General features: G+C 40.3%; 5 protein-coding genes across 9 annotated transcripts; 3 read left to right on the top strand and 2 right to left on the bottom strand.

Moving 5' to 3' along the window:
- The first annotated feature begins 14,876 nt into the window (after window positions 1-14,876).
- Window positions 14,877-21,004, top strand: LOC105929336 (claudin-15). 2 transcript variants are annotated; one of them, XM_012867064.3, is made up of 5 exons: window positions 14,877-15,226; window positions 18,305-18,469; window positions 20,123-20,204; window positions 20,305-20,415; window positions 20,497-21,004. In XM_012867064.3, exons 1-5 carry the CDS (start codon window positions 15,010-15,012, stop codon window positions 20,594-20,596), a joined length of 675 nt encoding a protein of 224 aa, XP_012722518.1. In that variant the 5' UTR covers window positions 14,877-15,009; the 3' UTR covers window positions 20,597-21,004. The 2 variants fall into 2 exon arrangements, with proteins under 2 accessions (XP_012722518.1, XP_012722519.2); XM_012867065.3 differs by lacking the exon at window positions 14,877-15,226 and adding an exon at window positions 16,652-17,221.
- A 2,735-nt stretch (window positions 21,005-23,739) lies between these two features.
- Window positions 23,740-28,411, bottom strand: sat2b (spermidine/spermine N1-acetyltransferase family member 2b). The gene is made up of 6 exons (XM_012867082.3): window positions 28,215-28,411; window positions 27,988-28,039; window positions 24,722-24,805; window positions 24,458-24,559; window positions 24,313-24,353; window positions 23,740-24,110 (listed from the first exon to the last, which is right to left on the bottom strand). The coding sequence occupies exons 1-6, from the start codon at window positions 28,275-28,277 to the stop codon at window positions 23,931-23,933; spliced, it is 522 nt and encodes a 173-aa protein (XP_012722536.2). The 5' UTR covers window positions 28,278-28,411; the 3' UTR covers window positions 23,740-23,930.
- A 1,700-nt stretch (window positions 28,412-30,111) lies between these two features.
- Window positions 30,112-39,343, bottom strand: taf6 (TAF6 RNA polymerase II, TATA box binding protein (TBP)-associated factor). Its single transcript, XM_012867208.3, has 15 exons — window positions 39,121-39,343; window positions 36,859-37,016; window positions 36,642-36,728; window positions 36,405-36,558; window positions 36,250-36,306; window positions 36,024-36,143; window positions 35,680-35,801; window positions 35,434-35,511; window positions 34,783-34,884; window positions 34,511-34,693; window positions 34,209-34,283; window positions 33,750-33,875; window positions 33,467-33,640; window positions 31,306-31,497; window positions 30,112-30,633 (listed from the first exon to the last, which is right to left on the bottom strand). Exons 2-15 carry the CDS (start codon window positions 37,012-37,014, stop codon window positions 30,346-30,348), a joined length of 1,914 nt encoding a protein of 637 aa, XP_012722662.2. The 5' UTR covers window positions 37,015-37,016; window positions 39,121-39,343; the 3' UTR covers window positions 30,112-30,345.
- Window positions 39,344-39,549: 206 nt separating this feature from the next.
- mrps31 (mitochondrial ribosomal protein S31) lies at window positions 39,550-47,247 on the top strand. 4 transcript variants are annotated; one of them, XM_036143220.1, is made up of 8 exons: window positions 39,550-39,747; window positions 41,661-42,077; window positions 43,231-43,377; window positions 45,191-45,334; window positions 45,436-45,512; window positions 45,758-45,898; window positions 46,646-46,899; window positions 47,014-47,247. In XM_036143220.1, the coding sequence occupies exons 1-7, from the start codon at window positions 39,647-39,649 to the stop codon at window positions 46,879-46,881; spliced, it is 1,263 nt and encodes a 420-aa protein (XP_035999113.1). In that variant the 5' UTR covers window positions 39,550-39,646; the 3' UTR covers window positions 46,882-46,899; window positions 47,014-47,247. The 4 variants fall into 4 exon arrangements, with proteins under 4 accessions (XP_035999113.1, XP_035999111.1, XP_035999114.1 ...); XM_036143218.1 differs by having other exon boundaries at window positions 47,008-47,247; XM_036143221.1 differs by having other exon boundaries at window positions 46,646-46,907; window positions 47,016-47,247.
- A 3,477-nt stretch (window positions 47,248-50,724) lies between these two features.
- On the top strand, window positions 50,725-69,476 carry LOC105929409 (forkhead box protein O1-A). The gene is made up of 4 exons (XM_036143217.1): window positions 50,725-50,946; window positions 51,016-51,637; window positions 67,497-67,688; window positions 68,151-69,476. The coding sequence occupies exons 2-4, from the start codon at window positions 51,068-51,070 to the stop codon at window positions 69,312-69,314; spliced, it is 1,926 nt and encodes a 641-aa protein (XP_035999110.1). The 5' UTR covers window positions 50,725-50,946; window positions 51,016-51,067; the 3' UTR covers window positions 69,315-69,476.
- The last annotated feature ends 1,240 nt before the right edge of the window (window positions 69,477-70,716 follow it).

Genomic DNA, 70,716 nt, shown 5'->3' with positions numbered 1-70,716 from the left:
AATACATTTATTAGGCACAAAATACATACATATGCAAATCAAATAAATGATTAAAAAAACCTGAAGAATATTCTAAATCAAATACATTTCTATACGCCTATACGTCTATATGTGTTTATAGCTGGGGGTTTTTATGTACTTTAAGAAATGGTTAATATATTTTTATTTCCCTAACCACGACTGGGAAACATTTTTGCCATAAAAATAAATAAATAAACAATGTATTTTTTATGTATTTCTGTCGTTTAATTTTTAGAATATGCAATATTGACGCAAATACAAAGATATACAAAAAGAAACCCCCACCTCGAAAAAATACAAAAGAATAAAAAAGTAAGGAAAACGCAATATTGCCTACCGGAAGTTATTCTGTTCGCGCACGCGCAAATGAGCTGATGGAACGGATCGTGCTACCAGTGCGGATCAAGCACTAAACACCCGCCACTGTGAATGCGGAAACACCCACCTACCCAATTTCTCTGATTGGCTGAAGACGTAATCAGCAAATAATTGCTGATTACTCCCTTCTCTCATGACAACATGCGCACAAGTCCTGTCATGAAGTGAAAAAAAAAAGTTAATTGTGTGACTTGAGTAACGTGCAGTAACGGGGTGTCGGCAATGATAACGGCGTTATAGTGACAGTCAAAGTAATTAGTTAATTTACTCGTTACTGAAAAACGTAACGGCATTAGTAACGCCGTTTATTTCAACGCCGTTATTCCCATCACTGTCAATGAGCTGATGCGATCTGCTGGGTTTCCTTAGATGGAAAACATTTGACCAATCTGTCTGGTTTGAATGAATCAATGCTATAAAAATAAACTTATTTGATTTGATCTTGCCCAATTGTTTGTTCAAAGTGTGAATGTTAAACGCAGCTAGCATTAGGTTGTGCTAACAGCTTAGCAGGTCAAAGGGTAATGTTAGGTGAGCACACTGGTTCTTTGGTTTCAAGAAAAATCCTTGACACAATCCACTGACATTAACATGTGGATACAGTGTAACTTTCCTTTCATTCTTATTTTAGATTTGTGGAAGTGTCAGGATCCTCAGGGGTATGATTATGTATGTTGGCTTGCTGGGGATCCTGCAGTCTGTTTATGTTACACTTTATTTCTGTTCAACCCTTCACGATTTAGGTTGATTGTGTCATCTGGTATCTGTTAGATCCTGTTCCTGTTTAGTTAGCTTATGTTATTAGTTCAGTAATTCTGTTAGATCCTCATTCTTGCCTTCCTTTTGTTCAGTTTATGTTCTGTATTTATTAGTATACTGTTAGATTCAGTTGGTTTATGGTCTTTATTATTTTCTGTAGTTCTGTTATATCTGCCCTGTCTTGGTTCAGTTAGGTTTTCCTCCCATGTCTGGTTATTCTCCTTCTCTCTGATATATTCTGATATTTCCCCTGCACCTACTAGTTCACAGTCCCTCTTCTCCTGCAGCCTAATTGTCACTCAGTTCACCTGTGTCTCATTGCTCCGCCTATTGTTCCTTCCGTATACGTTCAGCCAGATCTCACACATTGCCAGATCCTTCGTCTTCATTCATCATCCTACCCTACCTTGTTCTGGGCGCTCCCCTGCTATGTTCCTGGTTCCTGGTATTCCTGAAAGACTGTTTATTTAAATAAATCATCATTACCTCCAACATGTGACTCCTGAGCTCTTGCCTATAGGTTTCGGTCCAACCACTTAATCCTTGGCAGGAAGAGGTTCAGTGAAGTCTAGCCCAGGTTGCTGTTCAGTTCAAAAGGCTGGCCTTTGAAGAACAATGAGGCTCCTTCTAGTTTCTGCTCTAATCCAAGAGACTGTGTCCTGATTTTAACCCAATGATTGTTTAAAACCACAAACATCTGCCCCGACATCATAAACCCAGCAGCTGGATTAAGTAAATACTTCAGCAGTTTATTGATCACACATTGTGCAGCTTTTTACCCAAACTAACCAGAGTGAATCAAAGTGAGTACAGCAGAGGTCACCAGGCTCGCCTCATCAATTTTTATCGATTACTGTTGGATTTGAAACACTGACTTCCAAAACCATGTTAATTACATCTGTTTATTCAGTTAATTCACAGCAACAATAGGATCATTTGCGATACTTTTTATTTAGTGAATTATTAGCAATAAGTTTAAGGTGACATTTAAACACTGCTATGTTCCCCGAGGACACGTGGCTGGGTTTCTATGGTCTTCTTGCCTTTGAACATGAAGATGACTGTGATCTGATCAGATCTACACATCTCACTTCTCTTGCTAATCCCCTGTCTGGTCAGGTGGGTTTGCTTTGTCACTGAGCTGGATTAGACAGGAAAGTATGGAGTCTTTTACCTCGGCCATTTGTAAACAGGATTTATATCCCGCTTCACGTTTTGTGCTGCCCAATCGACGCAGCACTAATAGATATATCTTGTGAAACCGCTCCGTTTTTATTTATTTGATTGAATCTATATTTGATCAGTTAGTTATCATATTAAACATGGCTTGCAAAATGATGTATTCAAATTAAAGCTTCTTTAAACAAACCTATAGATCAGAGATGATGAACAGAAAGCAAAATGCAGAACTTAGTTTAATTAAATAACCCAAAAGTCAAGTGGCTTCCTTGCAGTATGTAAGCTTCATGTTCTTTCATAAACTTGGATTTTTTGTTTCAGTTGAAAAACAGCATATATATTTTTTAGAATATTCCATTTTGTTTTCTGTGAGTCTTAGTAAGAAGGGTTTACTTTCCCCCCAATTTAGTGGTCAGTTAACGATGGTTTAATATGTATATAGATCCTACTTGGTGTCATCTAAGGATGTAGATTCGTGGGCAGTTCTTCTGAATTCTTTACCATCACTGTGTCTGTCCACCTTGGCTACACGATCTAAATCCTTCTTCTTCTTCTCCATTTCCTCAACCACCCACTAAATCCTCTCTCCTGAAACGTACCCACCTTTTAATGTCGTCTTTTCTAAACACACAGGACAGCAGAGGCATTTTTAGTTGCAGCAAAGTATTTGCTTTTATAATGTGAGACACATACTCAAAGGCAGAAAGAAGTTGGAAGACGATGGTGCATTGTGTTGCGCTGATGTGTGTTTGCCTGAACACTCAGGAGAAAATGCCTGTCAGATACGCAGCGCTGCCTCAGAGCCGGGCCGTGACTCTATCAACTCACTCTGTGGCAAACTGAAGTCACATTTTTGCCTTCCCAAATGTATTATTTGGACATAAAATATCATAAAATAGTAATGGACAGGATTATAATGAACTCTAGTCAAATAGTCATTTCTAGCATTACAAATGCTGCCGAACTTTTAGTTTCTGAATGCATTTTTGCACAAATGCCTTTTTGCATCATCGTTTCTGCACATACAAATGGTTTAAATATTCTCCTGTACACTGTGATCGCACACTGTTTCTTTCTCCTGCATTGTTTACATTTCAATTCTTTACTTTTTAATCACTGCTGTGCTTTATACTGTAATTTACAAGCTGTATGCAACAAAATTTCGTTCTGTGTGCACTCTGTACATACAAAATGACAAATAAAGTTGTCTAAGTCTAAGTCTAAGTTCTGAGATAGCTTTTTAAAACATACTACAGTACTGGGTAACATAAAATGTATTTGCTGAGTTGGATTTCCTATGATCATGGCTGATTCTGAGTAATGTCAGCAAAGCATGCCAAGCCCTTCTTTATTGTCCAGGTGTAATCCTCAGCAGCCAAGCAGTTGCCAAGCAGGACAACAGGTGCAGAGTAAACCTCAACCAAAAGCCAACTCCTTTCTATTGCATCACCTTACAGGTAGAAGAGAGGAGAGCAGCTCTCCTGCAGGACAGAGACGATTTCTACTTATCTACTCCTGATAACGTAGGAGCAAATCATGATAAAACCTTTTTACGCTTTTGGGCCTGAATTCCTTCATTTTAATCAAGCATTTATAGCTTGGGAAGAAAAAAATACGGTAAGTTACTTTTATTTTATTAAGTATTATTATCTTAACAGAATACACTCCAAACAATTGTTGGTTTTGCTGTGATACTTTGATTATTTTACAAATGGTGACAACTGTTTTGCTATAGATTAATGAATAAGAAAAAATACTGACATCATCCAGAAAAGATTGCATTGTTTTTGTATTTTATAATTACTACTAGAAAATATCACACTGTGAACTACTTGATTATCAATAGTCATAGGGTCATGACGGGCAATTGACATGAAGGTAAATAATTTATATGTAAAGCTCCTGCGTTAACAGTGAGTTACATGGTTAATGTGAAGTTAAGAAAATACCTGCAGAGGCCACATTGTCATTTTCTGCTTCAACCAAGTCAGGGATGGCTCTGCTTACATATAAAATACACAAGAGTGAATGGAGAATATTGACAAAGATAAGAACTTCTGAGATAATGTTTTCAAGACAATTGAGTCTAAAATAGAATTGTCTCGACACCAGAACTGATCCGCTTGGTTTAAACAAACAAACAAAAACATATTCCAAGAAAAGAACCAAATACACCTGTGAGAAATGGAGGGGCAGGTATTAGCTTTGTGGATGCATTGCTGCAGCAGAGCCTGGCCATCATACCATCCACAATGAATCTGCTGCTGAGGTTGCGTGAGGAAAATATGAGACTCTGTCTAGAAAAAATTGGGCTCAAGCAGAGCAAAATCTCCCACCTTGACAATTACCCAACAGCTATGAGTGAATCCACCAAAAGGACTGGCTGAGAACTAAGAAATAATAAGTCCCGAGCCAAGTCAAAGCCCAGGTCTTTAACCCTCTGAGGTGCAGTGGGCTGACTTTAAACATGAGAACATAAAAGAAACCCCATCAAACGTCTCAGAGCTGAAAATGAGGAGTGGGCCAAACATGACTGATGTCAGAGAGTGGCTAGAAGAAAAGTCTCACTGAAGATGTTTTGACCAATGAATACCAGCTATTAGGGGGTGCAAACTTTTTCCTAAGTTAGAGTAAAACTTTTTAAATGTTTATTTTGAATAAAACCAAGTTATTCTCTAACCTTCTAGAACCTGGGTTCTATATAGTGGACATCACATTTTTATTGTGGTGTATCGAATTTTAAAAAAGGATGTCCATATATGTGGACATTACATTTCTCAAAAACTATATCATGTAAAAAGATACTTTTTTTTTGCTATTTGGGCTGATGGAACCTGATAGGTGTAAAAACAAAGATCAATTAAAAATTCATGTTATACAAAAGTTTGCGTTTTAGGAGGTTAAATTCAGAATAAATTACTGTCTTTTCTTTCGAAAGAACTGAATATTTAATGGCCTGTCAATTAAATTTTATTTATATAGTGCCAATTCATGAAACATGTCATCTCAAGGCACTTTACAAAGTCAAATTCAATGATATTATACAGATTGGTCAAAAATGTTCCTATATAAGGAAACCAGTTGATTGCATCAAAGTCCCGACAAGCAGCATTCACTCCTGGAGAAGCGTAGAGCCACAGGGAGAGTCGTCTGCATTGTCCATGGCTTTGCAGCAATCCCTCATACTGAGCAAGCATGACTATGACTGTCCTAATTTTACACATGACTTCTGCTTTTACAGAAACACTTCATTCAGGTTTGACTTGTGAACAGCAGGGTGCAGCAGATCCCAACATAATTCAATATAATTTCTAATATCTTACATTTTGATTTATAGCAGATGTTTAGAAGCAGTCGAGCTTCAAATTAAAACATTGGAGATCAGGTTATACAACAAATCATAACAAATATTGAAAGCAAAGTTAAAAAAAACATTTTAAAAACATGTTTGAATTTGTCTGTGTGGCTTAATTTACAAACTATCTGTGAGAAATGTTAGTGATCCATATATGATCCATATATCCACCGTCTATGCACGTTTGTCCTCGGCTTGGTGCCCATTGCCAGCAATCATTGGGTTCAGGTCCCTAGTCCATCATATGGAACTTGTCAACCAGAACCATCTCATAGCTAAATTATCTTAACATATTAGGAACTGGGACCAGAGGATGCAGAAGCTTACTTCAGATTCATTTTAGAACAACTAAAGGTTAGTACAATCAGCGGTGCATGATCACAACTCTGGTGAGACACACTAAAGGAAACAAATCTAAAGAAGAACAAACTCTAAACCATATCAGTCCTGCTTTACTGTTCGGACCCTATTACGATCACATTTTAGGTTTCACAATATTTTTTAAGTTATACTATGTGTCTTACTAAAATAGTAAGATATTCAAGGAAGACTACAGCTAAAGGGTGTCACTGATTTTAATCTGAAGGACAGCTGTGGGAGAGGGTAAGGTAATAGCAGAGGTATCCCAGAATATAAAGCTTAACCAAAAAAGGCTAACCACATTCCTCACACTGCACCCACTGCAAGAATGGAGAGATGGTTATGTGAGAATTGGATCTTGTTAGTCCAACATTATTTGCGAATAAATTTGACCTAAATCAGCCAATACACAATGTTTCAATGATTGGTATTTGAACTTCATTGTAAATAAAATGATAAACGGAATTATCAAAATGGGCTTTTTAAAATGGTGGCCATATGTATTTGACTAATAACTGATTCAGAGCAAATACGCTGCAAGGTATTATGGTATAAAAAGCAATACTAAAGTAGGAGATTGTCCTCATGCCTTGCTTTTCAATGATTGATGGGTTGTTGGATTATCTTGATGCATATTAGCAATTGAAATCAGGGACTGGAAGACAAAAAAGGTAAAAAAAAAAACAACTTGGGTGGGGGAAGCCAGTCGTTAAGGATCAACATTCTGCTGTCTTTTAGATGTGTCCCTGATTTGTATAAAACAGATGTGTTGAAACAGGAGAACATAGAAAACGTGCAAGATAATGGTCCTCAAATTGTGGAAGTGCTAACTGCTGCTTTACATACAACTAAAAACAACATTTTTGATCACAGGCAGAGAGAGGGGAATAGAGAGAAAATCCTTTTAAAGAGATTTTAACCTGTAACATTGGATTATTTTTCAGAATGTACATTCTGAGATCCAGATTAAAGGGATTACTAACACCCAGGATTAGTAATTGTTCATCAATTTTGGGTTTAAACTGAGCTCACACGTTGTTGCTGCAGCAGCTACTGTGTGTGTGTGGGTGGTAATTCTTGCTGGCTTTGATTATCAAAGATCTACAGATCATGATAAACTTCTTCTGATTCAAACTTGTTTTAATTGAGTTTCAGAACTTAGATTGTCCTTTAGATAGCAGACTGTTATCCTGATCTCAGCTGTTTCCTTTCTTTCCATGCCAGGATTGATGTAGTTCATTTAAAATTAACTAAGGATGTAACATTTCATTTTAAACAATGATTTCTAAGAAATAACTGTGATACTGTTGTATTGGTTTGGTATCAATATGCACATTCTGAACCCCACTGGCCCAGTGGGCTGAACAAGGGACAGTGTATGGACAGCATAGTACTAACACAATGCCTGAAGGTAGGATAGATAATTCATTCAATCAATTTGTTAAAAGGGAAAGTTTTAATCCTAGTCTTAAAAGTAGACAGGGTGTCTGCCTCACGGACCAAAACTGGGAGTTGGTCCCACAGGAGAGGAGCCTGATAGCTAAAGGATCTGCCTCCCATTCTACTTTTAGAGACTCTAGGAACCACCAGCAGACCTGCAGTCTGAGAGTGAAGTGCTCTGTTAGGAACATACGGGGTAATCAGAGCTCTGATATATGATGGAGCTTGATTATTAGGAGCTTTTTATGCGAGAAGGAGAATTTTTAATGATATTCTTGATTTAAAAGGAAGCCAAAGAAGGAAAGCTAAAATATGAAAAATGTGATCTCTGTTTTTAATATTCATCAAAACTCTTGCTGCAGCATTTTGGATCAGCTGAAGGCTTTGAACTGCATTTTGTGGACTTCCTGATAGCAAAGAATTACAATAGTCCAGCCTACAAGTAACAAATGCATGGACTAGTTTTTCAGTATCACCCCTGGACAGAATATTCCTAATTTTGGCAATATTCCAGAGCTAAAAAAAGGAGACCCCGGAAACCTGTTTAATATGGGATTTAAATGACATGTCCTGGTCAAAAATAACACCTAGGTTTTCTACTTTATTACCAGAAGCCTATTTAATGCCATCCAGATCACGTAATGTAATGAATATTTGTGAAATGGAAGGAAAACCTCCATAAAAACAACTTTCAAAAGCATGTCCTTTGCTTTGCTTTTAGCTGTAAATTGTTTTGAACACAATCCTCTGTGATAAATTGCTATCAAAAGTCACAAAATTAGTCAATTAGATCAGCTTGTGTGAGTAAATCCAATTGTTCTGTAAAGTCCTGGAAGGTTTGTTACTAAAAGAAACAACGTCATCAAGAGTAAGGGCCATAGTCGAGAGGTCAAGAGGAAATTGTAGAGCTCTTTAAATGAGAGTTGTAAAACAATATTCCAAACTGTAAACCCTAGACAGAGGACTGTCTGGTCCATCTATTAAAAAAGGAAAATGTAAGGCAGAATCGGAAACCTACCAATGTTATAAAGCAGCTCTATTTTTTTGCTGTTCCCCAGGCTGGCTGGCTATTTTCCCACTCTCAGTGCTGCTCCGCTGTGTTCACTTTTAGGAGCAGCTATACCTGTGCTGACCTTAGTTACCTTGATTTACACTTGTCACACTGCTTTTATATTCCTGCCTATCTCAGCCAGTCTCCGCCAGATCGTCATTTGCCATAGTGTGAGTTGCTGTTCAGTGTCTTCGGTGCCATTGCCTGTTCCCTGACCTTTTGCCTGTTTCTGGATAATCCTGTCTCAAGCTTGGACACCTTGTCAGCTATCTGTCTCTGGACACAACACCTGACTGTTCTTTGGTTTTGATCCCTGCCCCTTGAAGTCATCTGTCTTTTTCTGCCGGCCTTTCCGTGTAAGACCCTTGCTTGTCTTACAAATTTTGACTTCAGCACTCTGCTTCACGGAACAAGTTCTCTGCCTCCACTTCTGCTGCTGTGAGCAGTCTGTTTCCTGCTTCATCTGCTTCCAGCACACCCTGGACTCTTTAACGCCAGCGTCGCAGTTTTGTTAAGTTGTTTTATTTTTAATGAACCTTATAAGCGCAACGCTGTGTCTGGCTGAATTATTGGATTATCTGTTAGGCGCATTACAACAAAGAGATATGTACCTGACAGCCCACGAGTATTGTTCAGGAAAGCAGATCAGAGGCTCACAGTAACTCTGGAGGAGCTGCAGAGATCCCTAGCTCACACGGGACAATCTGCTGACAAAACAACTACTCTGCTCAAAAAATAAAGGGAGCATTTAAACAACACAATGTAACTCCAAGTATGTCACACTTCTGGAAAAATCAAACTGTCCACTGAAGAAGCAACACTGTTTGGCCATCAATGTCACCTACTGTTGTTCAGATGGAATAGACAACAGGTGAAAACTAGAGGCAATTAGCAAGACCCCCCTTCCCCAATAGAGGAGTGGTTCTGCAGGTGGAGACCACCGACCACTTCTCAGTTCCTCTGCTTTCTGGCTGATGTTTTGGTCACTTTTGAATACTGGCGGTGCTTTCACTCTACTTGTAGCATGAGACGGAGTCTACAACCTAATCACAGTTACTTTTCCTAATCACAACTATGTGATTCCTGCAGTGAGATTGACTCACAGACAACTACTGAACTCAGCACAAACACACCCATTTCAGGACAAAGACCCTGTGACATTTATGACAACCATCTGTTTGATGATCCAATGAGGTTTGGTTGAAAAAAAAGTACTTCAGTATGGGTCATAGCCCAAACACAAAAAGTAATTTTGTGCCTTATTTAATGGTTTACACAACCTGACATTAAATGTATTTGTTCTGTTAAAACTAGAGCTTCTTACTTAAGGGATTTCATTGGAAAATATCAGGAAGCAGAAGGGTTCATAAAGCTCTATAAAGCTCATTAAAAGGCTAGGACATATAATTCCCAAACCTTACGGAGAAATCTTCAAAGGCGGCTCAATGAAAATAAAAAGTCTGCCATGCTGAACAGTAGGTGTGTCGTTCTGTGAAACAGACATTATGTATATTCCTGGAAGAGCTCATTCAATGCAGATTTTTTTTATTTGTGTTTAGCGAGTGATTGTGGGGAAGCATGCCCTTGCAAAAGTTAACAGTCACTTCCTAGTGACCCTGGCTTATGGTTTCCAGAACAAAAATGACCTTTGTCTGGTCACTTACCATGCAAATGTTATAGGCTTTGCTTTCAAGGAACATTTTAAACACGCTAAGTTACCTGCAAATAATTATGTATACTGAACTATAATCAAATTTAAACTTACTCTTCATTACTCAGGTTTCACATATTTAATGTTGATGGGAAGAATCCAGGTTTGTCTTACAACCATGCAAATGAAAAAATAGTTAATTTGAAAAATAGATGTATTACAAAAAGTCAAACTAAAGCTGATTCATTTCCCTTGTGTTTCATTCAAAGGTATGCTACCTCCACCTTTTTACCCTGATCCCAAATTGATGAATGCCAAAGCTAGAGATGGCAGCAGAGCAGGAGGACGAAAATATTTAAATGTAGATTTGATTCAAATCCAAAAAATATTCACGTATTAGCAGATCGTAAAGTACTTTATTTCCAAAGCCTATGAAATATTCTCCAACAACTGTAAATGTGGCTGCAGTGATAACTATGTGCATATAATTTTGTTAACATCAGCCTGTCATTATACTGTAGATAGTGCTCTTCATTTTGTTGCTGAAAAAAAACTTTAGATTTTCCCTGAATCATATATCTTTTCACCCTTTCACTGTGAAAGAGTTGCTATATTGGCTGCTTGAGCTCTGTTTGCCTGTTATTGCCTGTTCTGTGCATTCTGCTTAGACAGCTATCGATATGGTGAAGATCTGCACAGAGCACAGCTGAAACACCAGTCATCAGATTTTACAACATTCAAAGCAACGCTCTGCAGTTGAAGCAGGAGACCAGCTTTCCCTGTAGCTTTTGTTTGCAGATTAACTGGAACTGGGATGAAACATGTTACAAGGCGGACTATCATATCAAAACAGTAAGAGCAAAGATGCTGGTGCTAGCTTGCCACATTAGTAAATTGCTCTGCGTGAAAGCAATGTCAGGAGCAGCTAAACAAGAGTTCATTGAAGACCATAGATGTATGTGTGCAGTCAAATATAACCTTAGAAACCAAACTATGATGCTGAGACTATTTTTAGAATATTATGACAACTTTATGAAGCTGGATTACTGGATGGCTCATATCTCTCGCTGGCAAGAAACCCAGGAGCCACTTCCTCCACATGGATATGGCAACTCATCAGTCCATCCATATGTAATAAAAGCTTTGGATTACCATTCAGACAGGATATGCACAAATTAATATTATCTAAGAGTGGCAAGGTGACCATGGGTGAAGGGTCTGGATTAACAGAAGGCAACATTGTAAATGCCATGACGTTATACCTTGGGATCCTGAAGGCAAATAACAAGGATGATGACGCAGCAAGGGTGTAATCTGCAGCAAAGTACACTCATAGGGTAAGGCAGATCCAGAAGAGTGGGTGAATAGGAAGAACAAAGTCCAATTGCTCAACAAGTATGCATGTTGTCCATTTATCCCAATGGTAAAACAGCATGGCCAACGAAGAAGGTGGAGGCCACTGATTTTAGGACAAGAAACTTCAAAATGCAGCAGAAACCCAATGTGGACGAAAGCAGAGGTGCAGGAAGCATCATAGAAGGACAAACCAATGAAACAACATGGAGCAATGGTGGATTGAAGGAGTGGATTATACTGGGAAACACTACCTAGAAAATGCTGGACAGAAAGACACTAAAGAAACACCAATCATGGTAGCAGTCTAACAATACCCAGTGCAAAATGTATGTGCAAAAATGGCTATAATGCCAAACAAGAGACAGGATGAAAGGAACAAGATGAATGCCGTGCATATGGCCTAAAGACAGTCCAGCACACAACAGTGTAGTGTGAGATAAGAGCAGGCAAAGTATACACTGAATGCTATAAGCAACTGGTCTGGAGAATGGGCTGCAAGTCCCACAGTCAATGTGGGAAGGGTGAAGGGCGGAGAAGGATAAGGCTTTAGAACAAGACTGACAACCGGACGGCTAAGCAAATGGACATATTGTACCCTGAGAAATATGACTCTAGAAAGAAATAGAAGATTTGTGAAAAAAATCAAGGTCTTAGGAGTATCCAAGGTCATCTGAGAACTTGGTGTGATTCTCACAAACGGAAACAATGGCTCCAGCAGATTCTAGGAACAACCCCTGACTTATCTACTCAGAACAGACCATTCCTAGTAACCATTGAGACGTTGCTCATAAGTCCCACAAATCCTTGAAGTAACCTTTAACCTGGAATGTTTTACACTCAAACAAAAGGAGGCAAGCACCTAAGCCTCAGTATTACAACATGCAGGTGTTCACAAGCTTTTGGACAAACGAGCACCTTTTCATGGGCATCATAAAAGGGGGGATAATGATGAATCAGCATGTAAATGGGTATTTATTATGACAATGAAAATTTAAAATCATATTTGAAAAGTAATACTTAGAAATGCAAACATATAAAAGTAATGTTTTCATTGTGAATTTATCAAAGACAACCACACGTTTGTCCCTCTTTTATAGAGTTTTTGAGGGATTATATTTAGAGAAAATTTAATAATATATATTATTCAGAAGTACTTGTATTGTTCCTATTGATTTAAAAAAGTAAGGTTTTGACCAACTTCTTGAAAACTAGTATAAAATGCAACTCAACAAAAACAGAAACATTTCAGCCCAGATGACCACAGTGAAAATCATTATCCTCCCATTTAGTCATCATTTATTGCATTATTTCAAAGGGTTTTTAAACCTAGACTTAGGCTAAACCTAGAGAGCTTATATATGTGTATTATAAGTCCAGTCCAGACCAACTGCTCAGACCAAAACGCCGAGTAATGCAAAGCTATTATATTCAGCCCCGTATTGAAGCACTGACCTCACCGAAACTCAGTCAAGTACAGTCTGCAAATACTGATCCTTCAGTGTTAAACAAAGGCAACATTATTTGATCAGTTTTGCTGAACACACTGTACTGAGCGCACAAATGACTCATAAATCTAGCTATAGCTGAGTGAGAGTTCAACAAAAACTTTCCTTCTCTAAAAATCTAATTTCCTAAATGTGGGAACATCATCCTGTTCAATTAGGTAATATTTCCTATCAATGACCTCTAGGCCTGCCACTGTGATGTTTTTTTTTTTTTTTACGGGTCAGTAACAAAAAAATAATCTATAAATCAGTTCAACGCCTTTATCAAGCTAGATTGCCAGAGACTGAGTCAACATATTACTGATACGTCAATTACAAATCAAGATGCCGTCATATCGAATACACTCATAGGCCGTCTGTAATCACAGCCTAACACTGGCAGCTAGAAGCAGCTGTGTATTTGCAGACACACCCCATCTTTTCTTCAGCAAATACCACTAAGGATTGTTTTAGATATAATAGAAACCTAACCTACTGACACATCTTTATCTGATCAGTTTCAAAATAAAGCTGTGCAATAACTGATCTCACTGACAAACTAAGAACAGAAGACATGAAGAAAAAAACAACAACGCAGTTATCAGCGATAAAAATCAAGAGGTGATCAAGGTATTCCACTTGAGCTAAACGCTGTTTATTAATGGAGAATGGAGCAAAACCCCTCCAAGGTTGCCAGGTATTAAAAGTGACGAGGTCAACGCGGACACGAGGGCATAAATAATTCAGGTGACAAGAGGGGAAGGATAGAAAAATGAAACATTAACAGGCAAAAGATTAGGAGCTAAACTAAATACCCCTTTAATACCGTTAGTACTGTACCAGATGGCACTTTGAACCGCCCTTTTAATGGAAGAGACTTCACATGCGATAAGATACAGACTGTAAATAAGGAGTTGAAAGTTGATCCTAAACAAAGTTTTACCTGAGCCGATCCAGCAGGTAAACATTGCGTCCTTTAAACGGTCACCTGCGCAGTTTTAATTGTTGCATTTGTCCGTACGCTTAATATTCATGAAAGATGAATTATAAGAGGGCTTCAGAAGAGCCGGGCCACATTCGTCCTTTAACTGAAAAGACACAAGTTGCACTAAAGTTTTTTTTTGTTTTTTTTTAATGAGGGGGATTAAAAAAAGACTTCAATGCATTTATTGTCTTCCAACGAAAAGGTGTTAATGCTTAACCGTTGACAAAATAAATCACTTACACACTTCACTCGACCCTCACTGTTTGCTCTGTCCTAAGCTTAGTATTTCCACATATGTAAGTATTTACTTTTTGATCTTGAGATAACCTCCTTTAAAATTGAAGCTACCAAATAATTCTTCAAAAGGGGAAAGGGCAGAAGGAGAAGAGGATTCAAGCAAACAAAATGGGAATCCTCAGATGAAACTTTCACTACAGTTTACGGTCTCTTGCCTGCAATATGACCAATTTAATGACTGACAAGGCATAAAAGCTATGCCATTAAAAGTTATTATGCTGATAAAAACTTACTGGGGTTGCCTATGTTTTTCCTCTATGTGTAGCTCATTTTTCTATAATAAACCCAGTGTTTACAAAGAATTTAATTAAATAAATTTAAAGAAGGTGATGTGAGAAATATTGTTGTTATTTCAAAATGTGCCATTTCTAAAGTGCTGGTGCGTTAGTTTAAACTCCTGTTGAAGGAGAGATTATGTCGGGGGAAAAAAAATCTTATATGTGAAGCTCTTAGGTAGGTGCTTGTGTGTGAGAAGCCATCAATTTTGGGCGGGAAAGGCACTTAAAATGTAACTACAGCAACAAATCAATGTTCAAATTTACAGGTTTGGCTGCACGTGGAAGAAGAAAAAAAAAATCCTGAGTCAGTTCTCACACTCCCAAAATGTATATCAGGCACAGATGTAGCAGATAGAGCTCCTGGCAGACGCAGGATCTACTACTTTTAATTATTAACAGAAAAATTTATTTCAAGATGCAACAGTTTATTGAAGTTATAGCACTTTTCCTGGGTTTTGGGGGCTGGGTGCTAGTTTACGTTTCACTAGAAAATCATTATTGGAAAGAATCGACCCAAGATGGGAGCGTAATTCTAACCTCTGCTATCTATGAGAACCTGTGGATGTCTTGTGCAAGCGATTCTACGGGGGTCTACAACTGCCGGGATTTTCCATCCCTTCTTGCTCTTTCAGGTAAGTAAAAGAAGACGTCGATCAAAGGGCTCATCGCTAAGCAACATTTACACAGCAGAAGGCTAGAAAAGGCACACGTGTGTACTTGCGAAACTGAACATTGCGCAGAGTATACTGGTAAAAAAAAAATATTGTTTTGAAAAGAAACTAAATCTGAGCTTTCATCAGGATTTTGCAAACTATGATATTTGCTTGTATTTTATTCTGATGATTCAGCAGTGCAAAATAGCTGACTGTGCATTTTACAGCCAACCTCCGACATTGAGAAAAAAACAAGTTTCCATTCAGAGTTAAAACTCATTAATTTAACTGACTTTAAAAAAAAAAAATCTGTAAATTATGCTTTCCAGGTTTTTTTTTTTTTCACTAAAACCAAACATTCATATTTAACCATATCCATGGTTTTGCTGTGGTGACTGATTTAACCAAGCACCTTCTTAAACCTCTTCTTAAACTTTGTGTGACTTGCTATTTCAATATAAAGCCCAGATGCATTAGAAGAAGATTTTTGGAAGGACTGACCGTATGAGGTTAAATCAATTTCTTAGATGTGTACAGGATTTAAAGCGCCTCTTTCGAACAAGTCCCTCTGACTAAAAAGCCCCATTGGTTTGGTGCAACAATTGCTACTGTATCACCATACAAAAGAAGTGTCATGACTATAATGTAATGCATGTTAGTGATGCACCACGTAGCTGGCCAGCCCTTTAAACATCAGGTTCAGCTGTCTGTGGATATTGCTCTTGGACTTACTGAGATCCAGACTGTGTAAAGTAGGTAATTTCTGGCAGCAATTCCTTGTATGTATGTATAGTTGTACTTTTGTCTCCAACCGGACATCCATCTATCTATCTATCTATCTATCTATCTATCTATCTATCTATCTATCTATCTATCTATCTATCTATCTATCTATCTATCTATCTATCTATCTATCTATCTATATATATATATATATATATATATATATATATATATATATATATGTATGTATATGTATGTATGTATATATGTATATATATAGGTTTAGCAAAAAGCAACATCCCTTTGAGACAATTGCTCCAATCCCGTTTAGCCAATTCAGACCAGACAACCTGCCGATAATCACTTAATTGAACATTTTATTCTTTTCCAGAAGAGTTAAACTTAAAACATTCTTATATATAAGAGAAAAAAAAAAACAAAGAAAAATGAACCTGTCTTTGATCATGCTTTGATCATGCGTTTTGGCATGTTAGATAAGCAAACGTCCCCATGTGTTGGACCCCCACCCCTCAACTTTGTAATCTGTGTGTCAATATTTAATGACCAACACCCACCTCCAGGGGCTGCACGTTTTCCCATCATCCCTTTCCACTCAGGGAGTATTAAGAAATCTGAGCTTGACTTGAATCCCATCATGAATTTATTTAATATTATTGACAAAGTGTTCAAGGCAAATGACCATGGGTGAAGCATGGCTTTAGGTCTATAGACTTTGGGGAGGAGGCTTTAAGGGCTCTGGCTCTTTGTTGTCCTGGACATTAGGTAAACATTTGGCCTTTCAAAAGCTTCAATAGAAAACTAAATAATAGGGAAACTCTTAAGTGGGGTATGGAATTAATCATTGATTTGTAGGGTTTTGTAGCACTTTAGCGCAAGGCTTACTGGGAACTGGTCCGCAGCTCTGTGGCCAACAGATTCTTGAGCAACGCGATCGCCTGGACGGTTAAAATTAGCCATTCGTCTTCCTCTGAGAAGATCTTTCCAGGAAAGCTGGGAAAAAGAAAGAGGACAAAATGAATCCAATGGTGGAAGCTTGTGCTTGCTTTTTGGGCTTTTTGGGCTGGATTATGGTTGGTGTGGCCCTTCCACACCGGTACTGGAAGGAGTCTACGGTGGATGGTAACGTTATTACCACCTCGACCATCTATGAAAATTTGTGGATGTCCTGTGCAACGGACTCTACGGGGGTTCACAACTGCCGCGAATTTCCATCCTTGCTTGCCCTAAACGGTATGTGGTCTCCACGAAACTGTTTGTATTTTTCTGTTAACCTGGCCAAGAGATCAAGAGCTCGAATATGGTCATAAAACAAAGGTGGCTTAATCCAACCACCATGTAATCAAAGTCAAACCTAATAGAGATTAAGGAGGACATAGTCATAATTTCTAGATTGCATGTACACATGTTGGCGACTCAGGTCCATTTTGACTTTTATCTAGATGGGAGTGTGGATAATTCAGAAGCTTTCTACTGTATTGGCTACAGCATGTTAGATATGATAAGGCGAAGGAGCAAAGTAAAGAGTGCCGCAACAACTTCAGCAGCAAAAAAGAAGAAAAATCAATAAAGTCATAAAATTTTGAAAAGCTTTCGAAGGCATTAAATTAGTCATAAACTTATTAGGCTATATTTATTCTTCAGGTATTGCTTCACAAGACTGTAAATTACACGTTCACAAGTCACAAAAGGAAAATGAGACTGTTTACTGTATTGTCTGTTCACTTGGTCCTAAATGGTAATAAGCTATAAGGTGACATAAAAAAAAAAAGCTTCAACGTTCACTCTGATACATGTCAGACCTAAATGTTTGTTTTTTGTCTTTGGCTGTATGGTAAAATGTGCAAATCACACATTACAGAGCATTTTAACAGTTCAGTGAAAACATATAAAATTTACTTTACATTTCATTAAATGCTCTTGTGCTGTTACACAGCTCCGCCTTTGCTCAAGAAGCAAAGGCTCTTGTCACAACAGCATCGACGGAGCTTGTGCCACAGTGAATAATGTCGCCAAAACCACACCCATGTTTCCCCAATCGACATTACTGTTACTAATGGCAACTAGTAACTAATGACCTCTGGTGTTCAGATCAGAATATGCTAAACAAAACAAAATAAATCAATCTACGAAAGGTAATAAAATAATATCTATGTGTACGAAAGCTTACACTGAAAGGATATGGTTTGAAAAACAAGTCAAACTTTTGAGCACACCTGCTTGTCCGGACACTTTTGACACAGGTGTCTTTTTACATACAGAGAGCACGTTTCTTAGCAAATCACTAACGCATGATTTCATATTTATTTCACACAGGGTACATTCAGGCGTCCCGAGCGCTGATGATCGCCTCCATTGTGTTTGGGACGTTTGGCCTCGTGGCGACTCTCGTAGGGATGCAGTGCACCAAAGTGTGCGGAGAAAACTACATCCTGAAAGGGAGAATCACGGCCATCGGAGGGGTGTTCTTTTTACTTCAAGGTAAAGGCCTGGTACACAAGGCACGAAAATGAAAACAAAGAACCTCCCTGTGTGGAGTTATTGAACTCAAAAGTCACAAAAAAATTACTTTTAAAAATGAAAGGTGTGGCGCCCAGAGCAGAATAACCAAAGAACTGTGTTAAGAGAACTCGCCCTAACCTCGTTTTCGCATTGAACACCTTGCTAGGCAAACATGTCATGCTCCAACCTTTGTGTACCGAAGACAAGCTATCAGTGAATGGTTGATCTGTTGGAAATGTTATCCTGCTCCATGACTGAACTGTCTGTTCACAGGGGACCTTATATCAACAAGGGCCTGTGAATTGTGGAAATAAAGGTCACATCATGTATAATTCAAGGTCAGCACATGTGCTTGACAACGCAAAAAAAAAAAAGCCTATTGCTTATTTGCACATCTGCTCAATGGGAATGGGTGCCGCCCTGTGCTAACCTTGCCTGCGAGATGACTTCTCGCTGTATTTGTGCATTAACAAACACATTTGATTCAACCGTTTGTTACCGAACCAAATAATTTTTTACCGAACCAAAAAAATTATTTGGGGCGATCACATTGCAGTATTGTGGTTTAAGTCGGGACATATGGGTGCGACAAAAGCAAGAGCTGCTGAACCAACGTAAACATGGCAGCACAGGAGGACGTCACATCAGTTTTGTCAGAATCCACAATTTCTTCTTTGAAAGAAGAGCAAGAAGTGCTTTCACCAGCTTACCTTCTTGTGGTTTCTCATGACGCCTGCTGCTTACGTTTTAATTCGATACTGTGATTGGCTAAAATCAACCTTTGGTAGGCGGGCACTATGTGTTGCTTCACCCCAATCAACTTGAAGGGTTCTGCTGAAAGTCCCTCCTTTCCCCAAACAGATTCAGTAGGAGCTGTCCCAGGTTGATAATGTGTAGAATGCTTGCTGGTCAGTTGGTATCGGATTTCTCATTCATTTTTGATAATAATTTAAAAGGCTGTTTTTTAAATGGTACATGGTTTGTACTTGTATAGCGCTTTATCAAGTGCTTTACTCTACATTTAGTCATTCAACCATTCACGCACTCATTCACATCCTGAATTGACTCTTAAAGGACTCTGGTCATCTCAAGTTCAAAATCTAAAATAAAAAGATTGGTCAAGGGTTTGACTATTATACACTGAACAGGGATTCAATAAAACTAAATTTGGAATTTTAATTTTTAAGTGGAAACACAAAATAGAACATCATGGGCACATTTTTGACATTAGGAACCTTCTAAATTTAATTAGATTTAAAAAAATGACAGTTCATGAACCAGTCAAACATGAAATGACATTATGGTTCATTAAGGGTTAATACATATTTTATTTTTAAAGAATTGTGAACTAAAATGGAGTCTTTGGAGCTAACCCAGAGGACCATGAACGTAAGAACTGCCACTGATACCGACCATGCTTTAGTTTCTATCCACATTGAACACATTGTCAACTTCCATTATCCCCATCTATTTTAAAATGTATAAGGAACTTTGCCCTGCAAGAAAAATTGCTCAGCAAAATCTTAAAATCCCTAAAACCACTAAGCTGCCATGAGTGAGATGTTTGTATATTTAAACATATTTAATATGCTTAAGGTAAACAAACTAATTTGAGGGGGGTTTGTTTTGAAGGGCTTTGCACCATGATTGCTGTGTCTTGGTATGCGGCCAACATCACTCAGGAGTTCTTTGACCCGTTTTATCCAGGGACAAAGTAAGTTCACATGGACATTACACAACATATAGTTAATAACAGCTTACCTTGGAATAGGCAATTGATAAGAAAACGTGAGATAAACTCTGTCATGTTACAGGTATGAGATTGGACAGGGCCTCTACATCGGCTGGTCGTCTGCCGTACTCGCCCTCTGTGGAGGCTCCTGCCTGCTGTGTGCTTGCAAGCTAAACTCGTCCGATGAAAAGATGTGAGTATCTGATGCGTCGTTCAGCTCGTTGTCAAAACGAGCGCGTGTGTTCTTTCCTGATATTGCGGTCGTCTCTTTTAGCCCCTACCCGTACCAGCCAGCCTCCAGAGGACATGTGCTGTCTACCGTGGCGACGTCTCAGTCGGCGCCAAGCAACTACGGCAGGAACGCGTATGTCTGAGCGCCGTCCGAGGAAAAGTCAATCCAGCAGATCCTTTCTTTTCTTTAACTAATAATGAAGGTTTAAATTTGCAAGGTATGCCAACAAACGACCATGTGAATGATTAACGGTACTTGATTTTGTGAATCTGCTGTAAACTGTAAGAAATATTTTAACTCCGTCCATGCGACGTGAGACGTGTGATGTTTAAACTGTTACTGCAAGATAACTTTCCTGTTCTGTGCTTAACTGATTTGCGGTGAATTGCAACAAGACTGCTTAAAGATTCATAATCCAAAACCTTTTTTTTACGCGACTGCGGGAGATATGACTGTGTAGAATAGGAATGTGTGATTGTTTTAAATGTAACGTACCCTATTTGCACTGAAGCTTTTAATGTACTTTTCTATATAAAACACGTTTGTTGTACCTGTTTTCTCACACCTGCCTCGATTTCAGTTGTACAAAAGGAAAAAAAAAAAACATTGTATACTTTTATTAATTCCTCAGTCTGGCAGCTATGATCGTGTCAGACATATATTTTTTTTTTTTGGATAAACAGTGCCAAACAATCCGTTAGTAGTGTAAGCCAATAACAGAGAACATCATGAACTTTTTAACATTTTGCCACATTACAGTCACGCCCTTTAGTATATTTTAGCATGAGTTAATCTGATGGATCGCCTCAAAGTAGCACATAATTATGAGGTGGAGGGAAAATGACCCGAGACCTTTATTATTTAATAAAGAAAATCTGAAGAGTACCATCTGTCATTACATTTAGCCCCCCATTACTCCATTACCATTCAATAAAATGTAGCGCAATCAGCTGCTTTAAGACATCACATATTCACCTGTGTGGAAAAAAGCCCTGGTAACTCTAGAGGTGATGCCAAGAGCTACAGCTAAGGTTGGAGAATCTGGTAACGATATCCCTGACGGAGCTCAGGTGAGACCAAAACCACTAATGTTTGAAACAAGTGGAAATGAGTTCAGTATTCCAGGAAATATATATAGAGAAATAAATTCCTGCAAACTTTTTTTTAATGACTTCAATGGCAGAACATTTCCAGGAACACATGGGAAATGATGTTTCCTTGTGCTCAGAATGTCACTGCCAACTTTAAATCTCCAAGGTGTTTTTTATATGTTTGTTTTTGTTTTTCTTTTGCTTCCTGCAACACAGACTTTCATTGGCTGCTGCCAGGGCACACGCTATGAAAATGATTAACTGTCTCAAAGTCAAGTCCATTAAAAGTTAAGGATTTGGCTTCTGATCAAGGTTTACATGTAAGCCACACACTTGAGATGGAAAATACTTCAAAAGGCATTTCAACTGAAACTATAATGTGGAAGCGCGTAGAAATACATTGCAGAAATTATCTTCTTGTGTTAATGTAATTGAACTTGATTATTAGCATGGTTCCCAATCCTTATAGTTGAATAAGCCTTTGGACCACGATTGCTTAAATCTTTAAATGTTAATCTTGATTTTTGTTGCAGTTAACACTTTAATTGTACTGAGGACAGTTTTATCTGTCCAAAGGTTTCCACATGTGCACGTTTACACACATCACTGGTAGACACAAATGATCCCACAGATTTGTATGCAGCCAGGTTAAAAAAAAATCAGAGAGCTCATCTCTCTCTGTGCATAAAAAAAATACCGTGACAGGGTCCAGAGGGGAAAAGCTCTTTTGTTGATAAAAGTGTTTTAAGTTAGAAATCCTAACTCCATACCATCTTTATGAGCAAAATCTGAAAGGAAATGTCCCTTACAGCTGCAACCAGAGTATACTTTTATAATACATTATTTAAAGATGTAAGTTATATTTCCTTTTTATTTTTGTCTTTGTTTGAACAGAGAAACAGTCTTTAAAAAAAAAAGACTGATACCCCTAGACCAAACTATGAATCAAACAGTAATAGAAGGGCAGATACACTGTTAACAAATCTAAATACTCTGTTAATTACTTTTCATCCTATATTCTTTAGAGCTAAATTTAGGTTAGACTAGTTTGTTGTTTTTTTTCGTTGCTAATAATTGTGTGTAACTCTCTTTGTCTTTGCCACTGTCACACCCGAATTTCCTCATTGTGGGACAATAAAGGAATGTTTTTTTTAACTTATTTTCTAAAAGCAAATCACACGTTTCTCTACAATGTTGAGAGGTATCCTCATCCATTCAGTCCAACGTTGTTCCCCAATGTCCTCCCTTTTAGATGATTGTTTTTGTTCCGTTTCTAAAGATCCTTCTTTAAGTTCTTCAAGTTCAGGATGACGCCTTAAAAATTATTTTTGGTTGCTTGACTCCCCCTACTGGACACAAATGGTGCCACATTATGTGGAGTTGGATGAGACAAAACTTTTCAGATAAGAAGTTGTGACCAAACGAAGCGTTTTGAAGCGTCTGAAGCTTGTATTGGAAACCAAATAATTAATTTCTGGAGACTTCTCAGCAGTCATCACTGGTTGCATCTGGTGTCCAAACCAAAAGTATGAAGGGCAGTTTAAATCCAAGAGTTGAAATGAGCTTTTCTGTATTTATTTTCTATCAGTGTTATCTTGAATGAAAAAAAAAGTCTATTTTTGTTTCCATTCAGTTCAAATTTCAATGTCAATACGTTTCTAATTTTCATTCATTTACATATTATAAACCCAAGCATAAATTAAATACATATAACCACATAATATCTTTAAAAGCAAAAAGTTGATGTAATATGTAAATAAACAGGTGTGCTATTGCTATATATTATATAGAAACTTATAGTAATATAACCTTTCTTTTTGAATATATGTTCACCTTTCTCTGTCACTGTTTCACACTGGTTCAGTTTCTGTTGTACTAAATCACCACTAACAACGAGTCTCGACAAGGGGTTCCCTGTCTTTAAAACTGTTGAAGCAAGCGCCAAACAACTGATGAATTTCTGTCTCAGGCGAAGCTCTGGACAGCATTAATCAGCCAAATTAAGGCCCCGACACATCGCCTCTGAAGAACCGTGTTGTTTTCTTTGACACAGTCGCCACAGCTTCTGCCTCCAGAGGACTGTCAATAAAAATCTCTGCTGCTTGTTGGTTTCTGCTTCTTCCCCCAACAGCACACACGTCCATGACTTTAAGGAAATAACGCTAACGCATATAAATCCAAGGACGCAAAAGAATATCAGCAAAAGATTTATTTAATCAAATATGACAATAACAAAATACAATCTCCATTAAATTAGCTACTAAAGGTGATCGTTTTTAAATTACACCAATCAGTTGGTGAAGACATGAATAAATTAAAAGTGGATTATCTCACATTACACATTGGTAAAAAAGAAAAAAGAAAAGATTTCTTCTTTTTAAACATCTAATCTTTCGGCGCCTCGTTTGCTAACTTCTCCAGGTTTTGTCCATCAAAGCGTATAAAGTGCCAGCCTTCGCTGGCGGTGAGATCCTGAGCTCCTTTGGCGGCGTAGAAGTCTCGAGAGGGAGTGTTCCAGTCGAGGACCGACAGCTGCAGCCGCACACACTCCTTCTTTCGTCCCACCTGATTAAACACAACACTCCTCTGATTAATCATGCACTGGATCACACTACCACAGCTGGCTCCACACGCCTGTTTATAGCACTAAATACTTTTGCATACTAGCGAGCAGGTTAGATATACATTTTTCTCATGAGCTGCAGCAGGATGACAGCAGTAATGTGTGTCAATCAGAGTTGAGGCCAAGTGCTGAGATTAAACATACCTCTGCAACTTTGCACAATAAACCCTTGCCAATGCCCTTTCCTGTTACACAAAGAACAACATTATGAAGGAGGCAACTTAACAAATGATATCCACGACATAATGTAACAATTATTTTTAGGTACGGCGACTAACACATTTTATACCTCTAAATGCAGGCATCACGTACAGGTCTTCCAGATATACTGCTCGTCCTCTCCACGTACTGTAGGTGTAAAAGTACAGCGCGTAGCCCACAACTGTGAATCCTAACAAGAGAACACGAAACAAACATTCAAAAGGGCCAAATATTACAACAAAAAACCAGAAACATAAAAAAAAATAACCATCAGAGGAAGTACTCTCTGTACGCGTTGCACTTAATTACTAAGATATGGAAACGACTGCTTCGACCTTTATCCCTCATTTACCTTCTTTAGATTTCTGCTCCTCAGGAACTTCTGCAACGAGGCATTCAAAGAAGGGATTCTGGCAGAAACCGTCACGTTCCAGTTCTAAACGTACGCAAAGACAAATTAGCAAATGCACGCTTTTCATTCCCCGTGCTAATCTTTTCACTGTCCGAACCCACTGCATTGGTTATATAAGGCATTAACAAATAATGTGCTTAACTGTTTACTTTCGATTGTAAAATTGCTATTGAACATTATGCAATCTGTGACTTTTATTTAAAAAATATATAATTTTGTATGTGTATATATATATATATATATATATATATATATATATATATATATATATATATATATACGAAATATAACAATATATATATATATATGAAAAAGTGTTTGCCCCCTTCCTGATTTCTTAGTTTTTTTGCATGTTTGTCACGTTTCAGAACATTGAACAAATTTAATATTAGTCGAAAGCAAGCAAACATAAAATGCAGTTTTTATATGAATGTTTTAGTTATTGAAAGGAGAAGAAAAATCCAAACCTTACATGACCCTGTGTGACAAACCTAATAACTGATTAGGCCGCCCTTGGCAGCAGCAACTGTAATCAACCGTTTGCGATAACTTGCAGCGAGTGTTTTCCAGCGCGGTGGGCGAACGTTGGCCCACTCATCTTTGCAGGATTGTTGTGATTCAGCCACATTGGATGGATTTCTAGCATGCTCAGCCTTTCTGAGGTCATGCCACAGCATCCCAATATGATTCAGGTTAGGACTTTGACTAGGCAACTCCAAAGTCTTCATTTGGGTTGGCCTATGATTTGTCAAAATGTTTCACAGACAATTGTCAGTATTGTCCATATATATCCCTGCTTGCATTTCATTCTTTGACAGATCTTGTGTTTTTTTTGTTTTCCGTACTCAGATCTTGAGTTTGTTAGTAATTATAAATGTCTTGGTTTTATTCTAGATAATGAACTTTCTTTTAAAAATCATATAGCAAATCTATTACGAACATTGAAAATGAAGATTGGGTTTTATTATCAAAATGGACCGTGTTTCTCACTCAAAGCTAGAAGTAAATTGGTTGCAGCAACATTCCTGCCACTTCTGGATTATGGAGATGTTTTATATATGAATGCTTCAACCAAATGTCTGAAATCTTTGAATACTGTTTATCATTGTGCTTTAAGGTTTATAACTGGGAGTAGACGTTTGACACATCATTGTGATTTGTATGCAAAAGCTGATTGGCCTCCTTTAAGTGTTCGGAGAAACAATCATTTGATGATCCTGATCTATAAATCTCTACTTGGACTAACACCAACTTACTTAAGCTCTCTTTTGCATAGATCTAGTAGTTCACATGCTTTACGCTCAAATGACTTTATCCTTCTACATGTTCCTCGTGTTCGAACTGATAAAGGAAAGAAAGCATTCAGTGTGTTGGCTCCTATAGCGTGGAATCAGCTCCAGTCTGAGCTCAAGATGTCAGAAACTATTTCATTGGACTTATTTCGAGCGGTTCTTAAAGATAGACAACAAGCTTGTATGAAACAGTGTCACTGCTTTTAAATTGTTTTTATTGTTTTATATTTGTGCATATGTATTAATTGGTTTTATTTTTGTAACCAGGTTGTAGTGTTTTTGCAGATTTCTGCCCAGGTCCCCCTTGAAAATGAGATCCAGATCTCAACGGGGTTTTCCTGGTTAAATAAAGGAAATAAAAAAAAAAAAAAAAAAAAAAAAGATCTCTCCTATCAGCTGGACAAAATCAGGGGTTCTGCCAGAGTCGCCTTTGATAATATGTTTATAAGAAGAGAATTTTGTCTGCCTCCTGTTTCATCTTTCTCACAAAATGTGGTGTTACATTTACAGCAAATGTAAAAGGACACAAACCTTTGGAAAACTTCAACCAGTCCGCAGAATATTTTCCCCAAAAACCTCGAGGATCATCAAGATGTATTCTAGAAAAACTGAGACGAGCCTTAATGTTCTTTTCACTCAGTATCGGTTTTCGTCTTGGACCAGGTGCTGTATTTCTCAAGCACAGAATTCAGTTCAGCTTTTGCAAATGATTTATTCGTTAAATCATTTGTATCTTTGTTAATCTGTAGCAAGTCTTTGTATTTTCATTGTTGTGCCTTCCCTCCCCTTCTTTCCCTCCTCACTAAGGTTATTGTAACTATGAACTTTACTAAATGTTTTAGCTAATATATCAGCCTTTTCATTATCTTTCATTAGACTTGTATTATCTATTTTTAACATTGGATATCCATATTCTTTCTGAATGCCATTCATTTTTTTAATCACTTTCCACACTATCGATTTTTGTATCTCTCCCTCTCGTATTACAAAAGTTTCTCCAATATTCTCTTTTAGTATTCTTAATGATTTTCCTTCTTAATACTTTTGAGCTCTTTTAATGTTTAAAACGGAAAGGTTGTATTGGGAGCAAAGACAATTTTGCTCCCTAACATATTACATTGTGTTTGAGTTGTAAACTATTGGTCAGATCTGGCACCCCAGAGTGAAGTGCTGTGTCCATTCAATTAACTCAAAAGTCAGGCATGAGCAGAAGTGGGTAGTAACTAGATACATTTACCCTGCTATATTTGCTAGAGTAACTTTTTGAACAAAATGTAGGCTACTTTTGGGAGTAGTTTTACTGCAAATTTCTGGCTACTCTACCTACTGTGTGTAACCTCATGAATCAAGAACAGAGTTATTTTACACAAAAATGCCCAAAGAGAGACAAAATAAATCTAGAGTTTATGTTAAAGTGAGACTTCTTGTTTGCACACAAGCTCTGATGTTTTAATGGTATTTTCTTCCTGCTGAGCTCACTGTGAATTTTGGAGGTCAAATGAACGTAGATAATTGTCAATGGAAGTACTCTGCACTGCTAATATACTGTATATACATTAACTGCTGTAAGTATTGCTTTCAAGTTTATCATTGGCGTCTAGTCAGTGACCCGCCCCTCTCTAGCTGTGATTGGCTAGCATGGTGCATTCACTCGTGGATTTGATTGGTTAAAATGTATGATTGACGTTTCAAAGACAGGAAAAATAGAAAGTTGGCCACTTCGAGGTAAAAAAGAAGAAGAAAGAAACACAAAAAAAATAAAAGAAAAACCAGCTTCCAGCTGTCCTGCCTCAAGTAAAAATGACTGGATCATATCTGTGAAATTACACAAAAAAAGAAAAAAAAATAACACGCCTCATTTGCTTTTATTTTCATACCTTACTGTCCCACGTGAGTAGGCTCCATGTTCATTACCTTTATGAGAGATCTCCACCTGGTCAGGCATTTTTTCATAAACCGCCAGCTCCTGGGAATTTCAGGAGTATAATCATGTCGTAAAAACACAGATCAAACTACGACAAATTGAAGGAATGCAGAATAGCAGCCGCCAAACATAGCGCGACTACACCAAGCATGGCGAAATGGCGTCTAGCCTTATTCAAGAGTAGAGAGAGTTTTATCTGGCTGTCAGAGCGACTCACCATTATCATCCTCGATATGTCTTTGCAGTCTTCTTTTGTTGCAGCTCGTACTCTGAAATCCATGACTGCAAATGCAATCTCTTCTTTGAATAAATCACAACAGCTAGTAACTCTCTGAGTTCCCGAAATGGAAAAAAGAAAAGGGGGGAAGAAATCTAACAGGAAAAAAGATCTGATACGTAGGACTGTCTCTTCAAAATAAAATGGCTAAATAGACACAGCACGTTGTCTTTTTATATCTCTGGCAATAAATCAGAATGAAAACTATCCTAAAACTATGCATAAATGTTGTGTGTTAACTACTCGAACTACTTGAAAGCCAAGTTTCAAGTCTGTATTACCTGAAATAAACATTGTCTCATCAAATCCATGACATCTAGTGCACCTTAAACCCTAGATAGCTGTTCCCAGGGGCGCTGGGTGTCATTAGGCAGGGCAGGCAATTGCTTGGGGGCCCCCCTTGACCCCAGCCCACCAGGGGCCCCCAGAAGGCCGACAAACTTTAAACAAATTCAGATCCACAACAGCAGAAAAAAACGCATTGAACGCGGTTCCCAGAGTTCCTGATGGAGCCCCAGCGGCTGCAACTCTGAACCAAACTAATTAAAACGTGATGTTTGTATGTGGAAAGTACAGCTTTAAAGGACGTTTAAATAGGTACTACGTATAAAACATCGTTCATAGCCATCGCCATATTGGAATAATAACCTTTTGTTCTTTTGCTTTTATTTTAGACTCCCGACTGCGTTGAGTGGAACGCTTTTTTACTCAGGTTTTGACCACATTCCCAGCTCCTATTTTTCCATCTCTGAGACAAATGCAATGCAACAATTAAAACCTTTGCTCTGATTCTCAACAGTAAAGATGTTTAAATGTTTGGTTAAAAACTCCAACATAATGAATGAGACAAGAGCAAGAAGTAAATGTACGTGTTGAACTTCTGAATGAACGGAACAGTGTTTTTATTTTGAGGTTTTCAGCAAGAACTGTCCTGATAATGTCGCAGCTAGCTTAGCAGTGATGATAATGTGGGCGGTAAGTTGAGTTGACTCCGTTTACCCTAAATGATCATTTAATACAGCGTTCATTTGGAGACAGTCGTGGTATCAATATTATGAAGTCACAGCGAACACGGACAGGTCAGATCATCACTATGAATCATTAACATCGCATAATCCACGAAAGACACTGGCTAATAATTAAGCGCATCCTTTCAAAGTAAAACGGGCACCAGCTGCTGCCTGTAGCTCACATACAGGCTTTCTTTCACTCTTCATAGCATGAGATAAAAACTGTTTCTGAGGCTCGTCTCCGACAACGAGTCCAAGTCAAGTCTGAAGCTGTTTTTTTTGCGACTCAAGTCAAAGTCACAAACTCGATTCACCATCCGTGCCTTCCAAAACCATGACCGCGTCATGTGGATTTCCCCAGCTTGTCAAAAGGCATTTAATAATCTTACTGTATGTAAACTTCAGAATTCAAAAGTAATTATAAAGGTCACTTTAATCTGGCATTCAGTGCAAACTAAATATTTTATGAACTCTCATCTACCTAAGATAGAAAACATTTAGTCTGATTTAATATGTTAACAAAAAAAAAATCACACTTTATTGAATGATTAAAGAAAACTAAATGTTTACTGAGTGCTTTGAACATATTAAACTACAATTACCATTAGACTTAGGCAGATACCCCTTTGTAAGTTAAATCTGCTCAACAATGTAGGCGATATTATTTGTTCTTGTTCTTACTGCACTCTTATCTTTTACCGATGATTTCCTCCAGTTTCAGCAATGCCAGTTTCTCTGTTGGATAGCCACTAAGGTCTCCTGTTCTCTTCTATTATGTTTAAAAACACAATCTAGGAGGGATTCCACAAACACAACAACAAACAGAATTTCATACAAAATCAGATTTATTTTAGGGTAAAAAAAGACATGAAATCAGAATGTAAGCCGAAACGCTGATGATTTCACACACTGATCAGCCTTCACTGAGCATTAAGATATTTACAAAGTCTGGCCAGGTTTGCTCTAATCAGTCAAGAGTCCTCACGCCGCTCCAAAGTCGACCCATTTGGGTTCAGTCAAGAAATCCCAAACATGACGACCGTCTTCTTTACCTACGCACGTCAGTGTGGGGACTGGGTGCTTGCTGCCGGGGATTCTGAGCGCTCCAGCTTTATTCCTCCGTCGACCGGAGCTGAGGAAATTGAGGTTGGTAGCACCGAGCTCTTGGATTCCAAAGAGGAGGCAGACGAGGGAAGCGATACGACGATGTACTTCTGCAGTGGCCGTGAAGCCGTGAGTCCGGGACCGCCGCCAGGCTCCAGCTTTACCAAGGGCTGCAGTGTAGAAGTGGCGCTGGGAACAGTGCTGGTTACTGGTGAGGCTGACTGTGAGGAGCTAAGGGTGATGACCTACAGGCAAGACGATGAGACAAGTAAGTTCATACCTGTGCATTAGTAGCAGATTTTACTATCGACAGGTGCAAAAACTCAATGTAAAGGACCTGTGAAATAGAGTTAGCTTCAGGATCCGGTAATGTTTTTATTTCAATGTTTGTTGGTGCCTCTGTGTCTATAACATTCTAAGGGTTTCTGCACATTTCTAATTTTAAAGTCCCATAGTTTCCCAGAGTCCCATTTGCAAATTTCTATCAAGATGTGGTTCAATCTTAGAACCCACAGACAAGATTTATTGCAGACATTTCTCAGAGGTCAGGCTTTTAAATATGGAACCTGCAAAAAAACCACAAACTGTAGGGAAGAGGAATGGATGCACAGATGCACAGAAGGACTGGTGGACTGACAAACAGACAGATGTCATGAATGAACAGAGACATTTTATTTTTTTAATCATTTACACCAAGAAACCAGAAAAAATTAAATAATGGAAAATAATCAAACCACCTTTCAGACTTTTTAACTTAACTTAAAAATGCTGCTATTTAAACTCATTACTTTTGAATCACTGAATGCAAGCTCCTTAACAAGATAACGTGTAAATAGGAATATATTCCCTAGGACAGATTTCCCAATTATAAGTCATATCTCAAAGCTAAAACTGAAAAAAAATAAAAGTATGGTTACCTGCTGGGTTGAGGCAGCTCCTGAGCTGGTTCCCATTACAATGTACTTTGTCGCCGGTGGCGACGGCTGAGATGGCGTACCGGGTCTCGGGGACATGAGGGTGAGGGAGCTCGGGACCTTAATGATGCTGGGAGTGCGAGGTCCACCTGATCCGCTTAACCCACTTTGTGAGACTGAGAGGGTGGAACGAGGCTGCAAGGACACAACGTTATCAGTCAGAAGAGGCAGGTGAGACAAATAAAGAAAAAAACACTGATAGGATAAAATCAGTTTGTCCACCTGGCTGCTCTATACATTTATTTATTTTCAGTATGACTTCAACATTTTAATGAATTTATGCATCTGCTGTTCAAAGACATGGAAGAACGACGAGACGAGGCAGCGAGGAGCTTTGCCTCCGCTGTGACGGCGTCGTACTAAGATAAATAATGAATGTGTGCTTCATGTTTATTAGTCTTTGTAATCGGGCGAAAACGTGCCAATAAAACTTGCTGAGTGAGATAGAAAGTATGGTGCCGCACTAATGGGGGCCGCGTTGGGCTCCACGGGGACAACGGCGACATGTGCACGTCTCTGCGTCCTCTTCTTCTACATACAGGGCATGGCCGTTGCACCGACAACCTCTAACAGTGCACTGATTTCAATTTGTTTGGACAAAACGGAAGACTACATTACTAAAGGATTTTTCTAAACTGGATTTTCAGTGGAAACAGGGGGTACCATATTTTTCAGACTATAAGGCGCACTTAAAATCCTTACATTTTTCTCAAAAATTGATGGTGCGCCTTATATATGATTAAAGTTGTGCTTACTGACTGATTTTATGTGATACAATACGCTTATAAATCTGTTAAAATGTCCAAGTACGACTTTGGTAAGCAACAAAACTGCTCAACTCAATGGATATTCTGTTCATTACGGTACACTGTGTCACTACCTGATAGGACCCCTGAGCTGTCTACAAGACTGCCTGATGGTAAAGTCTAAACTAGAAGAGCATTCATTTAAGGCCCCCACATACAAGTGTGTAGTTGACATCACGGAAGTTCACACATGCAGCTACGTATCACACTATAAACTTCTCGGAGGTAAGAAGTCTTCACATCAAACTGTTTTATATGTGACAGCGAGCTTGATACACTGAGCTGCTCCAACGACGCGTGGCATCACCGTCCCTCTCTGTTCTCACTGACAGGTGGGAGCCTGCTGGAAAAGAAACGGCTCTAGGTGCTCAGCTAGCTAGTCACACATTTTACCATCCCCAAAACGTCATAAAATGTCACTGAAACCAGATTTTTTTTAATAGTCTGATCATCAGCATACGTTCTGCATATTCACGAAGGCAAACACTAAATGGATGGTGCTGCCATTCTGCCCATTCTGCTGATGCAATCCTGTTGCTCCTGGTTTGTACATCAGCTTTGGTTGATTTTATTCACGCAAAACCTTTTGAAGATCAGGCACTAAATGAGTTATTGAGTTTCAAAAATGGAAATGTGTATGAGCCAAAACTTGACAGTTATTAAAATGTATGTTTATTAGAGTGAACAGAAAGACCGTTTTTTTTATAATTTATTGCATAATTTGCCACATTATTACATTATTATTTTTGAAAAAAAGGGAACGTCGCATTTCATAATAACCAAAAGTTGTAATAATGTTATAATGAGGCAGACACTATTACAATACGTATTCATAGATTTGTTTTTAAACGTTTTAATGACGTTTTATTAGATTTTGAAGTGCAAATTTCTTACATTATTATACAATGTGGCATTACAGATCAGCTGTAAAGAAATTACATTTTAAAGGATCAAATTTGACCTTACATCAAATAAGATTTTCTTTTTCTTGCTACTGTACTATTTAAAATTATTGACAGGATCAAAGGATAATTAAGTTTTTAAAACAACTAAATGTTTAAATTAAGGCCAAAATTGAAATAGAGTATTTGTTGAGTTCATATATTTGTACATCTGACTCCAGATGAACCTCATCGCACGTCACTGGTCATTACATATTAATAAACAGCATGCTACTCTGAGATATTTCCCTTTAATGGATTTCAAGCGTGAACCTAAATTAAATTGTCGGTATTAGCTTTTTTGTTTTTTTCACTTTATGTGCAATCCTGATTCAACTGGATTTGTGTTTTCCTCACCTGTGTGATTGTTAAGGTGGTCCGGTTGACTTGTTGAGCTTGCAGTGCTGCTTGAGTTCTGGCCTTCATTACATGAGAGCACAGCATGGGCCCGAGGTAGCCGTAGTCCGTCCGGTATTGCTCCGCGATGTCCGGCTGAGGCCGTATCTTGGCAATAACACTGGCACAATGTTTCTTTGGACGTAAAACAAATGGATGAGCAAATCAAATATAGAGATTTTGTGTCTGGGTTTTTTGGCGTAGAACGGGACATAAATGCAAAAGAAAAAAAAAAGTTCACTACCAGCAGGAGGCTTTGAACATGTTCAGCTCCTATCTTATCGATATTGGAGACTACAGGCCCTTCCATCACTGCTTTGATGCGAGCGCCCTCTACGGTAAGCCGAGGAAGGATCAGCGTCTTTATCACCTAGGGAAAACAAAAGGAGTGTCACGACAGAGGCCAGACGTTTTACACACAAAGTGTGTTTTAGAAAAAGCCAAGCCGTGTATATTTTTATGGTTGTTTATGATATTCATTATAATCTCTTTTTTAAATGGAAAAAAAACAACAACAACTGAATAAACTGGAACAAGAGGAAGAGACAAAAAAAAAAGAACTTTCTACAAAGTGATTTAAAATCAATTACAAAATAAAGGTTTTTAAATTAAAAAATTCAACCAAAGTTCTTCCATTATTTAGGGAAATGGCAATGGATTGTGATATTCTGATAAATAAAAGTCTGAAGCAGATGGCACTCACATCAGGTCCAAGTTCAGCGAGCCCTGCGATGGAGCCGTATCGCGTCGTCCACTGGGTTTTGTCATCCAACAAACTCTGCGGGGAAGACAATCAGTCTGGCTAAATACGAGAAAGGTTTACAGCGTGTAAAAAGACATCTGTCATGATGCAACAGGAAAAAACGAAGACATGTGAGGGTCGCAACATAGGAGCGTTTGGTTCACTCGTTTGTTTAGCTGGATGTCACATCTACTCTTCATAAAGTAATTACAAAACTAAATTCTGCCAATGTAAAAAGAAAAGGAGCTGACCAGAGGACCCACCTTGGTGAGAGTTTTGGTAATACGGGACTGGATGTTATTGGTGGTCGTGCTGAAGGTTTTACAGCTCTGGGCCATCAGGCGAGCGGCGAAGTCCCGCAAAGCCCAGTGGTTGTCCACGTCTGGCCGTAAACAGAGCTGCTTGCTCACGATGCAGGTGACCACCGCTGGGATCAGCTCGTGCAACTGAAAGCAAGGCGCAGCGCATGGCTCTGTATGAACGATAAGCTCTCTGAATTTATGCTCCTTATATTTCAGCTGTTTTCTGTACTCACATATTTTTCCAAATACAACGTGGGGTTGTCCATTAGAGCTTTGACCATCCGCATGAGATAAATCAGAAGAGCCAGGTTGTTTTGCACCACATTTACACGAACCTTTGGAGAGAGCATAAAGTCAGCACATTTCATTAGGCTAAGGTGTGGGTGTTGTATCTGGTGTAAAATATGTTGTAGAACTAGACGTGCACCAATCAAGCTGGAAAAAATAACGTAATCCGCCAATATCCCCTTGATCGGTACTGGCAGGTGATCGGAGCATCAAATTCTGAAATGTTTCTGCCTATTCATGTGAAGCATCAAAAAAAATAAATCCCCAGGTTTCTTCTTCTATAAACGCATCAACTAATATGCACTCTGATGCACTTTTTGGAGGTTAACCAAAAAAAAAAAAAGAAAAAGAAAAATAATAATAATCTGATAAAAGTTGGAGGCATTTGCTTTGATGCATAAATGGAGGAAATCTTGTAATTCATTCTTTAACCACTTCAAAGAACCTGCAACCAGCATTTTCCTCTATTGTGTGTTTTATGAAAAACAGAATTGGTCAAACTTGGTTGATCAGACTTCCAAGAAAACGGGAAACTTTATCAGTCGGGAAAAGCCTTACGGGTGCGTCTCTATTCAGAACATTAGAAACATGCTTACTCCTTCAGAAATGAATGTGCTGAATCTTGGAAGCATCTGATACAGCCCGGGATCCGTAGCAATACTCTGTAACGCTTCCTGTGAGAAGACATAAAAACAATAAAAAAAAATAAATAAAAAGGTTTAGCCACAGCAAAACCTTTTTATAGTGTGAAAGATTTGCGTTGGCTTTTGCATACAGTAAATATCAAAACAATCGTTTATCATTTATGGTCCGTGCATCGAGAGAAACCAGTAAAAACGTACAGCTCTTTTAGCCTCACAGGAGCCGACGCAAGCTTCTGTGATTTCCTTGTAGTAGAGCTGCTGCTCTACAGAAAGCTCGTGGGTGCTGCGCGGTTTCAACCTGATCAGGCCCTTCTCCTTTCCTGTAAAAAGGACACAAAAGTTTATTCAAAAATAATGCCGGAGAAAGCTAATTTTACCCCTCAAAGCTGTTGTAAAAAAAAAAAAAAAAACAGAACAATTCAGTGTAGGAATGGTGGTTAAAACAAAAGTGTGTGCAGCGTGTCAAATAATAATTCAACATGCTCCAGCATAGAAAAATATTATTCAAGGAGTTCTTCCAAAACAAAAGGAGAAATCCTGACCTTTGTTATCAGGAGCTGGCGTGCTCTGCCCTTTGCCTTGGATTGCACCCTTCTCCTCCTGACCAGGCTTGACCACTTTGAGGGGTTCAGTTGATTCCGCTTTCTGCTGCTCTTTTGATGCTAAAAATAAGGGAACACAAATTACACCTAAGATTTCTTTTAAAGAAGAAGAAAATTACAATTTAAACTTTTAAGATGATGAAAATAAGAGTTAAACCAGACTAACCTGGCGGTGGGTTTTCTGGAATCGACGGCTGAACTCCTTCGATACTTAACCAGTGCGCTGTGCGTTAGGAAATGAAGATCAATCACAAACTTGTCCATTTAAAAAACGGCTAACAACATAAACAACGCAGCGGCTAATCTCCACAATCTGAGCACCTTTGAGAGAGACGTCTAAGGGAACCCTTGGAAGAGGCGTGTTTATAATGTCGCTGAGGTCGACCTCCTTTTCCTCGTAGAAATGAAGCTCTCTTCCACCGCCGCTTGCAAAGCGGAAAGGGATGAACTCCTGCGACTGAAACCCATACAGGGGCTGGCGAAACAAGAGAGCGACATGAAAAACATCAGCGGAACGCATGAAAATGGTACCGTTTCCACTTTCAAAATGCACCGTACCTCCACATTTTTTAGCTTCAGAGCATTGTCTATGTCGCTGGTGGTCAGCTTACGTCTCTTCCCGTGATGCATGAACTTTAGAGCATCCTATGAAAAAAAAAAAAGGGGGGGGTGCATTGACGATAAAAGCATGTATCTTACATACATCCCTAAGATTTTAAAGACTTTTGTTTCAGAATTAATTTGAAAACAAACCAAAAGAGCTGAAAAACGTTACCTGTGCAATTTCTTTGATTCTGTAGCTGACCTCCTCACTGAGGGCCACGCAGCTTTCCTCCTGCAACTGGCCCACTCCCACCGACTCCGCCATAGCTTTCATGGACTCTGTGGGCAGGCTGACGGAGCATTGCTTCTGCCGACGTTCCTCCGCCATCACTGGAAAACAAAGCAGGACATCAACAAATTATGTACTGTTAATAGTGTTTTCATAGCATAACATCACGAGCTAATGAACATGTATTTTTGATTTTTTTTAAACAGCCCATTTTTATTTATTTTGGTTTGGATCCCCATTAGGGCCACTTGCCACTGACCCAGTTTGCTAGATTTTGACCCCTAATCAAATTAAAATGACTCCGATCGACTTTTTGCTACCTGACATTTCCTGGAGTCGTGGAGCCATATTTACTAACAATGCATTGAGCAGAAGATGGGAACTGATTGTAAATCACTGGTGCAAAAAACGTTCCCCTGACAGGTTCCTGCATGGGTCATATGAAACATCCCAAGGCAGAAGACAAAATGACAAAAGCTACAAAATGACCAAGTGGGGAAATAACCAGCAACCATTAAATATTATTTCTTACCGTAGATTATCAATTAAATGTTTACTAAAATATGCTATATACATAATTAGCAATAGGGCCACTTCAAATTTAATACAGTAATTCTTATCGCTGCTGGATCTCTGTTTCCACAGCTGAGATTGGAGACAGTCTAGAGAAGAGGTACACCCTGCATTTCCCAACAGAGGTGGGTTGCACAGCAATGACAAAGTGAAACAACACGGGTAATGAAAAAGCAAACAAAGTTCGGAAACGTGCAAAATTACCACTTTTAGAGGCATTAGTTCATGTTCAATAACACACCATAGAAAAGAACAACAATTTAATACAAAGACTTTGAGAGGTAAGATGCTATAAAATGATCTTAACTAAGGTAGGTAATTTAATCCCTTCATTTCATACTAGGGCATTTCATATCTTGATATTTTAGGATGAAAGATGATATACAACATTTATCTCAATAGGTTTTTCTTTTCTAAATTTTTTTTTTAAAACAAACAGCTGTAGATGAATATGAGAAACGGCTGAAAAATAACCAACTGGAATACATTAAAAGTATCATTCTAAAGCAACATAGACCATCACGATATTAACATCTCATTTCAAATCCTTTTTAAAAATAAATAAATAATAAAATCTCAATGTATTGCCCATTCCTATTTCATACTTTTGCAGTTCTAGTTATTATTTGCACGACTCTGGACGGAGCGATCAGCAGGATGTTTTACACCGAACCAGAGCCAGTTCTTAGTCACCAGGGGTACTTTCACACCCTCCTTGACAAGCCACAATTTTACTTTCAATGTTCTGTTCATTTTCTATTGTGAAGAAATGCTGCTTTGCAACACAAATGATATCTACTAGCAGGAGGTATATCTGGTTATTATGGTGCCATCTGTTTTTCGTTATAGTAATCTTCTAAGTTTCTGAAGAAATTGGATTTTGGGTTTGAAATTGTGTAATAAACTGAATAATAAAAATGTTTATGTTGGTTGATGGTTTTAACATGAATTCCACAAAAAATCTTATATAAATGGATAACTATAAAAAAAAAATCTTAAAACTGTATATATCTATATCTATCTCTCTCTCTCTCTCTCTATATATATATATATATATATATATATATATATATATATATATATATATATATATATATATATATATAAATATATAATGTCTCTGAGTGATTCCCGCTATACAAGCTGAACATTGTTGCGCAGGCAGCCTTTCAGGGAGCCCAGATAATGAAAACAGAACCAGAAAGCAGGTATTTCCATAAACTATGCGCGCTACGGCACTTTCATCTCTGCAGGATGAACATTTTCAAAGCGGTTCCACAAGTCTTTCCCTATCACAGCCACAAACGCACAGTTACACATTTAAAGGCCATTTGACAAGAGATCAAAAGAGCTGAAAACAAAGGGCTAATTTGCCTTTGATGGTTATAAAAATATTATTCGTATATGTAAACACCAGTGCGCTGAACGGGTTAGGCACTCTGGCGGAACAAGTACTCACACACAAGTTTCGCTAAACACAAGCATGCAGTAAATCCCTTCACTTTTATTATAAAAAAGCGAATAATCCACGCTTTAAAGCTCCGGGCTACTTTATATTTAACAAATACTTGCGCTAAAAAATATGCCTGTTAGCTTCCATGCTAATAGCGTAGCTGCCGTTGAAATAATTACCTGTGAAGTTTTCCTCTCCCTTCGAGTTCACCAGGGATTTTAAACAACCAAACGATATCAAAAATGATAAAAATTGCGATGGCGCGAAGCTATCTCTTCTTGTTTAATATCCATCTCTGATAGTTAACTCCTAACTTGATCGCAGACTGCAAAGCTGGAACATCCGCTCATGAATTAGCGCTATGTTCTGTCGCCATTTTGAGTCACGTTCCAGTTGTAGTATCGCGAGATTACAGCTGACAGCTGCAGCGACTGCCCCAGTACTATTTAAAAAGAGACACGAAAACAAACATGGATAAAGATAACTTTGAGTCGTAAATTGAGCACCAATATAAAAGCTATATATTTTTAAGAGTTTAATATTGTTGCTAATGCGTTTTTACAGGGAACCCCATTGCTAAACCTTTACATAACAACCCGTTCTCCAAGCGGAACCTTTGTTATTACTATGTGTTTCGGGGATCGTTAAAGTGTAGCTACGGAGGAGGACGTTTTGGAGCGTGGAAGGACATTGCAAGAAACAAACATGTACAGATTTTTATCCCGGACTGTTTGTGCGGCACGAAACCACTCGCTTTGTGTCTCCGAGTGTTGTGTGTTTCCGGCTAAATACGACAGCGTTTCAAGGTGAGTTTATTCTGACTGTGTGCGCCGACGCCATAGAAGTTACCTCGCCGTTACGCGTTGTTGTCACAGAACGGCTTGAAGTTTTTTACGTTCCTAACATATTCAGTTCAGTTTTCACGTCCCCTTAAATAAAGTAGAATTGGTAGGATTGGTTAACCAGCGTGGATAGGTAGGGGCGTGTTTATCGACTTTTCGTCCAGACTGTAGGTTCCATGGTGGCCTGCATGTAAAGAAGCGATTCACTCAAGGGAGGAGGTGGTTTCTCTCACTTTACACTGAAATATGCAAAAAACTGTTTACCCAAAATCACACAAATTACATATTTTATAATTTTATTTAATATCACCATCAGATGTTCAATTTTTTTATTTTTTTTTTTTACGAAGGCTCTACCTGTCCCAGTGTTTAGAATATACAGAGTAAACCAACTATTCTTGCACTGTATCGTTCACTGGGCCTGTATTGTTTTATCGTTATGGTGAACATTTTTTTTTATCATGATAACGATTTGGGTTTATCCTGACAACAATAAATTACAATAAGTGGTGTCTGAAAAAAAAAAAAAAAAAACTGCCGTCATTGTTACTTGTGCTATGTGCTCCACTTTTGGTTTCTTGAGAGCGTCAATAAATATCAATAAGTTCAAAAATATGATTAAATGCAGTTACTGTGATGCAGTTTAGTGATACAAATCACTTTTTTGAAAATATTTTGAATTTTGTTCTAACATGCAACACATTTAATATTGTTAATTTTAAATGTGTTTTTTTAAGGACAGCATTTGTCTTTATTGGGCTATAATTTAAATGCAGTCCCCGCCACACAGTTACATATAAAAGATATAAAGAAGCTGTAAATGTTTTTTTATCATCACTTTTAACATTATCAATGTAGTACCACACTATATCATGATAAAATCCCTATTGCCCACTCCTATTTCACTGTTTAAAAATACACATAACCTCTCTTTCTCGCTGTTTGACATTACATAAAACAAAACTTTTATGGTTTTTTGGGGAGTAAGAATCACCAAAATATTTTTGATTTACTGAATGCTAGGATAAGTGATTTTATTTTGGTTATAAATAAGGTTTACATACGCTAACATAACTATAGCTTTAAACAAGCTGGGAAAACCTCAGCTGATTGTGGCATGGCTTGTAAGGTTCTGATAATTCACAACATTTTAGTTAAATGGAAGCCCAGTTGTGGGTCTGTTTTTAAACTGCTTCATTGTGTTACATTACGGTTAAATAATAGAAAAAGAGACATCAGAAAGAGGGCTGTGTACCAGAAGTCTGTTTCTATCAGAGAGTCTGATAGAAACCAGAGAGTCTGTTTCTCTCTTAAAGAAACAGACTTTTTTGAAGCCGGTAAGAGAGAGCCATGATCCACTGTGAAACAAGACTTGCAAGTGTAATCAAGGACAAAGGAACTGATTATAGGAGACGTGACCTGTGATTTGTTGAAACTGAAACTTTTAGGGGTTTTTGACCATCATTGCAATTGGAGGGAAAAGAGTTTGAAAAGAGTCTGTTACGTACAGGGATGGTAGCATCATGCGTTTGGCTGCAGGAGGGACGGCTGCACTTCCTCCATGGGTCCTCCAAACAGAAAATGAACCATACCGCTAAGAAAGATGTACACAGTGGTTTTTATGGAAACAAAGTCGAACGATTTGGAGGTTCCCATCAGTGCAGACCCCTGGAAAATGTGTTGGCAGAGCTGAAAAGGTATCTGCAGACAAGGCGGCCTACAAACCTGACTCTGTTACGCTTCTGTCGGGAAGAAATTCGTCAAAATTAAAGCAGACCATTGTGACAAACCCGTTGCGCAATACCTAAAAACATTTTGCCCAATTTTAATCCCCGTGACATTCATTAAATGGTAACCGTCTTTTCCATCTCACACAGGGCATTCCCCGGAGTCGGAGCAAACACTCTTAGCACATGTACAGTCAGACGGTGCGAAAAGAAAGACGACGCCATCCCCGCACATCAAGACGAGGCAACAAATGTAGACCCCCAGACAAAGTTTACCCAACCGCAGGAGGAGCCAGCGGAGGCGAAGGCAAACGTTGGAGGTAGCACACAACATCAGACAGACGTTAAAGCGGAACAGGTCAAGTCTGATGGAGCGAAGAGAGGGAAAGAGAGTCTTTTGGACCTCCTTGGAGCCATGAAGGTTGAAGTTACCAGCAAAAGAAAGCTCAAAGACCTGAAGAAGCAGCAACGCTTTGAATCGGCGACACAGTATAAATCCAGTCCAGCAGCTATGGAGAGCACGATCAGTATGTTTCAAAGGGCGACAGTGGAGGCTTCAGCACAGGGGTAAGAAACCGGGCAATTATCTGTCAGGGGCTTGCAGAACTTTTAAAGGTTTTTGTCACATCACAACCACTAATTATAATGTTTTGCGTTGGGTTTTATATGACGGCTCAACATTAGCGCTTTTTATTTGTGAAGTGGAAGAAAAATGATATGCAGTTCTCGAAAAATTTGAATTCTATTCAGCCTCTTCCTGAGTCGATACTGGCCAGAAACACTTTTTTTTTTATTGAACCTTTATACTCATTTGCTCGTTGAGATCCAATATTGTATGTACATGAGGGACCTCTTTTGCTAAAACAAACAGAAAAAAAAAACATCAAAAAGTTACAAACACTAATAAAAACATGATTTAAACATCTGAGTCAAATTAAATAAGCTAATCAAATATTACCTAAAACAAGATCAAGTTTCAGAGGAAGATTGCTCTCTCTTTCCTAAAGTAAGTTTAAATTACCTGACACCACAGGGGAGTTTATAGTTAACGAACCTCTGCTGTGATAAGTTGCCTGAGAGAATCTTAACAATTTGCCAAAATTGTTTTGGGTTATTTAAACATTTTCTAATCTGAGACAAACAATTCAGTGATGAACCAGGAGCTATGTCGACCCTTAATTCTAGGCCACTATTACTGGTGCAGGGCTTTTTCTCAGTCTATACCAATGTTGCATATGCAGAGACTACATTTTTTTTTTAGCTCCTTTCATCTTTTAATTAACTCTAACCAGCTTCCCTTGCCACGCTGAAGAAAATTCTCTCCTCAGCATGATGCCGCCACCTACAGGTTTCACTGTGCGGTTGGCGTTTTGTAAGCGAACAGAAATTTCAGGTCAAGAACTTCACAAAGGTCAAGTGTGGTCTCTGATCACCTTCATCTACGTGTTCACTGTTTCCCTACATGATTTGTAGCAAACTATAAAGAGACTTCACAATGACGCAATATTTTCTGTCACATAAAAGCTTATATGATACATTGAGTTGTGTGGTTGTCAAGGGAAAAGTGCATTATGACCAGATTTGATCATAGCGCTGAAGTTTAAGTTCAGTCTGGGGTCGTTTTCATTTCAAGTTGCTTTCACAGGATGACGTCATATAATGTAACACAGTCATTTTAGTCGATTTGTGGAAACTCACATGCAGTGTTTTGTGTTTTTAGTGACTCACTGGATCCCAAGCTGGTCGCTGCAGCATCCGCCGCCGCCGCCACCCTGCCTAATCGCAGCCGGGCAGAGTCGGAGCTGCTGACACAGCTGAAGCAGCGCAAAGCTCTCTCCGAAGCTCAGAGAAACGCCAACAGTCTTGGGTTGGTCTCCTGCAGAATATACACACAATATTATTGGATGCCTTTAACAGTATTGTGCCAGTTCACCCCTCAAAGGCGCTAGTTCTAAATTCAGTTCCGCCGTCATAAAATGAAAATGTTTTGGTCATATTCCATCACCTAAACACTCTGAGCTAAATTTTACAGCTCCAGCATAAACCAGTTCTTGTTAATATATCCTGTTTTGTCATAATGTCATTTAGCAGTAGCGTATTTATTATATCATGACACAGTAGTTTTTGTCTTTTAAAACTTTCTTCTGCTTTCTTTAGTCACCTAAGATGTATTTCATTAGGACCAAATTTCCAAAACTTTACATATTTTAATGTCATATTTTTTATTTTTACATTTTGACTTAAGGGCGTTCTATTAAGACTATGACTAAGTTTGACCACTTTTACAGAACACCTTTGTGAAACGTATAATTATTATTGTTATAATATTTTTGGATAAGCTGACAAAATGATCGCTTATGTAAATTAAAGACGACATATGTGCTGTTGTTTCAGCTGTATTTGGATAGATGATGGTCTGAGGGAAAGGTTAAAAGTATCACAATGCATTAATCTGCAGCTTTCCAGCTTATCTCTGTTGTTTCTGCAAACGGATCTGTAGACTCCACTGGAAACAAAATCAGAATGTAAAAAGCTCCTCAATTTACTTTGTTAGTTTGACAGAGGGCATGAGCATTGTGTTTATGTTAAGCGCGAAGTGAAGAAGCCATTATAGTAAAGTTTAGGCGAGGAGAGAAAGAGAGGAGAGTGCACAACAGCTGAAGGGCGCTTTGTGCAAACACACATGCTGGACCTTTTAGTGCTAAACTGGTGCTAGTGCTTACTTAGCTGCACTTATTTGTGTTTCCACCAAAGCAGGCTTTGGGGCTGCCAGTAAAAAAACGTTGCTGGCCTAGGACCAGCGGACTGATGGGTCAGAGGAAACGACAACAGCTTTTGTTCAGTGCTTGGATGGGGGCGGGGGGGGTTGTTTCTAGCAGTTTTGTTTCTAGTTAGTTAAATAAAACTATAGAAACACAGCGTTTCAACAGCAATTAAAAAATGTCCGATAGCATTAGAATAACACAAGCTGGCTGCCTCTCATCTCTGTGTTTATTTTGATATTCCCCATCACATTCTTTAAGTGAGAGGTTGCACAGAGCAACGCTCAGCGCTGATTATTATACCAGTTCTATAAAAGTTCTATAACTTTGTCAGCCTTTTCTATATCACCTGATGGGGTTTGAAAATCTGATGAGAGGGCAAAAGATTAGGATTGTGTTAAGAAATGAAGGTGGTTGTATTGGGCCACTGTTTTCAGGGATACTAGGATACGTAATTTGTAGTTGAACTGTTTCCGTCGCACTACGGTTCTTTACAAAAACACACAATAAAGCCAGGGGAGGGTCCGCCATTATTTGGATGAGTTGTTTCCGATGATGTTATGACTGGGCTCCGACTGGAAAAGCTAACGGATCCTTTTCTAAAACCAGGACTGACTCTAGCACCAGCCCCGGTTGAGCGCTGGAACCTCTTTGGTGGCGGTAAGCCCCAACAGAGACAAGCTGCGACCAAGATGTCGACTTGGCCGGGAAACGTCGTCTCTTTTCTGAATATAGTATTAAAAGTTTGCCCTCAAAATGAGTTCATCATGTAAAAACCATCATCGTCCAATTCAAACCTCACAACACCGGCATTTATTAACAAATATTTCTTTCCCGTTGCTTGTTAAAGGATAGTAGAAGTTTATTTAAAGGAGAGTTTATTCATACTTCTAAGCATAATATTTAATCCTTCCTTAGGCTTCTCATATCTGACATGAAAATCGGAAAGACTTCTAGTCGGCAGAACGCTTGGCCTGCTGATCAGATCCGGTTTGACGATGACGGACAAGGATACGTACACGATCGGGGAATTACCAGTGAGCTGGCCAATGTCCGCAAAAGGTGAGCACGTTTATAACATTGTCAGTGAAATAATAATAATAATGCTGGGGATAAAAGAATTATGTGTCTTATTATTATTATTATTATTGTTTTATTTATAGGAGGAGTATTTACCCAGAGAAAAGACTTAATATCTTCCCCCCCACTCCTGATGAACCACGAGGTGAACCAGCACTTGGTAATAAGAACTTTTCTTTTTCATTTGACCAGTTTTACCTCTTACACTTATGCATCCATTATAGAATTGATGTTAGACAGTTTAGCTGTCTAACTTTGGCCATTATTGTTGAAGTCAATGACATATCCTGCAGCAACCGAATGCTATAGGGAGAGCTGTAGTCATAAATTTAATGTGAACATTAGGAATCAGTCATTTTTGATATTTTTCTGGGATACTGCTTCTGACACGGGTCCCATCTGCAGCTAAGCCAACCCTGTGGGACATGGATTTCGCCAATCAGTTATTGCTGTCAACCAACCAAATGCCACGCAATGGGTTTGAGGAAATGATCCAATGGACCAAAGAGGGAAAACTGTGGCAGTATCCAATTAACAATGAAATTGGTGAGTGTTGGAATTTATTTATTTATTTTTTTCATACATATAGGTCCTCTTGAACTTTTTAATGTTGTGTCAGAGTGCGATCACTAACTTTCTTCAGATCTTGTGTGTCACATCAACACAAAGTTGTGCACAACTTTGAGGTGGAGTGGAAATGAGTTTGTTTTCAAAATGTGTCTCAAATAAAAATCAGAAAAAAAGACTTTTTTCAGCTCCTTTTAGGGTTAGGGTAGCTGGTAAGAGTTGATTAGAAGATAAATGGAGCTAAATGTAAGACAGTCCTATTATATAAAGACAGAGTTTCGATTCAATTCCATTTTATTTATATAGCACCAATTCATGACACATGTCATCTCAAGGCACTTTCCAAAGTCAAATTCAATCAGATTATACAGATTGGATCAGATTATACAGATTGGTCAAAACATGTCCTATCTAAGGAAAGATGGTGGAAAGATTCCCCAAAAGACCTGCAGCTTTAATTGGAGTAGGGTGCAATTACAGTGGGCGGTGGTAAGAGAAGTGTCCATCATTGTAAACGAAAAAGAAAATATTTCATGTGCTATGGAAATTTTGGTCAGGCACCAACACTGGCAACTATAAGAACAGCAGAAAGTAGGGTACATCTACCTATACAGGAGTGTTTGGGATAAAATTTTAGTTTGTGGTTGAGGTCTCCAGAGTACTTTTACAAAAGCGGAGGGATCTGATTTTTGTCTTATATGATGTTGTATTCTCTTTCTGTGTTAGGCCTTGAGGATGAAGCCAGTGTCCCGTTCCATGAGCACGTCTTCTTAGGGAAACACCTGGAGGAGGGCTTCCCCCGTCAGGGACCAGTGCGTCACTTCATGGAGCTGGTGGTGGCTGGTCTGTCGAGAAACCCCTACTTGACCGTTCAGCAGAAGAAGGAGCACATTTCCTGGTTTAGGGACTACTTTCACCAAAAGGAAGAAGTTCTTAATGAAGCTGATGTGTACCTAAACTAAACCTGAAAGTGTTTTTTAATATATATATATATATATATATATATATATATATATATATATATATATATATATATATATATATATATATATATATATATATATATATATATATATATATATATATATATATATATATATATATATATTTGCTGGATGTAAACACAGGACATATTCTTTCAGCAGGGCTTTACTGTCTTGATCGCCCTTCCACATGTATGCATTCAGAGGTTCTAAACAAATAAAACCGTTTTAAGCCTTTCATCTGAAGGGTAGTTAGAACAACTGGTACATCTTTTGAAACATGTTAGTACATCTCTTGATTTTTACTTTTTTTGTCATTTCATATCCATTAAATATATAACGAACGCCGGCGTGTTTTCTTTGTTGGAGGATATCAGAGTGGTAGTCTGTCTTTGGACGTAGGGGTCAGAAATGTGTCCCCACCAGCCTCTTTGTTCAGTCTCCAAAATCAGACTTTAACCCGGCTCTGCACCACAGCATCAGAATGTGCTATCGTGAAAAAATGAGGACATGCCCAAAAGATTTCACATATTAATCTAATCTCTTTTATTATTACTAATTAGTGGAAAAGAATAAGATTCTGAACCTTGTATAACCCATTGAACAGAAGACAGAGGAAACCAGTTAACCCCTTTGTCCGAAATAACGTCAGGTGGTTAAAACGTCTACCAGACTCCGATGTCAGTCTGAGGAAAGTTTCAGTTTTTTTCTCACTCTGAGTTCTGAGATGTTTGAGGGGTTCAGGGCACGTCAGTCCACAGCATCTCAATAAGATGAAGGTCCAGACTTTGTCTCAGCCCAGGACTCTTTATGTCGTGCTCTACAGGTTCACTGGTGTGTTTTGGATCATTGTGGTGTTGCAGGATCCAGCTCCGAGGACACGCCGACCTGAGCAACTTGGCAGTTTTGGACATCCTTCGCTGTTAAGACGATCTTTTGTACCATAAAAATGTATGATTTCAAGTTTTAAGACTTCTGTGATCCCCCCTGACTCGTAAGCTGCTTTCCAAAGGCCTCAGATAGCTCTTTTGATCCCACTGTGGTGTTTGCCGTCATTTCAACAATAAGGAAATCACCGAACTGAATGTCTTTAAGGTTTTAAAAATCTGCGCACCACAAGTGATGCACCGGTGGGGTAACTTTAGCTGATTTGAGTGGGAATAGATAAATACCTTTACATTTTACAATAGAAAATGTTTATCTCTGTTTTGATCATAACAATGGAATTTCTTGCCATACTAAAAAAAAAAAAAAAAAAAAAAAAAAAAAGATCATCAGCACCTCATTGAAGATTAACCAAAGCTTCATCATCAAAAAGTTTGATCATCTCTTCATCGTAGCACATGGAGGGAAATTGTGGAGCTACTGACCAATCATTTGAATTTGATGCTACTTAAAAAGTCCAGCTGCGACACGTGTTTAACTAGTTCAGTGACACAATTGGGAGAAAACAGATTTTTGACATATTCGTTGTATTCCATTATTATTTTTCAAATATTTGAATTTGTTTGTAACGGGTAATATTTAGCAATCCCTAATGTGCATCAGAAATGAGTTTGACACTCTTAATGGATTGCCAGAGATCAGAATAGGCTGCGGAAAATATTATTGTTTTTGGTTAAGTGCCCGAGTTCACACAAACACCCACAAGAGTGATTAATAATGTTTTTCCCTGATGTACGGTCCAGAACCCAAAACCTGCGTGCTGTACTCCAGGCCTCGGTTTACAGTAAGAACATTATTAGACCTTGAACCTTGTATTCTTTGCACGGGAAGTGCTTTTAGAGTCAAACAAGCTCTTAACAATGTGCCACGCAGATTCATTCTCCTCTAAAAACACTTTGCTCAGTCTATTGTCTTGACAAAGTGGTGCGCGACAGGTTGATGTTTAAAAGTATCCCATTTCCACTTTTTGTTCACGTTTCCTTAAACAGTGTGATAAGCATGATAAGATGTTGGCACCAGTGGCTTATTTCTATTGGTGTGGGCTGCATAATGTAAGAAAAGTTTGTGTGGACAGATCTCAGAGGTTGGCCTCTAGATGGCGGTACTCTCGGTTCTATAAACATGCTATGTTTTAACATAAGAGCTTTGATCTAGGTAATAAATTACACTAATATATATATATATATATATATATATATATATATATATATATATATATATATATATATATATATATATTATATATATATATATATATATATATCAGTTACTTTTTGGTCAAATTAGCTTTTGATTTTGATGGAAGCATTTAACTGAATCTCTTTGAAATACGATGCTTGTTAATAATGCTGGGCTGACTCTTCAAATAGTGGCCCAGCTTTTATAAGCCTTTCCACTCTAAACGGAGATATTACTGGTAGCTTGCAGAAAAATGCAACTTTTGACATCTGAACGTGAATTGATCGTAAGCGCTTCAGAGGTTCTAGCTGTAGGTTTAGATTGGTTCAAATATTTATCCGCAGCATCTTACAGATTGTCTTCCAGCATCGTCCTGCGTTTAGCTCCTTCTCTTCCCATTGGTTCTGATCAACTTCCCTGTCCTCATAAAGGACAAGCATCCCCACAGCATGATGCTGTCTGCACCATGTTTTAAATTGGGGATGGTGTTAGTTTTCTGTCACACATGGTGTTTTGTGTCTAGGACTATAATGTCTTTGGTCAGAGGACCTCCGTCCACGTGTTTGCTGTATATCCCCTGCATGATTATCTGCAAACCTTAAATGGATTTCTTTAAACAATGGCCTTCTTGAGACAATAAAGGCCAAATTTGTGGCACATGACGAATAGCTGAGACGTGCTCTCACCCGAGGTGGTCGGTCATGTTTTGGTTAAGGTTGCATTTGCACCATACTCTTCCCACGTTCAGATGATGCAATGATTAGTTTTCCTTAAGATGTTCAAAGGTTTGGATCTTGTTTTATAACCTTACTTTAATCTTCTTCACAATTTTATCTCGGACCTGTGCTGTGTTTCTTGGTCTTGGAAACAGTTGTATTTTGTATTGAGAGTAAAGCACTATTTGGTTATTGGATGTGTTCTCCACTGGTTGCACAACATGTTGTTTAGGAGTATCTGGGTAAAGGTTGCATGCCTCTATTTTTTAGGTTTTCAGTTGTTAAATAAAACCTGAATACCATTTCTCTTCCACTTCACAATTATATGCTACTTTTTATTTTTATTTATTATTATATTCTACTTTATTATTATTATTATTATTATTATTATTATTATTATTATTATTATTATTATTATTATTATTATTATTATTATTATCATGATATAAATTAATGTGGCTTTAATGTGACAAAATTAGAACAACTGCAGGGGATCATAGGAATACCTTTGCAAGGCAGCTTTAGTTTATAATTACTATGCAAGTCTTTTCAACAATTTTTACACCAACAATACATATTTTAACTTTGAAAAGTAGCCTAACCATGTTATTCTGATAAATGTAATAATAACATTGTTGATATATTGCTGATTTTATACAGTGTCCTTGGGTGCTTGAAAGGAGCTTTCTAACAAAATGTATTATTATTATTATTATTATTATTATTATTATTATTATTATTATTATTATTATTATTATTATTATTATTATTATTAACAACAAATAGGCACAACTTAAACTTCTGAAAACCTTTTAATTCAGTGTTTTAGTAGCTTAGATCTGTAAATAATAGGCTACCAGCTAGAATTATTCGGATTACTAACAACCAAATTCTATATGGTTCAAACAATGTTTTTATTTTCTTTGTTTTTAATTTTTAATGTATTTATGGGTCCAAGGCGACGACTCGATTGTGACATGCTTCGTCAACGACAGGCGTCACTTGAACGCATCTCAAGTTGCGGAGCTGTGAAGATCGAGCCGGACCGTGAAGGCAGCACCAAACCCTCCTGCCAGGCTACTTGTTAATCGCGACAGAGCGGCAGAGTTCAGAGTTACAGATGCAGGAAGGCGTGAACTTCAATCAAAACCCTCACCGGCATTCTTTATTGGATAAATAAACATTATTTACTGCGCTTACATCTGTGGATGCAACATCCTTTTTTTTATTATTTGTAAGTGTTATTTTTATCCCCCTCTCTCTCTTTTGCATAGTTATTTTTATGTGAGTGTTGATGTGAAGGCCAGCACCGGTGTGACCCAGACATGGCTGAGGCACCCCCACCACAGGTACAGCCTGTCGACATTGACCCGGACTTTGAGCCCCTCTCCCGCCCGCGGTCCTGCACCTGGCCGCTGCCCCGGCCGGATCTCGCCGACCCCGCCGGCTCCAACGCATCCTCCCCGGCGCCGTCGGTGCAGCAGGAGTCGGGAGGAAACGCGGAGTTCATCAGCAGCCTCGGCTTGCTGGAAGAGAACTTCGACGAATACGCCGAGGAGAAGCCCCGCTGCAATGTTTTCCATCCCCACCACCACCACCACCATCATCACCACCACCTCCAGCAGCAGCAGCAGCAGCTGCCCGGTCCGCAGCTGCCGCCTCAGCAACAGGTGTCTCCTTCGGGGGTCCCACCCTTGGGCGCCTCCGGCCAGAGGAAGATCAGCTCGTCCCGTCGCAACGCCTGGGGTAACATGTCCTACGCCGACCTGATCACCAAAGCCATAGACAGCTCACCTGAGAAGAGGCTGACCCTGTCCCAGATTTACGACTGGATGGTCAAGAGCGTGCCCTACTTCAAGGACAAGGGGGACAGCAACAGCTCTGCGGGGTGGAAGGTGAGTTTACCCTCTGTGCGCTTTGCCTTGCGGTCATGTGAGCGCAGATGTTTAGTTATCACAGCAACAGCTTCGGTGATTCTGATGCAAACCACAGAAGTTTTCACCAGGGGCGCCTCCAGGAAAGTTTGCTCAGGGGCGGCCAGGCAGTCCACGAAACCTCAAAGCCAGACCAGAATGTAAGGAGTGTTATTATCCTGCTGTATTGCCTTGCAGGAAAAATAATAAAATCACACCCCATTCAACTTTTTCCCCCATTTGATCACTGAACCCAGGCCCGTAATAAGACAATGTGGTGCCCCTGGGCACTATACCTCAAAGCCCCCCCCCCCCCTTACCCGTGCTGTGCTCCGGTCAAAAACATCAGACATAATCAAGGGGATTTCTGTAATGTAATTTACTATTTACTAACTTACACAACTACATGTAGGCATATGAGCAGTGATCAATATTCAAATATCTCATTTTAAAATGTTGAAATCAAAAAAATCTTGATTTATTTATCATTTATTATGATTGTGACATCAGTGTTCACAAAACGAATAATGCATGGTCTTTCAACAATTTCAAGTAAATAATATAACAATTTATGAAAAATATATTTTTAAAGCACATGTCATGTGGTGCCCCCCCATGGTTGGTGCCCCTGGGCACTGGCCCACTGGCCATTACGGATAATCCGGCCCTTACTGAACCGACACAAACGTGAATGGATTTATTTATGTATGTGGCATTTACGAATCAGGAGTCTTTCATTGCCGTTATGAAACAACAATGAGATTTTTTGACGAGACGCCGGCTCAGAATTCACACGTAACACGCAGACACGAATCAGCGACACAAATGTTCCAGTTGTGGTGAGTTTAAATGTGCGATGGAACGCAATATTTGAAACTTTCAATGGATAAAAAATCACAAATGTGTTGCATTTGCCCATCTCAACTCGGGAGGAGCTATCGAGATCGACAGCTCGGGTGGGAGGACAGGGAGTCTATTAGTTATGTGCTCCAGGAATCTTTCTGGAAGAGTTTAAGAAAGCCAAAGTTGCAAAGGTGCCATGACATCACTGCATAAACCATGTAATGTAGTTGATATTGCTACATATGTAACTTCTCCAAAGAATTTCATAAAAAAAAAAAAAAAAAAATGTCAGGTTGTTGTTGTTTTGTGCCGGCCAAATGTCCCTCCTCGGTAAAAGGGTAAGAGTATGGTAATGATATGCAGCTCTACCTAGTTGACTTCACTCTGATTGGCTACAACCATATTTAGAAAACCGGTCAAACGCGCCCCCCCCCCCCCCCAACACCACTTTCCCCCTCCATCCACACCTCTCTTCTCAGCGCAACACTCCGTTACAAATCCATTATTATGGTTTTATGACTGGTGTAGTGTTTGTGTTGCAGGATGTCGGATAGGGATGGCCAAGCTGACCCAAGGCTTTAACCTGGCGCCGCCATTCAACACAGTGGGACCGAAATAAATAGCCCCATATACCCGCGGCGCGGCGGGGAGCTCGCTGTGCCTTAGCTTAAGTCAGTCAGGCTGATTTTTCAGTTACAAACACACCTTCCTTACATTTGTCAGCATTTAGAAATGAAATAAACGTATGGGTAATGACGGTGTTGCGGTCGTCACCTTTCGTATCGGTACAGAAGTAGATTTTTTGTTTTTCATCCATTTGTTCCAAAACCACAACTTGAATTCCCCCACAGGAAACAGTCTTCGGTAAAGTCCCCATAAATGAACTTCAGCCACTCTTCTGTGATTCTCTCGTCCTTCGGGACTTAGTGGAACCTTGATGCATTTACGACCACCCTCGGACATATCGGCTCCCCTTTTTAGTTACCGCTGTGACGTTAGTCTGAGGTTGAATATGGGATATTCGTGCTCCGCGGCTTCGGTTTTCCTCCTGTTTGAGCCGATACAGGGAGGATGATCTGGGGCTGCAGATCCACACACAACAGACCATATTATACCCCAAAGCCTCAGAAAATTTAAACTTGTTGTCATGGCCCCTTTAAAGAAATCTAAAAGAAGTCCTGTTGGGTGTTTTTTTTTCTTCTGCAAGTCGTGCATGGGACACGGCAAATATCTAGAATAGGGTGGTCCTGTCAGAGGATACAATTTTAGTCCACAAGGAAACCACCGTGTGGCAGAAAACCATCAACAGCGAACGCACCATCCCCACGGTGAAACATTGCGGTGGCAGCATCATGCTGTGGAAGTGCTTTTCTTTCCAAGGGGACAGGGAAGTTGGTCAGGGTTCCTCAAATGACTGATGGAGCTAAAGGCTGGGCAATGCAGGAAAACCACTTAGAGGAGTTAAGGCTGGGGCAGAGGTCCACCTTCCAAAAAATCAATTGAATCTGGTTTTCCACATCTGTGAGAAACCCGCTGCCCCTCCTAGAGCCAAGAAGGCAAACGGGTTGCCATGTCTTCGCAGACATCCATGTTTTATGTCGTCCCAACAGGCGAAGAAATTACTCAGCAGCGATCGTTAGAAATGAAGCGCAAAAAGGTGAGCAAAAAAAAGATGCGGTAAGTTAAAGCTGCCGAAGAAAGCGTAGGGCCCGTTTACTTTCTTAGCAATCTTGTGAGATGCAATTTCAAAGCGGTCAGGAAATGCCTGTGGGAAACCTCAAGCAAATATAGTTCCTATTGTTTAACACCCCCCCGCGTGAAAAGCTCGGTCGCATCTCATGCCATGACTTATGGCTCTCCTACACCTCCTTTGCCCCGCCTTTTCTTAATCTGCACCTTTGCACACGTAAAGGTGCACTGGTTGATGGGAATGTAGTTCTTGTCCTCTCTGGTCATCAGGAGCTCCCCCCCCCCCCCCCCCCCCCACAGCAACAACAGGAGGCGACGCAAACAGATCAATCAGAGTTGTGGAGTGTGTGGAAGGGGAAGGGGGAGCGACGTCAAACGTCCTCCATTCCTGAGTTGTGCGCTCATATCTCTGCGTCCGTGTCTTCTAGAGTTTCCTCAGCGGATGCCAGAGCTTGGAAAAAAAGGGATCCCCGCTCTTAATCCCATCACTTCCTTTTGTTTTCTTTTCTCTGGCCTTTTACTGTTGGTGACTCTTTATAGTAGGGATGAAGCTATGATTTTTTAATTATCTTCATGCCTAATACATGTTTTCCTCTTTTTTCTATAATCATTTCAGCATCAGAGAATGTTCTCTAAACTCTTCACAAGTCTTTGAACTCAAATTATGCTCCACTCCTCATAAAGAACCAATAATAAAGAAAAAAGAAAAAATCCTGAAGCGATTTTTATTGAGAACAAGAGCTCCGCCCAGTCTGTTTTATATAAAATCGACCCATCTTTCCTCCAGTCTCTGCATTCCTGAATCCTGGCACTCCTGCCAGGTTTAGGAACCACAGGCTGATAGTTATTTTTGCACTTCCCTGTTAAAAAAAAAAAAAAAACCCACACTGAAGTCCCCCCACAATGAACTATGATGCATTTCCTGACCAGTGGATGGAAAACAGGGCCGTGTGTTAACATCTCCAAGCCGGCAAAACATGAGGGGTGGCGCTGGAAAACAAAAAAAAAAACAGGAGGGGTCAGAGGGGGGCGTATAGTGCCTTGCATAGCCGCTTTGAAGTTTCTCACTTTGTCACATCGCATCCATAAACTTCCACGTATGTCGTTGGGATCTTTCGTTTCTCGCTGCAACACAGCGTTTTGCCGTGTTGGCCAAAGAGTTCCTTTTTTTGCCGCCATCCGACCATAGCTCCAGTTCCCCTACAGGTTTGCTGTGTTCCCTTCCCCGCGTGGCTCGTTGCAAACAGTAAACAGGGTTTTCTTTCAGTTACGGCTTTTCTCCTTCCTGCTGGTTTCCAAGTTGCCAAAAAGACAGATTCTCCCACCTTGACGGCCATGCTCTTTCCATTTTCCGGTGGTGGACTGAACATGACCGCGTGAGATGTTCAGGGTTTGGAATATTGCTTTCCGACCTTTTTCTGGCTTTAAACCCCTCCACCACCTTATCCCCCACCTGTCTGCTGTGTTCCCTGGTCTTTATGCACTTCTCATTTGGGGTATAAGCGTAAAGAGGGCTGAATATAAATGCGTCATTTTTTTATTATTCTTTCATAATTTTCCTTCCACTTCAAAACTATGCAATATTACATGCTATCACAAGAACATTCCCATTCACAATCATTGAACCGGGAGGGACGTACACACCTTTTTAAGGCCTTGTACATGTACATCTCATGTGTTTGCAGTCCTTCTATCTGTTTTGGTCTGTCTGGCCTTTCTTTACCCCTGCTGAAAGAAATGTCTGGACTGCTCCTGAATGGCTGCGGCGGCAGATGAAGAAAAGCCATTGACCTCAGGGTGGATGCTGGGCGTCGACTTTTAGCCCCCGTGATTAACCCACTCTGAGCTGGCGGTGGGTGGAGCGCAGGACGAGGGCGATGCCCGTGCCTTCACAGCTTCCTGTCCCCCCCCAAACCTCCTATCGTGGAGATTTCTTTGTTTTCCTTCCAAAAAAATGTGTTGCAGCAGCCCGGCGATCGTGATACCTTTGCCACAAGCGACGGCCCCAGAGAGCCGAGTGAAAGAGGGGGGTGAGGGGGGGGGGTTGCTTCCCCCTGGGGTATTAGTGGCTTTGTAAAATGTCCGGGTTCAACGTGCGGCAGACGTTAAGCCTTTTTTACTGGTACTGTTTTTCTCAACGAACTGTGACGTTGATGGAAAAGGAAGTGGCACCCTTGAGTTCAACGGGGCCATTTCTTTTTTTTTTTTTCCCCCTAAGCATATTTTTCTAAAGTCCCCCAGACTTTTTTTTTTTATGCCATTTTGGATCAGCGGCGGTGCTATGAGGATATATCCTGCAAAATTTCACGTCAAATGGTTTATCTGTCATCTAGCTTTGGGCATCAAGAGCCAAACCCCCGCCACTGTCTGGTGCCAAATATTTGCGTACGCTGGCTGTGGAAACTAACGGGAGATAAGCCTGAAAGTATTTATTCAGGAAGAGGCGAGGTGCCCAGCGGGAACACCCCTCGGATCAACAAGCAGCAGCTGATGAAAGTGGCCATTACTGGCTTTGCAAAGTTAGAAAAACCCAACCTGCGTTTTTTGGCTTTCAGGGAAATCCAGAGTAGTGCTGGAAAGGGAAATATTTGTATATTTGAATTTACCTTCATACTCTAACGTTTGTATACCTCAACTTTTCCACATTTTATCCCATTGCAACCACAGGCATCAGTTTGTTTTATCGGGATTTTACGGGACAGACCGACACAAAGTAGTGCAGAATTGTGAATTATTTTTTTTTTTACAAGTAAAAAGCTGAAAATTGTGGCAAACATTTGGATTCAGCTTTCTGATGCCCATAAACAAAGTCCGGCACAACTAATTGCCTTCAGAGGTCAGCTTATTATTTAACAGAGTCCACGTGTTTGTAATTTAATCTCATTATAAATCCAGTTGTTCTGTGCAGGACTCTAAGATTCGTTAGAGAACGTTGCTGAACAAACCAAAGAACACGGTAGAAAGGTCAGGGACGCTTGGGGAGGTTTACAGCGGGGGTTCGCTTGTAAAAACAGGATCCTCGGCTTTCTTGGTGACCAATTAATCTGGCAGGCTGTGCAAAAAACAGCGTTAATTAGAGAAGCAGCCAAAAAGGGCCCACGGTTGCTCTAGAGGAGCTACAGAGGTCCACAGCTCAGGTGGCCGAATCCGTTGACAGGACGACTATTTGTCATGACGTGGCAGGAAGCAAGGCTTTGTTGAGAGAAAACCATAAAAAGTCTAGTTTCCAGTTTGCCATGAGCCATGTGGGGAAAAGGGCAAACCAGTGGCAGAAGGTGCTTTGGTCTAACCTGACTCTCGCTAGCTGTATGTCGCTCCGCCTAGCTCCACTCACATCCATCTGGGACCTCTCCATAGGAATTGCCTTTACTGAAGGCTGGGCCTTATCAAAAATCCTTGCATATGATTGGATAAGCCACTTGTCTGTCATCTTTATCGACGTGCTATTTCAACCACTCACACCGAAGCTAACCCGTGACGCAGTGAGAGCGACGCAGGAAAAAAAAAAGTGTTTGCGGCTCTAGTGGCACGCATTTTATTGACAGTGAGCTGACAGGAAGAGGGGGGAAGACAGGCGGCAAAGCGCCGCGGGTTGGAGTCGATCCCGGGCCGACCGCGTTGAGGACTAAAGGCCTCCTAATATGGTTAGCGCTAACAGCTAACCGCTCCGGGGCGCGTCCGTGTCCGCTGGGGACAAAACTTGCCAAATCCGGTCGGGAGAAGGGCGAAAACATGGTTTCCACCAACAAAAGCCTTCAGAGCCGTTCTCTGATGTTCTTTTAATGAAACAATATTAGGTAGATTGGACAACACGGAAGAAATAGCAGCATCAATGTTAACGCTTGCTTCCTCGATGCGAGCCGCCATTGCTATCTGAATCAAAACAGTCTCACGTCACGGTCGCTTCTCCACTACGTCACATCTATGAAACTCCAGCCCTGCGTCCTGATTGGCTAGACAGTAACATTGGTTGGAGAAATCACTCTCTATGAGAGAGGTCCCAGATGGATGTGAGTGAAGCTAGGCGGAGCGACATACAGCTGGCGAGAGTCAGGTTAGCTTTGGTCAGCTAATACCAGAAATTGCGTGGCAGCAAACCATCTATGCATGCCACCTAACTGTCACCGTGAATTGTGGCATTTGCAGCATCATGCTGTGGGAGGTGAGTTGTTCGACAGGGACGGGGAAGAAGCTGATCCGAGTCAACGGAAAGACAGAGGGGCCATCTTCAAAAAAATTAAATAAAAACACCTGCTGCAGGCTGCAAAAGACTTGATCCTGGGGTGCAGGCTCTCACCTTTCAGCAGGATAGAGACTCACACCGAAGCCACCACCATGCACATCACAGGTTTCAGATTTTCATTTAGAGAAGTGTCGAGAACAATGCAAAGTTTTTTTTTTCTCCTTCCACTTCACAATTATACACGACTTACTAACTTGCTTGTGTTTTGCGCCGTCACCTAAAACCCCGCTGAAGATCAGCTTTCTCTTCATCGCCTAACCCTCGAGAAGAAGCTCGATGGGAGCCCACCTGATTGTGGTCAAAACAGCTTAAAGGGCGCGTCTCGGGCTCAATAAGCTCAGGGGCGCTCTCTGGGTTTGCACAGAGCAATAGGGAAGTAATCGAATCAATCGCAAAGCAGTGCCGTTTCTGATGCAAGCTGTTGGATTTGGTGTCACAAGGTTTAAAAGAGTCAGAGGACAGGGACTTTTAAAAGAGGAGGGAGTTTGGCTTGAGATGAGGAAAGGAGTCAGCTGACCTGCTTGGTTAGGGAGCTGCTGCCTGAAAACAGTCGGCTGTCTACACGTGCGAGTTAGAGGAATCTGTGGTATGTGGATCCCTGCATTGTCCTCCAGCTCGCACGGGATAATAATCCCCTACTGTACTTTTTTTTTTTTTTTTTTGGTGTGTGTGTGTGTGTGGGGTCAGAGAAAGGGACAGCAATCAGGGCAGACATGAATATAGAATCCAAAGTTGTGGTTTTTGCCCAGCGTAGCTCAGACAGTGGATGTGTCTTAAGTAAGATCATCTCCTTGCTCTGCCTACTCCTTGTTTATCTGAAGACGAACCCGTTAACCAAAGCCCTACATTCCTTTATGCTGTTCGACTTTGGAAGTAGGTCACTCCTTTTAATCTTGGGTGTTAATGAAGCAGCTGCCTTTGTCAGAAGGCGGCAGGCGATCCGTGCCCCCCCCACCTCCCCCCTTTCTCTCTCTCCCTCTCGCTCGCTCGCACTCGCTTCATCGGGCCTTTGTTTTTACCGCTCTGCAAAAGACAACTCAGGTCCCACGCTTTACGCATCCGGGGTCAGATGAGAGCAGGAGGGGGGGAAGGGGGGGAGGGGGAGGTGTGCACAGGAAGACACCGTCAGGAAGTGGCTTGTCCTTTCACTGTAATCTCAGCACGTTTTGTACCCATTCCCTTATTTACATTCGTTTTTTCGTTAAGGTGGCAGCCACAAGACGCTCCCGACCCGCCGTCGTTTTTGCACCGTTAATCAAACAGTGTAATAATGCCGAACATCAACTTCTTGCAATATCTTGTTTTATCCAACGGCATTTTTACGACAGCAAGAAAAAAACAAAAACAAGACATCTTAACCATGCGGTGGTGTGAAAAAGTGAAAAGGCCCTTTTTTTTCATTAATGGTTTTTCTTCTCACTTGAGGTCGCGCCCGGCATACAGATGGTTCCATGCGCCGATCACAAACCGGGCTCCTCTACTTCATTATTTCACCCGTAATAATTTCTGTTGGAAGCGTGAATAATTGTTCAACAGTTCCTCAATTTTTTTTTTACAACTTCTGAGTGAAAACCTTTTGGATCACAGCAAGCAAAAGCACACGTTCCATGGATGGTGGCCGGCGCAAAAAAAAACGTCTGTCTGATGAATTAAAGAAAAGTCCCCACACATAAACACAAAGTCAACTTCCTAATTTTTAGAGGCTGCTGCTCTCCTGCAGCCCGTCCCCCGGGAGCTCCTCTGTCCTGTCTGTGGTTTGGGTCTGGTGCTCTGTTTAAGCGTGTTCGGATTAATTGCGAGTGAGGCCACTTTCCCTGTGGTTGCACCTGTTTGCTGCAACTGGGCCCTGTTTGTGTACTTCTCCTGTGACCGTTACTGCAAGCCTCATGCTTCGCTACACAAGAAGCAGCAGCTGTGTCACTTCGATTGTTTTGAAGTCCGGCGCGACGAGGACTCCTTTCATGCAGCGGCAGACGCAGCCCCTCTCTTCGTACTGTCTGCTCCAAGATGATGCAGAGGTCACCGGGGGTCACGCTGAGCCCGCTCCGGCACCAAGTCGGAGCGGTTACGTAGTTTTTATTTTTTTTTTGGTTTGAGTGGCATCTTTTATCAGAGGCAGCACTTGAAGATGTTCGGTTTTGTAGCCGAGAAAAAAAAATCACTTGGGTCAACGTTTATCACATAACCACCACTAAAACTCAACACGCTGTATTTTATCGGCCCCCCCGCAGAGGGGTTCCCACAGCAGGGGGGCTGGGACCCCCTTGGAGGTTGACAGATGATTTGATGCTGATATGCTAAAAAGATTCAGTATTTCCTCATTTGATAAAACCAATACCTAAATAGGGCTTTACAAGACATTTCTCATTTTAACACATGCTTTTTTTAGTTCTTCCAAAAATACTACTTTATTCTCGTAATATTATGACTTTATTCTCATAATTTCCTCGCGCAAAAATATAATAAAAGAAATAAAGCACCTGCCAAATGGGGGTCAGCAATCTCTGGTGCTGTTATTTGAAGTTTCATCATTGTTTAATAGAAAATGTTTTTTTGTTTCATTTGTTTTTTTAATATCACATCTGGTTTTACGTTTGATGGAAGGTGACCTTAAGCGTCAACAAACGCACCTATAAATAAAAATGTATTAATATTTTGGGGATCACAGGCTGAAAGTTTGAGAACCCCTGTGATAGACCATCCTAACCTAACCCAGATTGAAAGGAGGAACCTTCAGCAGAACTCTCCGAGCTGATTGGATGACATGACGCCTAGCGCCCGCCTACCAAAGGTTGTTTTTTTTTTGCCAGTCATGGTATCAAATTAAAAAATAAGAACGAGAAACCACAAGAATGTAAAGCTAGTCAAGGCGCTTCTTGCTGTTCTTTTAAAAGTGGATTCTTACAAAACAGATGTGATAGCAGCAGCTACGAGTGCGTCCTCCCTGGTTCGCCTGTCGCACCGGTATGCCCCACCTCAAACCACAATACTGCAACGTGATTGGCCCGAACCGCTTGAAGCCAGAGCCGTACAAGATGGATTCTCGTGAACGCCCAAATACCACGAGAATTCATCTGTAGGCAAGATGAAGACCATCCTAAATTAGTGCGTAATTTGGAAAATAATCTGAAATTGTGTAATTCATTAGTATCAATCCCCCCATAATGGAACACAATCTATCTCCACCTTTTGGTGCAGCTACAACTGCAACTCTGTAGAGGTGCGCATAAGCTTTGCACAACTAGAAAATCTCATTTTTGCGCATCCCTCTTTGCAATCATAGCACAAGTTTAGCCAGCTTTTGAGGAGAATGTCGATCGACAGACATTTGTAATCACTGGCACAGATTCTCAGTTAGAGGTAGGTCTGGAGCATGACTGGGCCAATCCAACACATGACCCAATATGCTATGACCCAAACCACGCCTTTTTGCAGCTTTATCTCTATATTTAGGGTTGTCCTGGCGGAAAGTGAATCTCCACCACAGTCCAACGTCCTCTAGCGAGTGTTTTCCCAGGATTTCCTTGTGGTTATTTCCACCCATCTTCCCATCAACTCTTACAATCTCTGCTGTCCCTACAGAATGAAAGCATCCCCAGAGCACGACGCAGCCACCAACGTGTTTCACAGATGGGCCTTTTTCAGGCTTTAATATCCTGCCTGTGGGCCAACGCTTCCATTTTGATCTCATCTGACCATTGCGGCTTCTTTCTTTACACCCTTGTCACCGACAGGCAAACCGGAAACGGGCCGTCTTGTGGCCGTGAAGGCCGCAGCCAACCGGTGGATCTCTGTCGCTCCTCCAGAGCCGCCACATGCCTCCTTCCCGGCTCGTCCATGTCCTAGCTGGACTTACATTTAAGGGCTGGGTTACATTTAAGGGTGAACATAGTAAAGTAGGCTGTAATACAAATGGATGCCACAGTTTTTTTTTTTAATCTTTGTTTTGTTATACAGTATTAAAACCAGGTGGCCTTTTCCCTTCACTTCCTGTTGGTCTACCACACACGGCTATAATGTGGAAAACTGTGGTGGAATCTTGGCTTGCATTTCGGACGCCGCACCATATTCTTAGAGCACGTATTTCAAAGTCCGGTAAAAGTGAGGCCCACGGGATTAGAAAGATATTTGGCAACAATAAAGCAGGCCACTCTAGGTCAGGCTGTCGTAATGCGCGTGTGAAGATCCTGAATTAGCGGAGCAGAGGATGTCTTTTGTTCTCGAAGGGCTGAGGTGAGCTCCGTCAAGGACGAGGATTATCCCAGGCCAAGGGGAGAAAGCCCCTCCGAGGCGTGCAGTCATGCAGACCCTACAGCGGGCGCGGATCTGGGCCCCGCTCTCAGCAAGGCATATCTCTTTGGTTGATGCGATAATAGCTGGTGCACGGGCTGAGTCTGTGCTGCAAACTGCTGAGATCTCAGGTTCTCCAATAATGACTCATTTCCTGTCTTCGGTTGCCGATTGAGATCATCTGAAAAAAGGGAGAAAAATGGAGAAAAGGTCACCGGTAGAACGAGCAAATGTCAGAACAGACGCTGCACTTTGTGGCCGTGCAGAAAGCGATAACTCCGCTCAGCCTCCATGTGCAGGATGTCCTCTGACACAGGAAGCCTTATTTAAAAAAAAAAAAAAGGAGTCGGTGGAAGAGAAATGGGTGGGGTCGCCGGGGGGCCGTCACGGCGAGCCACTAAAACGGGTCAGACCCCTTAAACGCACCGCATCGCACCACTCCGCTCCTTTTCCTGCGCCTTTTCCACGCGGCCTGCTTGCATGTCTCAGTCAGCGCGGGGCCGAGGAGCTCATGTTCAGCACACGGTAAACTCAGTGACCCCGTCTCTGCAGGCTGAAAACATTCTCCGTCTTCTTCGCCCTCCCCGTCTTCTCTGTGAACTCGCTTACCTCTCCTTGCGCTGCAGAAATTCCCATTGTGCCTAATCCTCTTTAGACGTATGCAGGGGTTGAAGGTGAACAACCTTCCTGCAGGGGGTGGACCTGTTAGTCTGGATCGAACCAGTTTTAATGAAAGTTCGGATCTTCTGATGCCTAATTCGGTTTAGTCGAAATAAAGAATAAAAACCAGTGGATGTTGGTCATTAAGTAAAACATTATGTAGGAACAAGATTCAGATAAAACATATATCTAACTATGGGTGCCTTCATGTGCATCCCCGCTGGATCCTGTGGTTGAAGACATCTGGCTTTAGTAAAGGCTTACATGGTTATTTAGGGGAAATTCCCTGCTGTTGCTTGTTGTGTTGCACGTTAGTCTTTCATTACAACGTCCAGAGAGTCAAGATTTCATATCAGGACCACATTTTGTCTAGAGGGAGCTGTGCAGGATGTCTTTCCCTCCTTCTTCGGCTCCTGCTGTTTGTCTCGACAGGGTTTTTGCCACAGGAGGATCGTCCGGGGGCATTTTTTAGGGCCCGTGACATAGCATTAAAAGGAAAGGATTTGAATGTTGGCTTTAGCTGTGTGCATGCTCTGACAAGGACAAATGTGGCCACATACCAAGAAATGCACTAAAGCTGCTCTAAAATAGTCTGAGTTTGGGCTTTATCTGTCAGAGTGTGACACATGCATGATCTTTACGGGTTCATCCAGCAGCCGTCAGGAAAATGATCCATTGTCTTCTAACCGCCTTGTTCTTTTTTATAGCAGAATAAAAGTGAGGGATGGGAAATGTCTGTGCAAATAAAAGTAAAACGTCTGATTAAAGCATGCAAAGCAGCTCATAATTGGGGAAAAATTGACAAAAGTCACGAGTAGTCATACGGAGCTGCAAAAAAAAAAAAAACCTTTGTCGAAAGAAAGTCTTAAAGGGGCCTCTTCACGTGTTTTGACCATAAAAAGAAAACACCACATATTCATCTTCATATAAAAAATCTACACCAAGTGTTCGTCTTGATAGTATTAACTTGTCTTATTGAGCCTGAGGGGAATATTGATCAGCAGACGTAAACATTTCTGCGCCATCTGCCGGCGGTACCGGAGATCCATCAGACAGCAAGATGGCGACAATTCACGCAGCTACTGTATGAGCCGGCAGACCGTCCTGCAACGTCTGGCGGCAAAGTGACAACTCTGTGCGGTCGAAGAGCAACCCGAGCTACAAGGGTTAGGGTTAGTTGACCTCTTTCTTTTCACACCTCCGCAGGACGTTGCTGGCTCGCGCGGCTCCGTCGCTTCTCCCCGTTTACTCATTGCGTGCATGCACAATGTAGTACGTCCTGTCACGTCATCTGTGATGGTAAATATGCACAAAAGCACTGGTTTACTAACTAATGGAGCAAAAACAAAAGTGTAAAACAAAGAAATAAAATAGAGTAAACCAACGGGGGTGCGATATTTTGATGGGAAAACCCATCCGTGCAACCAGAGTGAGTTACTGGCGTAGAAGTTTGTGGATTTTAAGATGCATCATTTGCAGTTTGCAAAAAGACAAAAACAAATAGTGGGCAAAGCAAACAAATTGAAGAAGGTGCTTCGGTCCAGTCATATTAAAGTTGAACGTTTAAAGCATTCAAACAAAATGCGATGTGTGGCAAACAAACGCTTCATATGACCCTGATCGCACCATTTCCATGTTAAAACATGGAAGTGGCACTATCATGCAGAGGGGAGGATTTTCTTTGATCAGGACAGCGGAGCTGAATACTGGGGTGATACCGGGTTCACGTTTCGCTATTATCAGCCCTCTCAGACTAAGAGCTTTGTTGTGAAAGGTGATCTCTGGTCATGGCCTGAATCAAAGGTCTGTGGTTGTTCAACGTGACAGACGCAATATCCTTTAGATTTCTGACAGCGAAAGAAAAATCTCAAGCAGCGTTTGATATTTTGAGGGATATTAATGCAATGGGACATTGATTTTTGTTCCCTTTATGCCCAGACAGCCTCTACCTACGTCTCATTTTCCTCATAGTCCACTCCCTCTTATCAGTGTTCAACCTTTCTGATGCAGTTCTGCTGGGGTGACCAGTCGTCCAGTCTGGCCTCTTCCACCCTGACAGTAGTTACTATCAAATTCAGCTTGCCTAAGGGGGTATCTTCAAATCATTAACTATTTAAATTTGCACAGTGTGGACTGGACTTTAGAGGCTCAGAGTGAAGGTTTACCTTCAAGCTGGACAGCGAGCCCAAACATACGTCCAGAGCTACAACAGAACGGTTTAGGTTAAAGCTTATTTACGCGTTAGAATGGTCCGGTCAAAGTCCAGGCCTAAATCTGACTGAGAACCTGTGGCAATTAAAATTGCCGTTTACAGATGTTCCCCATGCAGTCTAATGGAGCTCAATTCCTTTTGTAAAGAACAATGAGTGAAAACTTTAAGTCTCTTGAAGCGCAAACCTGGCCAGTTCTGAAACTCTTGATTCAATGAGGCTGTGTTCTTCGCCTGCTTACTCATGAGTAACCGATTTTTATTCATTGTTATTTTTATATGAGATTTTGGATTGTGTCTAGGAAGTTGTATAATTTAGCTTGAGTTATGTGGGTTAGAAGTTTTCAGTTGTAATGCAACAAAATGTGAAAGAGTTTCAAGTGTGTGATTTGAGCGTGAGCGGTTTGGAAAGTTGATGGATACATATATATATATTTATTAGTGAACAAAAAAAATCAGTTGTTTAAAATTGCATGCAACAAAGGGGAAATCTAACTGGAAAATGAGGGAAGAAAAAATATTCAATGGGCACTAAATAAATGATTGACTGAAACTCTCTCCTGCATCGTTTGTGCACCATGGCCAAGTAATAAGGTTGTTTCACAATTAGATGCAATCATTCATTTGAGTAGTTCCTAGAAAGCTTGAACATCCAAACTGTACGGTTGTCTGGCACTTCGCTTACCAACTTCTTCATCACAAGTTCAGCCCACGGTCAGGCAACTCCAAAAGCCCCGATAGCTACAGCCCACACTTTACCAGACCTCATTAACCTGCAAAATGTTGGAGTTTATGGTAATACGGTGAAAAAGATTTAACAACCATGGCCTGTTTGGAATGATTAGTCCAAAGTACTATAAAGAAAGCATGATGTGGTACTAATGTTTAATAAATGCAGTGGTTTTTACATTGATTTATATTTAACTTACATGCTGGATCTCTGGTTTGCCATAGCAGATGATGGTTTTAACATTTCGCCCATCTGTACTTTTTTTCACACCCGCTACAGCTGGGACACAAACATAAAAAGTTTTCAAAAGGGCGATTTTACTACCTCTAGAAAACTTTCTTCTTCTTGGTGCTTAAGCTAGATAAAAAAGGCTAAAACTAAGAACGTTAAACTGACAGGATTCACCAACTGTGCTTTTAGGAATCTGCTTTTTATGGAAGCTTCTCCTTGTTCACTCATTGCGTGCTCGCACAACATCGTACTTCTGGTCACGTGTTCTTGGTATGGTAAATATACACAAAAGCGCTTCGTTTACTAACAAATAGAGGCAAAACAAAGTGTAAAACGCAGAAATAACAATATAATAAGCCAACACGGCATGATAATGTAATCAGAAAACCTCCGTATGCAACCAGAGGGAGCTAATGGCGTAGAAATTTGTAAAGGCATAGCACGTGACTAGGCACCTTTAATAAGACTTCTATGAAAAAATAGGTTAAATTAGATTAAAAGCACAGCACAATGTTCGTCAAAAATCAAACACACGCTTTTTATACCAAAGTCCGGTTACGGTGGTAGAGGAATAATTATACAGGCTCTTTTTTAGCTGCTGGATTACAGTCTATTTTCTACGCTAATAAAAAGGACATATTACAGACGGGTATTGAACTTTGGTGTCTGTCTTAGAAGGACAACTCTGAATATGTTGTAATGATCCCTTTAAATCCCTTTAAATATTCAGCTTAAATTGCTAGAAGAAAATACATATGTAATGTTTTCAATGCAATCGAATCCCCTTTGAATCATAATTAAACCCCAAACTCTTACTCTGCTCCTGTTCTTTTCCCAACATGAAATCATTTCACTGAATCCCTTCATTGGAACTCTGCGAAGATGACTCTGTTTCCCAAGTTTCTTCTAAAAACAACAACCATTAACTGTGTTTTCTTCTTTCCAGAACTCCATCAGACACAACCTGTCGCTGCACAGCCGCTTCGTGCGCATCCAGAATGAGGGGACGGGCAAAAGCTCCTGGTGGATGCTTAATCCCGAAGGAGGAAAAAATGGGAAGTCCCCTCGACGCAGAGCTGTCTCCATGGACAACAATAATAAGTTTGTCAAGAGCAGAGGAAGAGCCACAAAGAAAAAGGTATAGAACACAGGTGTCAAACTCACTGTCAAATCTGGCCCTTCAAGGTAAATTATCCGGGCCTCGAGTGCCAAAAAAAAAGGCATATATCCTTTTATAGTGTATAAAGTGGCTAAAACTGTGTCACCTGTAAGTGTAACTCACCCCATATCAACTTTTTTTTCAGATAAACTGCATAAACTGGGCCTAAGAGTGCTACTTTTATGTTACTGTGCATTTCTTATACTACTGTGTGAACTGGAATGAAATTATGAAATGAAAAGTATCGTCTCTACGCATGCAAGCGGCCCTTTTAATGACTTCATGATGCCAAAGTGGCCCCATATAGAAATTAGTTTGACACCTCTGGTATAGAGGAACAATGTAGCTCCATGTGCCATGTCAGTTTTTAGCTCCCTTTGTAACACCTTGGTAGTATTGAGGCAGCTTGTGGGAGCTTTTCATGTGTTTCTCTGTCCTCAGGTGTCTTCACAGGAAGCCGTAGAAGGGGAAGGAAGCAGCCCGGGGCCTCAGTACTCTAACTGGCTTGGAAGCCCGAACTCCCACAACAACGAGGACTTTGAAGCCTGGAGCTCCTTCAGAACGCGCACCAGCTCCGACGCCAGCACTCTGAGCGGACGCCGCTCGCCGTTCCCCTCCGAGCAGGACGATCTCGTGGAGCCTGACGGACACATGTTGTTCCCCGCAACGTCCGGGACCAAGATAACCTCCACCCTTCCCAGCCTGTCCGAGGTGTCCGGATCCATGGGCCAGCATGGCTCAGAACGGGTCATGGAAAGTTTGCTGGATAACCTCCACCTGCTGTCTCCCAAAGCGCCCCAGCTGGGCTCGGACTCACCGCACTCCCCAAACTCCGCCAGGCTTCAGAGCAGCTCCTATAGTGCTTCTGGCTTGAGCCAGGACTACACTAAGTCCATGTACAGCCAGGTGAGGCTGAACTCCCTGTCCCCTGTCCCCATGCAGACACTTCCAGAGAACAAGCCTGGCTTCGGAGTTCACGAGAACCAGTACATCTGTCCTGCAGGACTCCTCAAAGAGCTGCTGTCTGCTGATGCAGGCGCCGGTAGGGACATAATGCCTTCCGGTGACAGGAGGATGTCTGGAAGCGTGAGTGGGGTCATGTCGGCTTACGGCACTCACAACCATATAGGAGGTCATCCTGGTATTAAAATAATTACCCCTCCTCAGAGTCACCCAGGTCTGCATGTAAACCCGCAATCTATACATAGCCAAGGTCCTGCTCCCTCCAGAGACTTGAATAGTTGTAACGTGATACCCCTGACTAGTCTGACTAGTCTCTCAGGGGCCCCTCAACGACTGAATAGACTGAGGACGTGCATGCAGCCTCCTCAAGGACACCCGGCGCTCACCAACCACTTTTCAGCGAGCTACGCCAACAGCTACAGGGAGCTGAACTCAGTTCACTCTCACGGCCATCACCCGGAGCGGCTGCCCAGCGACCTGGACAACATGTCCATCGAGAGGTTGGAATGTGACCTGGAGTCTGTCCTCCATGATACCCTGATGGACGGCGGGGGGCTAGACTTTAATTTCGACCCTGCGGCCGGACCCCCTGGGTTTCCCCAGAGGGTGAAGAGCACAACGCACAGCTGGGTGTCGGGTTAGGCTGCATAAGTGGAGAGGGCGGAGGTGGAATTAGCTCCACCTTCTCGGCAGGTAGCATGCAAGACATAATATGTAAATAAAGAAATCATCCTTCTCTGCACAAAATTATGAACATCACATCTGTACTGTAGAAAATTGTATTATCTTTACGACTGAAAAAAAGCTGTATAATTAGCATCCTGTCATAGAGATAAGTCATTATGAAACAAGATACAGAACTGTTCGGAAGACATCCCTGCATATGTCAAGAAATAAGTCTTATGTACAAATGTTAAATGAAAACAGGTATAGTTATTTTTCCCTGTAGCATACAAAATGTCCAAAGACAACCCCTGGTCTCCCAAGTCATCTTCACAAAAAGAATGATTTGTTTTCAAATGGACCAACGCTGTATGATTAAGTGATCTGTGAATCTTCATCGGCGTAGACAGAGCATCTGCAGTGTATCATGTAATTACTCAATGTCATTATTATGTCATTGCTGCAACATTTGCGGCATAACTCCAAGCTGCGGCACTCTTGCCGTACACTTTTCGAATTGGCTAGAAATCTAATTATGTATTTTACACTAACACATGCATAGAAAATCCATGCTTGTGTGTAACTGAATCAATGCTATGTGTCTTTGTAAGGCATGAAAATATAAGACAGGTACTCCACAAGGTAAGGGGAGGTTTACTCTAATCAGAGCATGGATGAAGATGATGACCATCTTAATGTTTTTTTCTTGCTATAATCCAAGTTTGAACAACATGGGCTACCCATACTGTTGGAGCACATGCACTGGACTGCAGGGTAAATAGAGTAAATATTATTGGGGACCCCCTATAGCAGCTACTTAGCCAACCTTCATAGAGGGAAACAACAAATGTGACAGCAGATTATCAGCAGAAAAATACTTTCTTTAGTAATGTCTTTAACATTAAATGTTTTCAGTCCTCGAAATGGGTTTTAAAAAATATCTTATTTTTCAGTAGATGTTCCAAAATAGTCAAACATAAGCAGAATATCTGAAATTAACTCAGCATTCATATTCTGTATGAAAGTAACAACTATAATTTTGTTCTTTCATTATAAATGACAGATTCCTCCTTTGTGATGTACTGGTTTGTAAATGTATGTAAATATACTGTGTATCAAAGGATGAATAGTTGCTGTTTTTTTTTTTTCATTTATAGCAATCTTCTTACAACTAAGGATTTTACAGGAACAGAAGAAATGCTGCCTTGTATGTAATATATTTTCTAAAATTCTACACGTTTCAACCTATTGTGATTGTTTTTCTTAAATGTGGACCTTGTTATAACTATAAGTGTTATAGTTATTTTTTTTTTGTCAATAAAGGTTTTGTTGTTAATAGGCATTCTTAGACAAACTGTGGATTTTAAAGTAAAGGTAAATT

Source organism: Fundulus heteroclitus, chromosome 11 (genome assembly GCF_011125445.2).
Source record: "Fundulus heteroclitus isolate FHET01 chromosome 11, MU-UCD_Fhet_4.1, whole genome shotgun sequence".
In the NCBI taxonomy this organism is placed as follows: Eukaryota; Metazoa; Chordata; class Actinopteri; order Cyprinodontiformes; family Fundulidae; genus Fundulus; species Fundulus heteroclitus.
Note: the sequence above shows the minus strand (reverse complement) of the source record. Positions and strands in the feature narration are given on the sequence as shown.

Coding starts and splice junctions, on each gene's coding strand:
- mrps31 (XM_036143220.1), top strand. CDS start 39,647: ATGTACAGATTTTTATCCCGGACTGTTTGTGCGGCACGAAACCACTCG. Junction 45,513..45,757: donor ACGAGGTGAACCAGCACTTG/GTAATAAGAACT, acceptor TCCCATCTGCAG/CTAAGCCAACCCTGTGGGAC. Junction 45,899..46,645: donor TCCAATTAACAATGAAATTG/GTGAGTGTTGGA, acceptor TTTCTGTGTTAG/GCCTTGAGGATGAAGCCAGT.
- LOC105929336 (XM_012867064.3), top strand. CDS start 15,010: ATGCAACAGTTTATTGAAGTTATAGCACTTTTCCTGGGTTTTGGGGGC. Junction 18,470..20,122: donor GGTGTTCTTTTTACTTCAAG/GTAAAGGCCTGG, acceptor TTTGTTTTGAAG/GGCTTTGCACCATGATTGCT. Junction 20,205..20,304: donor CCGTTTTATCCAGGGACAAA/GTAAGTTCACAT, acceptor GTCATGTTACAG/GTATGAGATTGGACAGGGCC.
- LOC105929409 (XM_036143217.1), top strand. CDS start 51,068: ATGGCTGAGGCACCCCCACCACAGGTACAGCCTGTCGACATTGACCCG. Junction 51,638..67,496: donor ACAGCTCTGCGGGGTGGAAG/GTGAGTTTACCC, acceptor TCTTCTTTCCAG/AACTCCATCAGACACAACCT. Junction 67,689..68,150: donor GAAGAGCCACAAAGAAAAAG/GTATAGAACACA, acceptor CTCTGTCCTCAG/GTGTCTTCACAGGAAGCCGT.
- sat2b (XM_012867082.3), bottom strand. CDS start 28,277: ATGGATTTCAGAGTACGAGCTGCAACAAAAGAAGACTGCAAAGACATA. Junction 24,560..24,721: donor GGAGCAGAAATCTAAAGAAG/GTAAATGAGGGA, acceptor TTCTCTTGTTAG/GATTCACAGTTGTGGGCTAC. Junction 24,111..24,312: donor TATTGTGCAAAGTTGCAGAG/GTATGTTTAATC, acceptor GTGTTTAATCAG/GTGGGACGAAAGAAGGAGTG.
- taf6 (XM_012867208.3), bottom strand. CDS start 37,014: ATGGCGGAGGAACGTCGGCAGAAGCAATGCTCCGTCAGCCTGCCCACA. Junction 36,307..36,404: donor CTTAGACGTCTCTCTCAAAG/GTGCTCAGATTG, acceptor CCTAACGCACAG/CGCACTGGTTAAGTATCGAA. Junction 33,641..33,749: donor ATGTTCAAAGCCTCCTGCTG/GTAGTGAACTTT, acceptor TTACGTCCAAAG/AAACATTGTGCCAGTGTTAT.